Source organism: Apium graveolens, chromosome 8 (assembly GCF_009905375.1).
Source record: "Apium graveolens cultivar Ventura chromosome 8, ASM990537v1, whole genome shotgun sequence".
Taxonomy (NCBI): Eukaryota; Viridiplantae; Streptophyta; class Magnoliopsida; order Apiales; family Apiaceae; genus Apium; species Apium graveolens.
The window spans coordinates 32399104-32471192 of record NC_133654.1 but is presented as its reverse complement, the minus strand read 5'-3'; the positions used below and the strand labels follow the sequence as shown (position 1 = coordinate 32471192).

At 34.1% G+C, this 72089-nt stretch overlaps 3 protein-coding genes across 4 annotated transcripts; 1 reads left to right on the top strand and 2 right to left on the bottom strand.

Annotated features, from left to right (window-relative positions):
- The first annotated feature begins 14600 nt into the window (after positions 1-14600).
- Positions 14601-17500, top strand: LOC141679463 (uncharacterized). Its single transcript, XM_074485960.1, has 4 exons — positions 14601-14962; positions 15475-16342; positions 16454-16810; positions 16913-17500. Exons 1-4 carry the CDS (start codon positions 14601-14603, stop codon positions 17498-17500), a joined length of 2175 nt encoding a protein of 724 aa, XP_074342061.1.
- A 22808-nt stretch (positions 17501-40308) lies between these two features.
- On the bottom strand, positions 40309-40875 carry LOC141679462 (VQ motif-containing protein 11-like). Its single transcript, XM_074485959.1, has one exon. The coding sequence runs from the start codon at positions 40873-40875 to the stop codon at positions 40309-40311; it is 567 nt and encodes a 188-aa protein (XP_074342060.1).
- Positions 40876-42675: 1800 nt separating this feature from the next.
- Positions 42676-50479, bottom strand: LOC141677062 (E3 ubiquitin ligase PARAQUAT TOLERANCE 3-like). Of its 2 annotated transcripts, none has more exons than XM_074482794.1 (15): positions 49793-50479; positions 48945-49059; positions 48632-48713; positions 48365-48531; positions 48176-48252; positions 47807-47875; positions 47523-47679; positions 47257-47405; positions 46772-46951; positions 46395-46694; positions 46077-46115; positions 45729-45975; positions 45382-45501; positions 44568-44643; positions 42676-43729 (listed from the first exon to the last, which is right to left on the bottom strand). In XM_074482794.1, the coding sequence occupies exons 1-15, from the start codon at positions 49956-49958 to the stop codon at positions 42899-42901; spliced, it is 2775 nt and encodes a 924-aa protein (XP_074338895.1). In that variant the 5' UTR covers positions 49959-50479; the 3' UTR covers positions 42676-42898. The 2 variants fall into 2 exon arrangements, with proteins under 2 accessions (XP_074338895.1, XP_074338896.1); XM_074482795.1 differs by having other exon boundaries at positions 46772-46936; positions 49793-50478.
- Positions 50480-72089: the final 21610 nt, after the last annotated feature.

Below are 72089 nucleotides of genomic sequence, written 5' to 3'. Positions count from 1 at the left end.
ACCTGGAATTGGACTCTGGTAAATGTGAACAAGTGTATTCCTGGTTGGTTAGTCAAAAGAATTAGTCAATGCATAAAAAGTTCATGGACTTTACAGTTGAAGATCTATTGGACAATGTATATCTCTTCTTCACAAGCTCACTTCAGGTTGGTATGAACTAGTATATGACTCAAGAAATCATCAAGGACATGGTATGTCACTCTAACTGAAGTTATAGTTAAATATGAACTAGTAGAGTCGTTATATTAATAACTTTCTTATCACTAAGCACAAATATAGTGTTATATATGTGTAGTGATATAATATTCTCAAGATGCCAAAGTGCAAGGTTCCAAGTGGATCCTGGAGAATCCAATCTTATAGCTATTAACAAGATTATTAGATATCTTAAGGGCCTATCAACTCTTGGAGTAAAGTACCCTAAAGATATTGTGCTTAACATGTTTGGCTATATAGATATAGATTACACAGGTTGTAAGAAAGACATGAGAAGTATCTCTGAAACTGTCAACTTAAGTGACAGGAGAAATATCTCGAGAAGCTGTTAACTTCAAGGGAGAAGATTGATTTCTTGTTACGATAAGAAACAAGCTCAAATCCAACAACTCTTTGGAACACTCTATGACAAGGCATCTTGACACCAGGTATCATTATTTCACAGAGTCACTTGCAGAAACACTTACTAAATCACTTGTTAAAGTTAATCTTTCAAGACTGGTTTGTAAGTGTGGGATATCATTCATTGCATATTAGTTGGAAATCCCATCTATAAAGAATTCTTAATATAAGTTCACAAGTATGAAATCTTCAATATTTAAAGGACTTATGAATTTATCAGTAATTCAGTACCTCGTACTTAGTGCTGCTATCTTGATTATCATGATTACAATGTCATATATATTTATAGTAATACTTTAATTAAGTATTATAGCATTAAGTTTGAATTTTATTTTAATTGATTTAAATTATGACTGTAGAAAATTTCATTCCATATCAGTCTTATAATTTAAATTATATTAAAATAATATGCAACATACTTATTTGTATCATGTACGAATAATTGTGATACTTTTAGTATTAGTGATATTATTTAGAAATTTTGTTCTAAGTAATCAATGCTTATTTCTAAAATCACTAATATTAGAAGTTGAAGTATTTTCTAAGTTATGTGTATAAAACTCTCAATATTTTATATGCTTAGAAATTATTTCTAAAATTACTAATTATCCAAAGAGTGATTGCCATGTGTATAACTCATATGTTCTATTGGTGATTATTCAATGATAATTATAAATATTTAAGTGCTAGTATCTAACTCATAGATATTTAGTATTTATTTATTTAACATCTATTTTGGGTAGTTTGGATTATGGAAATTGAAGCAATTCAATGATTATATTTGCTCCATAATTCAAACTAACTTAAAATAGATAAGCAGCATGATTGATTATAACTAAATCTGTCAATAATTGATATCTAGTATATTGATTGTAACTTTTGTGTTATAAGTTAATTATGAGATTTTGGTTATTAGTGAATTTAGCAATGTTTACATCTCAAGAATTCACTGAAATCAGAATCATGATTGTAGCATGATTAGTTGTATGCTAATTTTTGACTTATATCAGTTAATGATATTAGTTAAGAGCTCAACTATGAACTAATTGTGAAGTATTAGTATTTGTGACATTACTTAGAACTCCTCTAAGTAATCAATGCTTATCCTCGATCACTTATACTAATATAAAAAGTGTAAAAATCTTTCTTAAGTACAACTATGGTTATTGTGTTTGATACTTTATTAGAAGTAACTATATGTTGTCCACTTAGAATAATTTTTATACTTATTTGCAAATTCCTAAACATTTTGATAATAGATGCAATACCCAATGGATTAAAGTATATGGAACCTAGAATATTTTTTCTAAGATTGCAAACAAGACAATGTTGGTTAATATTGCTTTATTTATCGAACCAATATTATTTGAGATATTACAGTTGTTAGGAGTTAACAATTGTATAAAATATGAAATTGAATGTTGATGTCTATTTGATAGATAACTGGTATTTAATTCATTGATATCTTATTTTAATATTTAAAATAAGGTGCAACATATTTATTGGTATCTAAAATACTGTAATAGCTTGCTTCTCGGGCGGCTCGCACCCTGGGTGGTGCGGCTGAGCCAGAGTGGGCTCAGCAGTTGAAAAATATTAGTCAATGATATATTGTTAATATTTTGTTGCAGATAATTGTGAGATTTTAAGTTCTAGTGAATTTATATGAGTTGCTATATCTGAAAGATTCACTATAACTTGAAATCAGCAGCATAGGCAGTCTTATTAAGGTTATTTATCAATAAACAGTTTTGTTGATTATAATCTTACAAAGATAGATTATGGAGCTTTTGATGTGAAGGAGAATTGCTTAGACTTTACCCTAAGTGATCAATGCTTTTATAAAAACTCATTCATATTAAAAGACAAGATCTTTCTTTCTCTTCTTAATCCTAGTAGGTCATCAGTCTGTATCTTATCAAATCATTTATTTCTTTATGCATAAAAACAGACTCGTGCACTCAAACAGTTTTAAGAGAAAAATCAAATTTCTTTCTACAGTGGTGATTGCTTGTTTCATTAAAATCTTTGTGAAATCACTATTGTACATCATTTCTCTCAAAAGATTAAATGTATAATTTTCATTCATTATAGATCTTAAGTGCATTTTATCTCTATATTTCCATATATTTTGTGATACAGGTTTAGCCTCCAATGGCCTTCTTTCATTTTATAGTCATGAGGTTGAAAACCCACAACTTCTATCCCAGACTGTAAAGACAAACACAGAAATAGAAAACATAACCAACCAACACTCTCTTACCACTAAAATGAAGTATGAATAAGCGTGAGGGAGAAAGTGCCTTAGTGCACCATATAAGGAAGGTTCTGAAGTCAACCCAGCAGCTCTGTCTCCTACAAAGATGAGTAGTATTTAAATCGAGACAACTGCTAGCCCCCATACATCTTCTCAAAAAGATGTACTGGCTGAAAAGGCACAAAAATAGTTACTAGATTCATCCTCTCAACAGGGTGCATCTATTGAAATTCACCTGTCGGCCAGGGTATTCGATGTAGTGTCAACACCTCACACATAAACAATTCTTGATGCACAAGGATAGGTTACACACACAGAGGATGAGTTGAAAGAAATAAGAGTTTCGACCATTTTAAGGTCAGATTCGAGTTTTCAAGGTTCTTTAATGGACCAATTGCCTTTACAGGTATTAGGAGAGGATACTGATCCAATAGCCATATGTCAATGGTCCGTGTCTACCTCCCCGGGCTTAAATCCCCTGGATGCATCTACGGATAGTGGATCTGACATAGGCGTAGATCGGCAACTTGTTGACAATGATTTAGATTTACCTAATAAGTCACAAGGAAATGTCTTCACAAACATTAGAAGGAAAATTTGATCTTTATGCTGAATTCCTTGGATCATTGTTTACCTTCCCAAAGTTCAAATTTGGAACCCTAAAAGGGAAACTAGCAAATTATAGATTATGACTCAGATTCATCTAACGAGTCTAACAAGGATGGGGATTTGCGAACTCCCATTGCACCACCTATAACCTCCTTAAGGATGGCTAAGGTGATTTTCCTTGTAGGTACAACTGGATTTTGGAGCTATGAGATGAGTGATACGCTTGTGAGAATGAGTGTAAACATGAGTGAAGAGAAGAGTGAAACACTTGTGAGGTACACGAAACAGAATCACACACTCACAGTGAAGAAGAAAGAGAAACACCATATCCCATTCATTATCCCTAAACATGGTTCTTGATACTTCGGGTCTCGAATCTGTTTATGATTGGAACCTAACTCTTAGGGACCTAACATTTACATATTGGATTAGAATACTTTGAGACCTAACAAGTTGAGAGCTAACAATTGGTGATCTCACAGTTGGGAGGTATAAGGAGTTGGGAATATTGGTTAACAGGGTGATCAATGCTGAAGCCATTTCTGTAGCATTTAAAGGGACACGGTTGATCAAACTATGACTTGTTATTTCTTTTCCAACCAAGTAAAATATGAGACCTCCTTCAGATAACAGCATACATTCCTTCTCTAAGGGGGAGAGAAAAACTTAGGTAATAGTTTGGAGGATTCCTCAACTAAAGGGGAGAAATAGCAAGCAGGAGGGAAAAGGTAAAGCATATAACCACAACACCATTATTGTTTGTAACTACGGATCCTATTGTACGGGAGAGGTGGTAAACGAAGGTGATCTCCTTTAAGCAGATGATTCTCATTGGGGGAGAAGTAAGAGAGATATATGCTTATCAACAGGAAATGTGGTTGTACAAAGGAAGCTGATGATGATTACTTCAAGACTGAGAAGTGTTATTTGGCAGAGATTTGAATAACCATAGAAATGAAGATGAAACTACTTGAAGATCAGTTCAGTGCTAGAGAAACAAGCATCTTTCATTTCAGTTACTCAAGAAATCTGGAAATGCAGAATTTGATCCAGAAAACCAGTAGCATTATTTACAAGTCCTGGTACTTTACTTTTTCAAGTTGTTAGCCGATTTATCCTCTCCATTTAATTTGTTTGTTAGGTTTAACAAACAAATAGGGGGAGATTGTTGGTGAGACTGCGTAGCTGTATTAACAATTACGTGATAACTCAACACAAGAACAACACTAGAACAGGACAGGTTAATAATACTACGTCTATACAAGAAATCAGGAAGAAATGAAGACAAGGCAAATACAAAGAATCAAAGGATTAGAAGAAAGCTTGAAGTCTGTTTACAGATCACTGAAAGAAGTCCATTAATCAGTGAAGAATAAAGGTTAAAGACTTTCAGGGTTTCAGAAATGATGAAGATTCAGTGTATAATTGCTGCCAGAAGATTTCAGTGTTTTGACATTAATTGAAGATAGACAGTGTTCGAAGCATAGGAATCTGAAAAATTGAAGACATGGTATAGAAACAGGTTAAAGAAGACAGCTGTAGTCTTGAAGTTATACTCACTGACAGAAGTTCATTTATATGTTCAAGCGTCGGTGAAGATCAATGAATGAAGTATTCAAGATTGTAGTAGCAATGAAGACGTTGTCTAAAGTACCAGAAAGGATTCCAGTGAAAGTACATTAATTTATTGAAATTCAGTGTTTGAGCGGTAAAGTTGTTACAGGATTAACAATGTAATCAAGGCTATAATACGAAGACCTGAATCGGGGTTAGTCATCTGTGAACCAGACCAGTTGCATTAGGCGTCAATAGCTCGTGAAAGGAATCTGGGTATTATTTTTAGGAAAATTGTTAAGTTGAGGAACGTACTTGAATTGAACATTTATCTGTTAAAGTACAAGAAGAGGTGAGCGAGGTATGCAGCTAAGCGGCTCGAGTGATTGGCGAAGCTCAAAATTTAATTGTTAAATTAAATAAATTTTTTTAATAGACTTTAATATAATTTATTTAATAAACTAAAAATGATTTATTTTATAACTTTAAGTAAGTTTATTTTATAAATCTAAATTAGTTTATTTATATAAGTTATATTTAAAGTTTATTTAATAAATTAATTTAGTTACAATTTAAACTTAAACAAAAAGAAAAAGAAAAGAAAACCAAAATATAGGGAAGAGAAAAAGAAAATAGAAAAAGAAAACAAAAAAGTAGAAAAGAAAAACAAAAAAAGAGAAAAAGGAAAAAAAAAAAGAAATCAATAAAAAGAACCTGGCAACCAAATGGTCACAGGTTGGTAAAAGAGGTGGTTTTTGTTACTAGTCGCAGGTTGTGGAATAAGATAAAGAAATCAAGTGCTAGTCGCCAGTTGTATTTATTAGTCGCATGTTACCTGTAATTTTTGTTAGTCACAGGTTACAAAAAGAATATTCATGATCTCAACTCTCTCCTCAGCCACACATTATTGATAAAAAGTCTACACAAGCAGCAGATCAGATTCAAGAATTGTATTGTTCTGTTCATCTTCTTCTCTCCCAAAAGAGCTGAAGATTTCAGCAAAGAATTTACAGAGAAGCTCAAGCTTTTTGTTTATCCGTTTAACTTCTCACCGGAGTAATGTTATAATTCCCAGTTTAACTCTTGTATATTCTTAGAGGAATTGTAAACGTTACCCGGTAATTAAATCCTAGTACAAACAAAAGCTAGATCATTGTATATGATTTGATTTGTAAATCTTTGTAGAAGCTAGGAACCTTGTTGTTCTTAGATTATAGCCGGTTAATTTATTTACCTGAGTGTAGCAACACCCCTCGAGGATTTATATACAAATATATATTTCCCCGAATATCTTGTGTTCCTCGCTTTATTGTTCCAAACACTATTCCTCTGAAGAACACGAAACCACTAACCGAGTACTAAATTTTATATCCGCAAAAGATTTGAAAGAATTTTTTAATTTAGTGATTATCGTATTCAATCCCCCTTCTACGATAATTCGGGACCTAACAGTACATTCCACCACGAAGTCAGCCAACGCCTGGGCTTTTATTGTCGTTCGCGGCTTGTATTTAATGTCGAATTCTCCCAATTCTATTGCCCATTTAATCAGTCTCCCACTAGCTTTGAGACTGTGAATGATGTTTCTCAAGGGCTGATTTGTTAGCATTTCGATTTTATGAGCTTGGAAGTAAGGACACAATTTCCTTGAAGCCATCACCAGGGTTAAAGCAAACTTTTCAATAGTCGAATAATTCAACTCAGCTCCGTGCAGAATCTTACTAACAAATAGATAGGTTTATGGACTTTAAGTTCCTCTTTAATCAATATAACGCTCAAGGCGTTTTCTGAAACAGCCAAATATAAGTATAAAACTTCATTCAGAGCTGGTTTAACCAACAACGGGGCTTGAACCATATACTTTTTCAATCCTTCAAATGCCTCCTGACTTTCCTCAGTCCATATGAAATCTTTTACTTTCTTCAAGGATTTGAAGAATGGCAAGTATTTGTCTCCAGACTTGGAGATGAATCGTCCCAGAGCCGCAACTCTTCCTATGAGTTTCTGAACGTCCTTTATGGAACGTGGTGGTTCCATATCCAGGAGAGATTTTATTTTATCCGGATTGGCCTCGATTCCTCTTTTGGAGACCATAAATCCCAAAAACTTTCCAGATCCTACTCCGAAAGCGCACTTTACAGGATTTAGCATCATCTTATGATATCTCAGCACCTCAAAAGCTTCCCTCAAATGGGTTATGTGATCAGTCTTTACCAGACTTTTGACTAACATGTCATCGACATATAATTCCATAGTTTTTCCAATAAGATCCTTGAAAATATTATTTACCAACCTTTGATAGGTAGCTCTTGCATTCTTAAGGCCAAATGTCATAACAAGATAACAGAAAACACCAAAGTCAGTGATGAACGATACCTTTGGGATGTCATCCTTATGCATCTTAATCAGATTATATCCACTGAATCAATCCATAAAACTCAGCATCTCTTGGTGGCTTCTATCAATGTATCGATTCTTGGCAGCGGTAAATAATCCTTCGGACATGCAACATTCAGATCAGTGAAATCCACGCACATTTTCCTTTTTCCATTAGCCTTATTTACCATTACAGGGTTTGTCAACCATTCCGGAAATTGTATCTCTTCAATAAAACCAGTCTCCAAGAGCTTTTCTACTTCTTGCTTGATTGCTTCCTGCCTTTCAGGGGCAAAGCTTCTTTTCTTTTGCTTCACCGTCTTTCGATTAAGATCTACGTTCAACTTGTGAGTAATCAGTTCTGGGTCTATGCCAGGCATATCAGCTGCTGATCATGCAAATACATCATTATTCTCTTGTAAAAATCTCACCAAATTCCCTTTAAGGGGCTCCTCTAGTGACGCTCTAATGAAAGTTACTTTCTCAGGATCCTCGGGAGCTAAAGGGATCGGGACCAAGTCTTCTGCTGGCTTCCTTTTTTTCTCGTTCTCGCGAACATCCAGTTCTTTAATAGGCAAAACCTTCCCCCAAATCCATCAGCCCTAGAAGAGGCTACATAACAACTCCTTGCTATCTTTTGATCTCCTCTCTCTTCTTCAATCCCGTTTCGGGTGGGAAACTTCATCATTGAATGGTAAGAAGAGGGAACTTCCTTGAAAGCATGTATTCCCGTTCTTTCCATGATTGCATTGTAAGTTGATCCAACTTTTACCACTACAAAGTCCAACATCTGTGTTGCTTGTCTTGGCCCATGCCCTATAGTTAGGGGCAACTTGATTATTCCTTGCACGGGGTACTCGACTCCAGCAAAATCATATATTGGCATATCAGTTGAGGTTAATTGAGAATCATTGTAACACATCCTTATAAAGGTATCATGGAGTAAGATGTCCACAAAAGCTTCATTCTCTACGAGGACCCTCTTCACCGGGTTGTTGCCTATTATTGGTGTTATGACCAGGGGATCGTCATGAGGAAATTTGATACCTTCTAAATCAGAATCATCAAACATCATTGTTACTCCTGTTTAAGCCCTCTTCGGGGCTTCTCCAACAATATGCATAACTTTCCTAGTATATGCTTTCCTTGAATTTTTAGATGAACCAATAATAATTGGTCCTTCGAAGATTGTATTTATCACTGACCCTCGGGGTCGTGGTCCTCCAAAGATTGCGTTTATCACCGGTCCCCTGGGTTGGGGATTTCGCCCCTGATCATCCTGATCCCTTTTGCGATCATTAAAGTTCCTTCTTCCATTATTACTTCTCTCTCCTCCATCTTCAGTATACTTGCTCAGCCTTTCTTTTCGAATGAGGAACTCTATTTCATCTTTCAATTATCTACACTCATCGGTGTCATGACCAGCATCCTTGTGGAACCTGCAATATTTGCTCTTATCCAACTTGGTAGGATCAGCCTTCAGGGGCTTAGGCCAACGAATATCTCTATCTTTCTCGATTTCCATCAAGATCTGACTTCTAAGAGCATTCAACTTAGAATATTCGGTGAACTTTTGTCCAAGTCCTCCCTTCTTCGGGGTTGAAACAGTGCTTTGCTCAGTTCTAGGATACTTGTCCTTAGCAATATATTCCAGATTAGTCTTCCGCTTCTTGCCACCGGCAGGCTCGTTATTTACCACCGTCTTCCTCATGCTTTCTTCCACTTTAATGTACTTCTCAGCCCTATCTTGGAGCTGTAACATGCTTTCAGGGGGCATTTGGCTAACGACATCTTGAAGAACTCGTCCCTAGCTCCCTGCTGTAGTGCTATCATAGCTACCTTGTCATCAAGGTCTGGGACCTTCAAAGCTTCCTTGGTGAAACGGTTCAGATAGTCTCTCAAGGACTCTTTTGCTCCCTGCACAATGCTCATGAGGGATGCTGAACTTTTCTCATGCACTCTCCCACTAATGAATTGCTTAATAAAAGCTTGACTTAGATCACTGAAGGACCCAATAGAATTTGGAGGCAAACGGCTATACCTTTTTTGAGCCATTCTCGACAGGATTTGAGGAAAGGTCCGACACTTAATATCGTCGTTCACGGGCTGCAACAACAGTGCATTAGAGAATGTCATGACATGATTAGCGGGATCTCCAGTGCCATCATAAGCTTTGATGGTGGGCATCTTAAATTTTCTTGAGATGTGGGCATTCATTATCTCTTCAATGAATGGTAGAGTTGGATCATCAAGATCTCCTAGGGGTAGAAGATCACTTGGATCAGCCCTTGGGACAACATTCCTTCTTTGTAGCGGACCATCCAGGTCTATGATTGGAGGAGGATTTCTCCTCCTTGGAGGTAATGGGGGTTTCGGGGTCAGGTGCGCCTCCAGGTCGTGTTTCAGTCTTTGGATCTCAACTTCATGAGCCCTGATCCTCTCTTGCACTTCTTGGGGATTCATCCCTCGAGTGCTTTTGGGGCGTTGGTTAGCATCAGGCATTGGTTCTTTACCAGAACGCCTCCTCCTCGGAGCCACATCATCATCCGAAAATTCGGAGTCTCTCTCAGTGTAAGGCCCAGAGAATTCTTGATCCTCCGGAATAGGAGCCAAACCCCGTATGTAGGGGTGTATGCCCTTGTGCTTCACTCCGATTAGCATGTCCACTTCCTTCAATCTCAGGGTATAAGGGCATCCCACAAGGGGGGTTAGTGGTCACAATAATGGAATACTCATACCCAACGGGTCGAGAATTCACAGGTATATGTAGTTACTGAAGTTGGGAATTCGTCCCTTAAGGAGCCGGGGGATTCTTCCCTTGTGGCTGAGGCTCAGTTGCCCCTTTGGTGGTGGCATAAGTCGAATGCGGGGGTATTTCCACCGTTGACAAAATCGTTTGGGTCGTCTCAGCTGGTGTTACTTCGGGGGCGTTGCTACCGCTCCGTGTTCTCACCATGGTTATTGTTATGCTTTCCCATAGACGGCGCCAAATGTTACGGAAAAAACTTAGGGTATATTTAATACCAGGGTTCGTGAGCTTCGAGGCTCGATGTGACTGCTCTTGTGTTTCGTGACTCGATCTGCCTTAACAAGATGCCTACGTACCTTGCTGATTGCCAAGGATCAAGTCAAAAACGTAGTTCTGATTGGTGGGGGTGAAACCCTTTATATAGGTGTGGAATACCTTGAATTAGATTAGATTTAGGATACTTGGTGGGCAAGTCTCAGAATTAGAATGGATTTTGAAGTCCTCGAAAGTAGTAATCTGATTACTTATCCTTCGAGACCTATTGGAGGCTAATCCACAAGGTTTCATACCTTTATTAGGACTTTTCTCAATAGCTGATTTTTCCATTATTTAGCAATTACAAAAATAATAAATATTTAGAGTTACTGGGTCTTCTTTGTTCCATCGGGTCTGATCAATGTGTTAGCCTTCTTGGGCCTGATCAATGTGGTAACCTTCTTGATTTGAATATCATACACATGGGCTTCTTTAATGGGCCTTACAGCCCTAGATGTAATTAATGTAACATTAATAATGTAATTAAGATTTATTCAACAATAATTTTTTGTTTTTGACGTGAACACGCTATTATGAAATAAATATACATCCATGATATTTATAGATTCTTGAACCATGTAATGCATTCAACCACCTGTGTGTACATGCTTACATGATAAGCATGTTTGAGAGTTACTTAAAAAATAACTTATTTATTTATAAGACCGTAATTATTTATCGACGAGCGTTTGTTGATCCAACTTAGAAGCTGAATTTACAATTTATAAGCTCATAATTTGAATGTTAGTAACGATGTAATTTTTCTTAATTTATTTTAATTTTTTTACTTTTTTATTAATTTTAATTTTAAAATATATGTTTTAAAATGTTTTTCTAATTTTAAATCCACGAACTAAGTTAATTGTATTTAAACATTATTTATTGTAAATTATCTAAATAAAAAATTTTATCTTTTAAGTAAAATTATCCAAATACTTATATAACTTATAAATATTTATCTACTTAATACTTATAAGTCACTTATTTATTTTAAATCGTAAATTATTTATTTTAATATTTACCAAACGGACACGATATCTGAATTAAAAGAAATTTATCATGGAACTGCTGCATGATCAGATACTCCCCCGATAGATGATCACAATTCACAGGATAGTTTCTTATTTTGGTGGACTGTCCATCCAAAACAATATAAACATTAGATAATTGAAGTGATAAATACTGATTATCAAATAACATTATTAAGAATATCTCTAAGGAAGAGCACATGTTAGCAATAATATCTACGTGACAATCCTAATTTTAAAAATATAGATAATATGTAAAAAAAACAGTACTCTTGTTAGGTAAAATTTTAGATGCCGAGAAAAAGGCGGCCTACATTTGTTGAATGAATGACTGTCATCTATATTCGGGCCACGTCATTTTTCCGTCTATAATATTTCTCCAGCGGCTTATTTTCCGTGCAGGTACACCTTCCCGCTAGAATATCTGGGTCAAATATATATAATTAAGGTTTGGAATTTTAGAATTGAGTGGAGTTTTACAAAAAATTACATTTATATATATAATAATTACATTTAATATATATATAATTACTAATTTAATTTTATATTTTAACTTTATGTAATATAATTGTAAAAATTTAATATCAAAAAGCTGTAAAAAAATCATGTTAACCAATTTTATTAATTACTTATATTATTTTTTATTGTACATTTTTATATAAAAAACTATTAAAAATTACTTGGATAAAAAATTAGTTAAATATTTTATAATATATAAAAGTAATGTTTGTTAACTAATTTTTTTCATGATTTAAATATTATAATAACATCAGTTAATATTTTTATTTTATACATATATATATATATATTATTTCCACTTATATTTAAGTTAAAAAAATATTTTTTTATTAATAATTTCTTACCAACCTTTTTTGATAAAATATAACTATTAAAGTTTGAAAATAACAATAAAAACTGTTTTTTGAATATAGCTAATCATTATAGCTAATACGCACAATTTCTTACATGTTCATCAATTTTTACATAATATCTATTTTCTACTAATATAGCTTATATTCAATGAATATAGTTACTGAGATGTTCTAACATTAATAGCATGACAATTTAATCCTGAATTCAAAGTAAATAGAAAATTGGGATCGGGAACAATCATTACCACTGCACACCTGTAATTAATACCAGCCACCACAACTTCCAGCAACAAAACACCAGCAAACCAGATTATAGTCTCTAATAATTTGAAATGATCCGCATCATGCTTTTGAAACCAATACCCAGATATTGAACCTCCAACCCTTTCACCAAGATATTTGTCCAAATAAAACTCGAAGAAATTAGAAAATAAGCAAATATAACTCTGAAAATATATAACACACCACAATTCCAAGCAAAATATCACTCCATATATAGCACGTAATATTAATCTTTAAATTACAAACATACATGAATATATGCACCAGGTTTCTGATGTAATAAACTGCCAGCATTAATCTCACCGCAACACGTGAATTACATCTGACATTATTAGACCCAGACCAGCTGCCCATTAAAAGTTTTCTGGAGTTATATACAAACCAAAGCTCCACAAAAATATTACTCCCACAAAAATAACATTCCACTAGTAATTAATTAGACCTCTCCAGATTTGCCCAAAAATTCTGAAATAAACTTGATCCACCAGATTTACACATAAAAAAATTCGAATTCAACGACACATCTGACATCCCACTTCATTTGTGCGTAGTTGCAAGAAGAAGGATGGAGAAAGAGAGTAAAGAAAAAACTAGCATGAAACATAGCCTCGAATTTTGGCGGTTTTAAGTGGCAGAGACAAGCTATTAGCCTCAACTTTGACATTGCTGGGAACTTGTGCTTCACTTTTGCTGAATCCATTTGAATCTCTTGACACTCTATTTTACTTATTTACTTAATTTAGTACTCAACTCAAGTAAACATGAATAATTGTAGAGGCCTAGGTCATAGAAGGTAGAAAAGCTTAGATATCATTTTTCCAATAGATTTGTGACAATATATTAATTTACCTAAGAAGTAACCAAGTACTACAAACAGTCAAACACATGTTGCCCCATCAGCACTGAGTTCATGCATTTTCTGATTCAGACCGCTGAGTGTTGTTAGACTTCCCGAGCAACCGGTAGACAATCCTGCGGCTAATTGATCTGCCATGCGGGGCATGTAAGCTTTAAAAATAAGGCCAAACCAATCCATCAATAAGGAACCAACCTTTACAAATATGCACCAATACATATCAGACAAAAAACATACAATGAATACCAAATTTTGACGAATACTTCGTATTTCAAACATCAACTCTTGTTAGTTACACAAGTACCTAAAATTCCCAGACTCAAATATTTGTTACAGTTTCTATGCTAAAGTGATAATCTCTCTTTAATCTTCCCAGTTCTAAGATCACATATGAACTTCACAGTTTCGTAAACAGGCATCTCCATGTTGGAATATACTCTGAGATACAGTACACACAAACAAGTAGCAAAGGGAATGCCACATCAGCGTTAGTTAGTTAGGAGTTTGTTATAAGAACAAGTTGTAGTATTCATTTCTCTCTCTAACAGATTATAATATTTTTCACAATGTTCTCTCTACCTTCAATATCAATGAATGTTCTATCTTTCATCTTGTCCTTCATTTCTGCAACTTAATGTTTAGTAATGAAGATCACAAGGTTTAACATGGTATCAGAGCGATAATTACTACGTGATCTTTCATTATTATCTTCTTATCAGGTGTTTTCTATCTTTTCTTGTGCTTTTCGATCTGTTTTCTTGAATTTTGATGCTTTTGTGAATCATTCATGATGAAGTATACAAATTCTTGTGGAAATTACTGTGTTTTTGTGATGATTTGAGCTTCCGTACTGATTTCTGCGTGTTGTTTTGATCTCTTTCGCGAAAATTGATTTTTCTGCGATCTCTTTCTCGATCTCATTTCAATCTTCTTTGATCTCTTCTCGAACTTTCTTGAATTGTTATTACTAGATTCTATATCGTTTTGTTGTTACAGTACTTAATTTCTGTTAACCTAGCAGTGATTGTTAGTTGTTGGGAGTTTTGTGTTCTTGAATCACGATCAAATTACCTAAACAGTCACAATGTCTGCTTCATCAAATCCTTGGACTAGACCTTTAGTTCAACCAAATCATGATGTTTCCAGTGTGTTTTACATACATCCATCTGATGCCAATACGACTCAACTAGTTTCAGTCAAGTTTAATGGATCTGGATACAGTAATTGGAAAAGATCTATGATGCTTAGTTTGTCAGCTAAGAATAAACTAGGTTTTGTAGATGGATCAGTTGCTAAACCTGAAATTACTTCTATGGATTATAAAGCTTGGGAAAGGTGTAATGACCTGGTATTTTCATGGTTACTTTGCAACATAGATGATTCAATTTCTCGTAGTGTTCTGTTCTTTAAAACTGCAAGAGAGATTTGGCTTGACCTTGAGGACAGGTTTGGTTATGCTTCAATGACACAAATATTCACATTAGAGCAACAATTGTCTGAGTTGTCTTAAGGATCTAAGAATGTGTCAGATTTTTTCACTGAGATTAAAGCTCTCTGGGATGCTATGAGTGATATTAGCCCATTGCCATGTTGTACATGTCACAAGTGCACATGTAATGTCACTCAAAAGGTATTGCAGATGTAGCATGATCATAGACTATTGCAGTTTATGATGAAGTTGAATGATAGATTTGCCACTGTGAGAGGCAATATTTTAATGCAGCAGCCACTACCAACTCTATCAAATGCTTTTAGAGTTTTCTCTCAGGAAGAGAGGCACCAGGAATTTTCACAGAGTACTTCTCAAAATGAGACACTGGCTTTCATGGTGGATGGTAGGAAAGGTTTTCAGAAACAAGGAAATTTTCAGAAACAACCTGGATTTAAAGGGAATTCTAATTCCAAAGGGGGATCATATTTTGTACTAATTATAAAATGTCTGGTCATACTGTTGACAGGTGCTTCAAGCTCCATGGATATCCTCCAAACTTTAAGAATTCTAAAGATAAAAGGCTAGCTGCAGCAGCTGCCATTGGCACTTCACAGACTGAGCCTCAAGAGATTAAAACCGATTCTCCTACCATATCTGTAGCTCAATATCAACAGCTGATGGAGTTACTTTCTAAACAATCTGTTTCTGACTCACAGAATCAAAATGATCATGCATTGTTTGCTGATAAGCTTTGTTTGACAGCTGAAAAATCTGACAAAGGTGGTTGGTTGATAGATAGTGGTGCTACTAACCATATCCGTTCTGATTTGAGTCTTTTTCACAATTATAAATCTGTTGAAGGAACTAAAGAGTATATCACCATTCCTGATGAAAGGAAAATACCTATTGTTCATACAGGATCTGTCACAGTCCATCCTGGTTTTGTTCTTCATATTGTGTTACACATACCTCAGTTTCAATTTAATTTGCTCTCTGTACAAAAGATTTGTAAAGATTTGAATAGTACAGTGGTTTTTAATGGTAATACCTGTTTCTTACAGGACCATTTGCTGAAAGAGAGTCCAATTCTTCTTGGTAAGTTTCAAGGAGGTCTGTACAGCACTTCAGGAGTTCATGATGCAGAAGTGCTTTCTAAATCAAGTTTTCTCAGCTTCAAGGATGATATTAGTCTTTGGCATTTAAGATTAGGTCATCTGCCCTTTACAAGAATGAAACATATTTCTGGTTTATCAAATGTGAAAGATTCTACTTCCAACTTTATCTGTCAGATTTGTCCTTTAGCAAGACAGGCTAGGAATTCTTTTTCTCACAGTGAAATCAAGTCCACTGTTCCTTTTGAACGTGTTCACATTGATGTATGGGGGCCTTATAAGGTCAAGTCATATTCTGGTTGTAATTAATTTCTTACTATAGTTGATGACTATAGTAGGTTTACTTGGGTGCATATGCTGAAAAATAGAACAGATTGTGTTAAATTTTTTAAGGATTTCATTGCTCATGTAGCAACTCAATATAGTGCTAAAATTGTTAAGGTCAGATCTGACAATGCTCCTAAACTATGTCAGGGTTTAATGAAAGAGTTATTTCTGCAACAAGGTATATTTCATCAAACCACCTGTCGTTACACTCCACAACAAAATGGTGCGGTGGAGCGTAAACACAGGCATCTACTTGAAATAGGCAGGGCTTTGTTCTTTCAGTCAAAGATTCCTAAAAAATATTGGAGTGAAAGCATACTTTGTGCAGCATACATTCTCAATCGAATTCCTTTGCAAAGCATTCATAATGATACACCTTACTACAGATTGACTGGTAATGTTCCAGACTTATCTCATTTTAGAGTGTTTGGTAGTTTGTGTTTTGCCTCTACCATTTCTGAACATAGAACTAAATTTGAGCCTAGAGCTATAGCTTGTGTCTTCTTGGGATATGCTGTTTCATAGCAAGGGTATAAAGTGTTGGATTTTTCCAGAGACACTGTGTTTGTTTTAAGGGATTTAGTTTTTCATGAGACTCATTTCCCTTTCCATTCACAATCTCTACCTATTGATTATCCTGCTACTATTTACTTGCCTTCTGTTACTTCATTCTATGACTCAGATGATACTATAAATTTTCCTTCTACTCCTAGCTCAGATCCTCAATCTGTAGGGAGTGGTGTTCCTGATAGTGTTTCTACTACTACTCCAACTAGTGTCACAACTTCCAATAGTTTTTCAGTACTTCAAGATTTGAGCACTGATGAGTCTTTGAATGTAACTACTGAATTACCTGTTATCAGAAAGTCCACTAGAATTCACAAAACTCCTTCATATCTCTCATCTTATAAATGCAATACTGTTGTATGTTCTACACATTGGTGTAATCTTGTCAAAACTCCATCTATTCAACCAGCTTGTACTATCAAGGAACTTTTGAGTTATAAAGAAGCTGCTAATAATCCAGTTTGGATTGCAGCAATGCAAAAAGAATTGGAAGCCTTGCATACCAACAACACATGGGATCTTGTTCCCTTACCTGCTAACAAGTAACCAATTGGCTCCAAATGGGTTTTTAAGGTCAAGTTGAAGTCAGATGGCTCTTTAGAACGTTGTAAAGCACGTTTAGTAGCCAAACGCTATAATCAGAAGCATGGCATTGACTACCAGGAGACTTTTTCTCCAGTAGTCAAAATGAGTACTGTTAGAATTCTGTTGGCTTTGGCTGCTAGTAGAAACTGGGAATTACATCAACTTGATGTAAATAATGTGTTTTTGCATGGAACTCTCAAAGAAGTGGTTTATATGCAGGTTCCTGATGGGGTACCTAACCCTCATAATCTGGTTTGTTTACTTAGAAAGTCCATTTATGGTCTTAAGCAGACCTCCAGGGAGTGGCATGCCAAATTGGTTGAAGAGCTCATTTGTCAAGGTTTTATGCAATCGAAAAACGATTATAGTTTATTCATTAAGAGACAAGGATCTGTTATGTGTATAGCAGCTGTTTATGTTGATGATGTGATCCTTACTGGTGATGATTTACAGGCTATTCACTCTCTCAAGCAGCATTTAGACAGTAAGTTTGGTATTAAATGTAATATCCGGGATATATCGTGTAATTATTTTGCTATTAAATAATTATTATGTGAGTTCAGTATATATTCTGTGAGTTAATTGTTAAATGTTATCTGTACTTGGATATTCAAAAATAATATTAATTGAGTATTTTAATTTTTATATGTCCAAAATAAAACATTGATAACTGTCATATCTTCCAAATTATTTTTATGTTGATTTATGGATTTGTAAGGATCATATGAAATTTATAAAATCTTTTTCCGAGTATTTAAAATCTATTTTATAAAAACGGGAACCAACCGACGTCAACCGTTGTTACATTTTTGGAACCCGAAACTCTTCCGAGAACTCTTTCCTAACCTTATTGTAATATTCCGAGCATATTCCATGTTTCGACTTTTTCGATCCGGCGTACGGTTTGTCCTGCGCGGGTCCCGACGCAACATTTTCGATACAATATTCATTTCGGTAAATCAATAAAACCCGTATTTTCGATAAATGGGAGCTTTTTATTAAACTATCACAATTATCACTTCGTAATACGTGTAACCAGGCGCTGAGACCAAGACCGCAGTACAAATTGTACTGATATTGGATAATTATCCTGAAACCCGATACCGTTTGGATCAGTTTTTACAAATAAACGTACTGTTTTATATCCGGAATGATCCAACGGGATACTAATATTCCGTAAATATAAATAGCCTTTTTCCGTATTTTATTTCGTATCAAAATCATTTGCAGATAGTTAATTCTATAATTTTCAGAGAAAAACCCTAATTACATAAACTGTTCTAAGAATCAAACAGCAAAACGAAGGCGTTACCGATCTCTGTTTTCAAAGCTTGAGTAACCAAAACGAAGGATTTGAAGTGTTCTATCAAATTCTGAGCTTTGTTTCACTGCAGAATCAAAGGTTTATTTTCTGAAAATTTATTTATTTTTGAATTAAATTTATTAAAAATATGAATTTTTGTTCGAATGATTGTTTGTATGATTTGATGATTGCATGTTGTAGAGCTTGTTTTCCTGATGATTTTGATATATTATACGTCTGATTTGGAGTTCAATAACATGTTCAAATTTGAGTTTGATTTTCGAATTTTAAAATTAGGGTTTATAACCCGTATGAATGTTCTTAATTGAAATTTGGGGGTTTCTTATTATAAAATAGATTGATGTTGTGGTATAGTGTATTGTATTCTCTGTGAAATTTGCAATCTAGTCGTACAAGTTTCATGAATCAACGAGGTCTGTAGAGAAGGGAGTTGTGTTTTGAAGTTTACGTCGAACCCGCCGGAAACCGGCGAGTTTCTTGATCAAATTCCGGTCAAGTCTGGGGTTATTGATGAATTTTGATTGCAGATATAGGTTCCTGGTGTTGTGTAGTTTAATTCTGGAGGTGATGGTGGTGGGAGGATGCCGGAGGTGAGTTCTCCGGCCACCCCCGATTTTCCGGCGACTGAAACTGCAAAATTGCAGTTTAGTCCCTGTATTTTTGAAGGTGGTGAAGTTTAGTCCCTGTAGTTTGCAAAGTTTTCAAAAATAGGATTCCTGTTTATAAAATGTTTAAAAATCATATTTCCTATTTATTTTTATTATAAAAATTCATTTTTAATTTCTGAAAATTATTATTTTAATTCTGAAAATTATTTTTAATTCAAAAATAAATCTAAATTAATTAGTTAATTAATTTCAGTCAATTTTTAATTAATTAATTGGTCAATTAATTCGAAAATTAATTGATTAATTGATTTAATTAATTATTAATTGATTTTAATCAATTATTTAATTTGATTTAATTATTTAAAAATGATTTAAAAATTCCAAAAAATATTTTCGAGCTTTAAAATATTATTTTAAATTATTTCCAAAGCTCGATAATTAGTATAAAATTGTTTCGGAGCCAGAATTGGCCTACCGAACCCTGTTTATTAACCGGAAATTTGATCCAACGACCCGTTTTAATTACGAAAAATGTTTTAAAAATCATTTTAAATATCAGAAAGCCTATTTATGACCCGAGACTTCTTTATAAATAATATATCATTGATTAAGTGATGTATTATGTGCTATATGTGACTTGTTGATTGACTATCAGTCTATATATTCGGTGTTTACTTGATTATTGCATAACTTTCAATCCGTTAATCGGATTTGGGTAAAACGAAGGGTAGATAGAAGTATGTGTTGAATAGAACTCTATGAGTCGATTATTGATAGATGTTTATGATATGTGAGCAGAAGAGGCAAGGCGTAGGAAAGGGAAACAGGTAGTTGAGGAGTAAGACGATTGTGATTGGAAGCGAGTGCAGTGTAGTAAGCTAATACCAGGCAAGTGTTCTGAACTTTCTCGAGATATTGTAGTACTTGATAGTCTTGTTGATATTGCAAGTGCTTTGAAGCACTGTACCCTAAACCTTGATTCCAGTTATTGATCTTGAGCTGTAACCTGATTCTTTCTAGACCATTGATTGTTGTATACCCAAATACGAACCTCAAGTATACGATCCTACTCCACAAATACATACAAACTAAATATTAAACACTGAACCAGATTTCTTACACAATCAAATCTTTGTATTTTATGCTTTGAAAGACCAAATCCTTGAAACCCTGAAACATTGATTCCTTTGTTATCCAATTCTTTCATTACCCAGCATCCAAGCTTTGAAATTACCTTATTGATCCTTACAAGGATTGAAACCCTTTCATTGTTAAACACTCATTGTTGTTAATGATTCTGGTTATTAATTATTATTGCTTATTCTGTTATTATGTTAGAATTGGATTGTTTTTATAAAATTATGGACCAGATTCGTGGTCAGACCATATAATGGTCAAGTTAGGCTAATGTGTGCCTTGGATCCAGTAGTTAGAGCAGTGTTGTGTGCTTTACTCGGGGTTAGTGCATGAGTGATCAGCAGCCTAACCTTGGTTTTTAACCTGAAAATATAATATCCAATTCTAAATCATAATCCATTGTTCACTTGATATCATAAACATGTTCACTTGATGATCATTATTCTCAGTTTTGTCATTGTGACTTGCTGAGCTAGTTAGCTCATTTGTGCGATATTGTTTCTGTTCTTTTCCAGTTAAGAAGGAATCAGTTGGTACCGCGGATCCCCAGTCCAGCGCGAGAGCTAGGGGTTCAGGTTGATCGAGCTAAGCTAGTAGGTTTTTTTGGGATAATTTAAGTCTGTAAAAGTTTGTAATAATGTATAATACTCAGTTTTGAGTTTGGAATAGTTGGGATTTGAACAGTATGTAATATAAGTAGATGTGTGGCTTGTGTGCATACTTTAACCTGTTGCGATCCGTGGTAGTTGGTAAATAGGGTCACTGCATATTATTGTTCTCTTTATTATTGCTATAAGCAGGTTATAAATAAGGCGTGTATGTGTGTGGACCCCAAACTTTTGACCCGGGTTTGGAGGGCGCCACAGGTTTGGTATCAGAGCTACAGGTTATAAGTCACTGACACAAGCCTAGGTTGACGGGAATGGGTAGAGGGTTAGGATTAGAAGTAAGGACTAGAAAGATAGAACATCGAAAGGTTGAGTGTTTCGGTATATCAGGTATTAGTGTAATTCAAATTATGGTTCGAGATTCTGATATTGTGATATGATTTCAAATAGCAGCGATGACCGACTTTTTTATTCCCGTATCAGCTGATCACTCAGAGCCTTCAGTTGGAGTGCCGTCTTCGGATCCACGTCCTGTTGTTTCACTAGTGTTGGCTATACTACCTCCACCTGTGTTGCAGCCCGTACCACTGCAGGCTATTTCACCTCCAGGCATGAGGCCACCTATCAGAGGACCCCCACCAGCTGATTCAGATTCCACTGGGCATTCAGTTGTGAGTGCCCCATTCCAGTCTACATTGCCCCCAGTTCCTTACTACCGGTATGAGGCTCTTCTATTGGAGCGTGATTCCTTGTTGGCCCAGATTAGAGAGCTACAGCATATCATTAGGACTACTGATGTTGATCGTGGTGTGAGGGAACTTCGAGAGGAGATTCATGTGACACGGAGGGTTCTTGAGGCTAGGCTACATGGAGCTACATTACCTGGCAGAGGCCCTGATGCACTGATGGGCTGGGCTACTGAGGTAATGGAGGACTTTGAGAGGCTGGCAGGACCAGAGTTTCCCTGGAGCTGAGTCAGAGATTCAGAGATGGAGATTCTGAGCAGTGTTGTTATGGTTATGTAGTATGTACAGTAGTGTGTAGTGTGTATCAGTAGACTTTTGAGTTGTCTTTATAGACTAGCTATGATGACTAGTGAGTAGGTTGTTGTACCCTTTTGCTTTTACTTCCGAAGCGTCTTTACGCTTGTACTACCTAAAACTTTTGATCTATATATATCAGTACCTTTTTCCTTTCCAACACTGTCATTTATTTTATTGCACCTGTTTTACCTTACCTTATCTATTGCACCAGTTATACCCCTGTGATACCATGTACCCTATTTTCCATAATTGTTTATATATTCTGTAAAGAATCATGCAATTTACTTAGTTACAACTATTTTCAAAAAAGAGATATTTTTGTTTTGCAAAACTGTTCTTTTATGCAAAAGATGGATTCAAAAGCTAAATAAGTTGATTGATTCTTTACAAAAAATGCCTCCCAGAAGAAATACCCGCACCAACACCCAGAATGAAGAAACCAACAACAACAACAACCAATATGAAACAAACCCAAATGTGAACCCAGGACCCATAGACCCAGCAATAGCCCAGATTCTTCAAATCTTGGCCCAGCAAATAGTTCACCTGGCACAACAACAACAAAGACAGACCAACCCCCAGGTAACTTTTAAAACTTTTTAAGCAGTAAACCCACCAGAATTCAAGGGTTCCTTAGAGCTAATTGAAGCAAATGTTTGGTTAAAGGAAATAGAGAAGGCATTTGCCTTAGTGAAAGTAAAGGAGGAACAGAAGGTTGAGTTTGCAAGTTACTATCTGAAGAATGAAGCCACCTATTGGTGGGAGATGGTGAAGACATGGGAAGGTACAAATGTTATTACTTGGGAAAGGTTTAAGGAATTGTTTTTAGAAAAGTATTTTCCTCAGTTTGTTCAGGATCAAATGGAGCTGAAGTTTTTAGAATTAAAGCAAGGGAACATGTCGGTAACAGATTATGAGGGTAAGTTTGAGGAATTGTCAAGGTATGTACCGTCGTATATGGATACTGACAGGAAGAAGGCTAAAAGATTCCAGCAAGGTTTGAAACCCTGGATCAGAGGGAAGGTAGCCATTTTTGAATTGGATACCTATGCAGGAGTAGTACAAAAGGCTATGATCGTAGAGACAGAGAGTGAGATGTTCCAGAAGGAGAAAGAAAGCAAGAAAAGGAAAGTTGAGGGAAGTGAGGGTCAGTCACAACCAGGGAAGTTTCCAAATTTTAAGAAGGGCAAGTTTCAGCCAGGGAGAAATTTTAATTTCTGGAAACAGAATGCAGGAGACGGAGGCCAGAGCAATCGTCCAGTTAATACAAATCAGCCAAATCAGTCGAGACTAACTTTTCCAGATTGTCAAGTATGTGGAAAGAAGCATGGAGGAGTTTGTAATAAGTTGAATGTGGTATGTTTCAAATGCAACCAGAAAGGGCACTATTCGAGGGAGTGCCGAAATTAGCCAGTAAGAGAACCAGCAAGTAAGGATCAGCCTATCCGGAATCCAGCAGTAAAGGTTCCAGCCATTGGATTTACGTGCTTTAAATGTGGAAAGTCAGGACATATGGCCAGGGATTGCAAGGCATCAGCCCCAGTCAGTAATGCATTAAGGATTATGGGATCTACCCCAGCAGTGAATGAGACTCCAAGGGCTAGAGTTTTTGACATGTTGGTGAAGGATGCGATCCAAGATACGGAAGTCGTGGCAGGTACGCTTAATGTGAATTCTTTATATGCCAAAGTGTTAATAGATTCGGGAGCAACTCGATCGTTTGTTTCACAAGATTTTGTTATTAAGTTAAATTGTCCAGTTGAGTGTTTAAATGAAATAATGACTGTGGAATTAGCAAATCAAGAATGTGTATCTGTTAATCAAGTTTGTGGGAATTGTGAGATTGAGATTTCTGGTAGTAAGTTTTGTGTAGATTTGATACCATTTAAGTTAGGAGAATTTGACGTTATATTAGGGATGGATTGGTTATCTAGGCACGATGCCCAGATAGATTGTCGAAATAAGAAGGTAATGATGAAAACGCCAGACGAAAGGATAGTAACGTTCAAGGGCCAAAAACAAATAAAGAAGTTCTTAACGATGATTCAAGCCAAGAAGTTACTACGACAAGGATGTGAGCATTTCATGGCATATGTGATTGACAGAAGTCAAGAACCAACAAAACTTGAAGATATTCCAGTTGTGAATAAATTTCCAGACGTATTTCCCGACGAGTTACCAGGACTTCCTCCAGATAGAGAAATTGAATTTGCGATCGACTTAGCACCTGGAACAGAACCAGTATCCAAGGCCCCGTATAGAATGGCGCCCGTCGAGATGAAAGAGCTAGCGAAGCAATTGCAGGAGTTGTTAGAGAAAGGAGTAATTAGACCCAGCGTATCCCCGTGGGGAGCCCCGGTATTATTTGTCAAGAAGAAAGATGGAAGCATGAGACTGTGTATTGACTATAGGGAGCTCAACAAGCTGACAATCAAGAACAAGTATCCGTTACCCAGAATTGACGATCTGTTCGACCAGTTGAAGGGAGCCAAGTATTTCTCCAAAATTGATTTAAGATCAGGATATCATCAACTAAAGATCAAGCCAGAAGATATACCAAAGACAGCTTTCAAAACAAGGTATGGACATTACGAGTTTTTAGTGATGTCTTTTGGGTTGACCAATGCCCCGACAACGTTTATGGACCTGATGAACAGAATTTTCAAGGAGTATTTGGATAAGTTTATTATTGTGTTTATACACGATATTTTAATCTATTCAAAGAAGGAAGAGGATAATGCGGAACATGTGAGAACGGATTTGGAGATTTTAAGGAAAAAGAAGTTATATGCTAAATTCTCGAAGTGTGAGTTTTGGCTACAGGAAGTTCAGTTCTTAGGGCATATTGTTAGTAATGAAGGGATCAAAGTGGACCCGGCAAAGATCGAGGCAATTACGAATTGGGAGAGACCGAAAACACCCACCGAGGTAAGAAGTTTCTTAGGATTGGCGGGATATTATCGTCGATTTGTTCAAAATTTCTCGAGGATTGCCACACCATTAACAAAGCTTACACGAAAGAATGAGAAATTTATATGGAACGACAAATGCGAGGAAAGTTTTCAGGAGTTGAAGCGACGATTAATCACGGCACCTGTTTTGTCACTTCCAGATGATCAAGGGAATTTCGTAATTTCTAGTGATGCTTCTCACAAAGGATTAGGATGTGTTCTAATGCAGCACGAAAAGGTGATTGCGTATGCGTCAAGGCAATTGAAACCACACGAACAGAAGTATCATACTCATGATTTGGAGCTAGCAGCCATAGTTTTCGCTTTGAAGATTTGGAGACATTATTTGTATGGAGAAAAGTGCGAGATTTTCACAGATCACAAAAGCTTAAAGTACATATTCACACAGAAGGAACTTAATATGAGACAAAGGAGATGGTTAGAGTTGATCAAAGACTATGATTGCTCGATTAATTATCATCCCGGTAAAGCGAACGTGGTAGCAGACGCATTGAGTCGGAAGGAAAGGTTGAATGTGTTATCAGTACCTGAAGATATATATAGGGAATTTCAGAAATTGGAATTGGAGATTAAAGTTTGCAAGCCTAAGGAAGCGAAAGTATACAGTATGACTTTCCAACCAGAATTATTTGAGAAAATAAAGAAATGTCAGGAAGATGTAATGGATCAAGATATAAATCGCTTGGTAGGGGAAGAGTTATGCACGCAGAAAGATGACCAAGGTATTCTGAGGTTTTCATCTAGAATTTGGATTCCACCAGTGACGGAGCTGAAAAATGAAATTTTACAGGAGGCACATAATTCAAGGTATTCCATCCATCCAGGGAGTACCAAAATGTACAGAGATTTAAAGAAGAATTATTGGTGGCCAGACATGAAGAGGGAAATTACGGAATGGATTAGCAAATGTTATACCTGTCAGAGAGTTAAAGCAGAGCATCAGAGACCAAGTGGATTGTTACAGCCATTGGAGATTCCAGAGTGGAAATGGGAACATATTGCCATGGATTTCATAGTTGGATTACCAAGGACAAGGGCTAATCATGATGCCATTTGGGTTATAGTGGATAGACTTACCAAGTCAACTCATTTTCTGCCTATAAATGAAAGATTTTCGCTCGACAAGTTGGTCCATATGTACCTGAAGGAAATTGTAGTTCGTCATGGAGTTCCTGTGTCTATTGTATCTGATCGAGATCCAAGGTTTAATTCAAGATTTTGGAAGAGTTTTCAAGAATGTTTGGGCACAAGACTGAATATGAGTACGGCCTATCACCCCCAGACGGATGGCCAAAGTGAAAGAATGATGCATACAATCGAGGACATGTTACGTGTTTGTGCTATTGATTTCAAAGGAAGTTGAGACGAACATTTACCTCTGGTAGAGTTTGCTTACAACAACAGTTAGCATGCCAGCATTGGGATGCCACCCTATGAAGCCCTTTATGGACGCAAATGTAGATTTCCAATATATAGGGACGAAGTAGGAGAACGCAAGATACTTGGACCTGAACTGGTACAGAAGACAAAGGAAATTGTTGAAATTATCCAGAAGAGATTGATAGCCGCACAAGATCGTCAGAGAAAATATGCAGATCAGTCAAGGAAAGATATGGAATTTGAAGAAGGAAGCTTGGTATTACTGAAAGTATCACCGTGGAAAGGACTAACGAGGTTTGGAAAGAAAGGAAAGCTGAGTCCAAGATATGTCAGACCTTTTGAGATCCTAAAGCGCGTTGGCAAAGTAGTTTACGAGTTGGCGTTACCACCGCACATGGAGCACATTCACAATGTTTTTCACGCATCGATACTCAAGAAATATAATCCAGACTCCAGGCATGTAATAGAATATGAGCCAATAGAGCTTCAGGCAGATTTGTCATATATAGAGAGTCCGATAGAGATTTTAGAGGAGAGGGAGAAAGTATTGAGAAACAAAGTGGTAAAGTTAGTAAGAGTATTGTGGAGAAACCCAAAGGTTGAAGAGTCAACCTGGGAGTTAAAAAGTGATATGAGAGAAAAGTACCCTCATTTGTTTTTTTAGGAAATTCTGAGGACAGAATCCTTTTAAGGGGAGAAGGATGTAATATCCGGGATATATCGTGTAATTATTTTTCTATTAAATAATTATTATGTGAGTTCAGTATCTATTCTGTGAGTTAATTGTTAAATGTTATCTGTACTTGAATATTCAAAAATAATATTAATTGAGTATTTTAATTTTTATATGTCCAAAATAAAACATAGATAATTGTCATATCTTCCTAATTATTTTTATGTTGATTTATGGATTTATAAGGATCATATGAAATTTATAAAATCTTTTTCCGAGTATTTAAAATCTATTTTATAAAACGGGAACCAACCGACGTCAACCGTTGTTACGTTTTTGGAATCCGAAACTCTTCCGAGAACTCCTTCCTAACCTAATTGTAATATTCCGAGCATATTCCATGTTTCGACTTTTTCGATTCGGCGTACGGTTTGTCCTGCGCGGGTCCCGGCGTAACATTCTCGATACAATATTCGTTTCAGTAAATCAATAAAACCCGTATTTTCGATAAACGGGAGCTTTTTATTAAACTATCACAATTATCACTTCGTAATACGTGTAACCAGACGCTGAGACCAAGACCGCAGTACAAATTATACTGATATTGGATAATTATCCCGAAACCCGATACCGTTTGGATCAGTTTTTACAAATAAACGTACCGTTTTATATCCGGAATGATCCAACGGGATACTAATATTCCGTAAATATAAATAGCCTTTTTCCGTATTTTATTTCGTATCAAAATCATTTGCAGATAGTTAATTCTATAATTTTCAGAGAAAAATCCTAATTACATAAACTGTTCTAAGAATCAAACAGCAAAACGAAGGCGTTACCGATCTCTGTTTTCAAAGCTTGAGTAACCAAAACGAAGGATTTGAAGTGTTCTATCAAATTTTGAGCTTTGTTTCACTGCAGAATCAAAGGTTTATTTTCTGGAAATTTATTTATTTTCGAATTAAATTTATTAAAAATATGAATTTTTGTTCGAATGATTGTTTGTATGATTTGATGATTGCATATTGTAGAGCTTGTTTTCCTGATGATTTTGATATATTATACGTCTGATTTGGAGTTCAATAACATGTTCAAATTTGAGTTTGATTTTCGAATTTTAAAATTAGGGTTTATAACCCGTATGAATGTTCTTAATTGAAATTTGAGGGTTTCTTATTCAGGAAATAGATTGATGTTGTGGTATAGTGTATTGTATTCTCTGTGAAATTTGCAATCTAGTCGTACAAGTTTCATGAATCAACGAGGTCTGTAGAGAAGGGAGTTGTGTTTTGAAGTTTACGTCGAACCCGCCAGAAACCGGCGAGTTTCGTGATCAAATTCCAGTCAAGTCTGGGGTTATTGATGAATTTTGATTGCAGATATAGGTTCCTGGTGTTGTGTAGTTTAATTCTGGAGGTGATGGTGGTGGGAGGATGCCGGAGGTGAGTTCTCCGGCCACCCCCGATTTTCCGGCGACTGATACTACAAAATTACAGTTTAGTCCCTGTATTTTTTAAGATGGTGAAGTTTAGTCCCTGTAGTTTGCAAAGTTTTCAAAAATAGGATTCCTGTTTATAAAATATTTAAAAATCATATTTCCTATTTATTTTTATTATAAAAATTCATTTTTAATTTCTGAAAATTCTGAAAATTATTATTTTAATTCTGAAAATTATTTTTAATTCAAAAATAAATCTAAATTAATTAGTTAATTAATTAGTTAATTAATTTCAGTTAATTTTTAATTAATTAATTGGTCAATTCATTCAAAAATTAATTGATTAATTGATTTAATTAATTATTAATTAATTTTAATCAATTATTTAATTAGATTTAATTATTTAAAAATAATTTAAAAATTCCGAAAAATAGTTTCAAGTTTTAAAATATTATTCTAAATTATTTCCAAAGCTCGATAATTAGTATAAAATTGTTTTGGAGCTAGAATTGGCCTACCGAACCCTGTTTATTAACCCGAAATTTGATCCAACGACCCGTTTTAATTCCGAAAAATATTTTAAAAATAAATATCAGAAAGCCTATTTATGACCCGAGACTTCTTTATAAATAATATATCATTGATTACGTGATGTATTATGTGCTATATGTGACTTGTTGATTGACTATGAGTCTATATATTCGGTGTTTACTTGATTATTGCATAACTTTCAATCCGTTAATCGGATTTGGGTAAAACGAAGGGTAGATAGAAGTATGTGTTGAATAGAACTCTATGAGTCGATTATTGATAGATGTTTATGATATGTGAGCAGAAGAGGCAAGGCGTAGGAAAGGGAAACATGTAGTTGAGGAGTAAGACGATTGTGATTGGAAGCGAGTGCAGTGTAGTAAGCTAATACCAGGCAAGTGTTCTGAACTTTCTCGAGATATTGTAGTACTTGATAGTCGTGTTGATATTGCAAGTGCTTTGAAGCACTGTACCCTAAACCTTGATTCCAGTTATTGATCTTGAGCCGTAACCTGATTCTTTCTAGACCATTGATTGTTGTATACCCAAACACGAACCTCAAGTATACGATCCTACTCCACAAATACATACAAACTAAATATTAAACACTGAACCAGATTGCTTACACAATCAAATCTTTGTATTTTATGCTTTGAAAGACCAAATCCTTCAAACCCTGAAATATTGATTCCTTTGTTATCCAATTCTTTCATTACCCAACATCCAAGCTTTGAAATTACCTTATTGATCCTTACAAGGATTGAAACCCTTTCATTGTTAAACACTCATTATTGTTAATGATTCTGGTTATTAATTATTATTGCTTATTCTGTTATTATGTTAAAATTGGATTGTTTTTATAAAATTGTGGACCAGATTCGTGGTCAGACCATATAATGGTCAAGTTAGGCCAATGTGTGCCTTGGATCCAGTAGTTAGAGCAATGTTGTGTACTTTGATCGGGGTTAGTGCGTGACTGATCAGCAGCCTAACCTTGGTTTTTAACCTGAAAATATAATATCCAATTCTAAATCATAATCCATTGTTCACTTGATATCATAAACATGTTCACTTGATGATCATTATTCTCAGTTTTGTCCTTGTGACTTGCTGAGCTAGTTAGCTCATTTGTGCGATATTGTTTCTGTTCTTTTCCAGTTAAGAAGGAATCAGTTGGTACCGCGGATCCCCAGTCCAGCGCGAAAACTAGGGGTTCAGGTTGATCGAGCTAAGCTAGTAGGTTTTTTTGAGATAATTTAAGTCTGTAAAAGTTTGTAATAATGTTTAATACTCAGTTTTGAGTTTGGAATAGTTGGGATTTGAACAGTATGTAATATAAATAGATGTGTGGCTTGTGCGCATACTTTAACCTGTTGCGATCCGTGGTAGTTGGTAAATAGGGTCACTGCATATTATTGTTATCTTTATTATTGCTATAAGCAGGTTATAAATAAGGCGTGTGTGTGTGTGGACCCCAAACATCTGACCCGGGTTTGGAGGGCGCCACATTAAAGACCTTGGTGATTTACATTTTTTCTTGAGAATTGAGGTTACTAGAACTGCTTCAGGTATTGTCTTATCTCAACAGAAGTTTGCCAATGAGTTGTTACTTGAGTCTGGTTTTGACAATTCTTCTCATACTGTTACTCCCCTACATGTTCATCTTAAACTCTCCCTTACTAATGGAGATTTGATTGATCAGCCTGATTTGTATCGATCTTTGGTTGGTAAACTTAATTACCTTACCAATACTCGTCCTGATTTGTCTTACACTGTGCAAGTTCTTAGTCAGTTTATGCATTCTCCACGTTTTCCTCATTTGGTTGCATTGAAATACACTCTTCGTTATTTGGCTGGTATAGTGACTCAAGGTATTTTGTTACAAGCTTCTGATCGACTCACTCTCCAGGCATTTTCAGATGCTGATTGGGCGTCATGTATTGATACTAGGCGGTCTGTCACAGGGTACATCCTTTTATTTGGTAATTCTCCTGTCACTTGGAAGTCTAAGAAGCAGAATACGGTGTCTCGATCCTCTACAGAAGCTGAGTATCGTGCTATGGCCTCAGCTGCTGCAGAGGTGACTTGGGTCGTTCGTCTCTTGTCTGAACTAGGTGTCAATGCTCTTAAACCTGTGGTCTTGCACTGTGACAATCAGTCAGCTTTACACATTGCTCAGAATCCGGTGTTCCATGAGAGAACCAAGCATATAGAGCTTGATTGTCACTTCACTCGTGACAAGGTTTTGGAAGGTCTTTTACAACTCACTTATTTACCTACAAGATCTCAAATAGCTGATGTGTTTACAAAGGTTTCTCCTTCTGTTTTGTTCAATTCTTTGTTATCCAAGTTGGGAGTGTCTCCTTCTCCCACCTTGAGGGGGGATGTTGGAATATACTCTGATTCTCAGCCTAGCTCAGGAATGAGCTCAGCAGTGGATACAGTACACACAAACAAGCAGCAAAGGGAATGCCACATCAGCGTTAGTTACTTAGGAGTTTGTTATAAGAATAAGTTGTAGTATTCATTTCTCTCTCTAACAGATTGTAATATTTTTCACAATGTTCTCTCTACCTTCAATATCAATGAATGTTCTATCTTTCATCTTGTCCTTCATTTCTGCAACTTAATGTTTAGTAACGAAGATCACAAGGTTTAACACTCCACTTTACCATTGGCTTTAAAGCATCAGTGAATACACTGATATCATCAACAATCCCCTCCTGATAGCAACACCAATGTCACACACCATTAAAGATTAACGCCAACATAACTCAGAAGAACCTAGTTAAAAACTTCTTTATAATTAATAAAAATCATAAATTGTGAGTTCCTCAGGAAGCACGGATACGGCAGTTTAGTGCTGCACTGCGCACCCGGGGGTGCGGCTGGGTGCGCACCGGGTGCGCCACATGGCGTGTCCCTGAATTTCTGAACATGAGTGCGGCGGGGGTGCGGGAATGGGGTGCGGGAGGGGCAGTTTTCGTAATTTTTTAAACTTTTTGTTTTTAACTTTAAAACTCAGATTTCTTATTATTATTATAACTTATAACCTTAAAAACTCAAGCCGCCAAGACACATCTCAACGGGTCACTCATCTCAACGGGTCACTTATAACTTATAACTTGAGATTACTTCTTTTTCACTTGATGAGCCAGCGTTGGAAGCTATGTTTAATGATGATTGATATTTGACTCTATTATTTAATATGTTAATTTAATTATTAAGCATGTTGAACTTATATATTTCTCTATTTAGTTTAAGTTAAATGCACTCTTACTATTATATATTAATATATATATATTATAATTTTTTAATAACTGCCGAATCTCCCCGCACCTGTATCCTCATATTTTTAAATTTGGTGAATACTCGTATCCCCACACTGCGCACCCACACTCGCCGCACCCGCACCCGTGTTTGTTTGTTATCCCCACATATGCCTTTCAATCTCCCCCTATTTGTTTGTTAGACAATAACAACAAATACCTAGAGGATAACTCAACTAACAAATAAGAAAAAGATGTAAACAGAAATGCAAAGTAAATAGCAGAAAAGTTCTGGATAATATTTAACATTTTCCAGATTCCAAATAGATGTTCCTCTAGACTAAACATATCTTCAAGTAGTTTCATCTTCTTTTGTACAACCACATTTCCTGTTGAGAAGTGCATATCTCTCTTGCTTCTCCCCCTATGAGAATCAATTGCTTAAAGAAGATCACCTTAGTTTACCAATCTCCCATACAATAGGATCCGCAGATAAAAAACCAATGGTACTCCCCTTTTGGAAAACAGCTTCTTCCATTACTAGAAAATCACCTTGTGTTTACCACCTCTCATGTACAATAGGATCCGTAGTTACAAACAACAATGGTGTGGTGTAGTGTACATGTGCTTTACCTTTTTCTTCCTCCCTACTATTTCTCCCCCTTAGTTGAGGAATCCTCCAAACTATTACTTAAGCTTTTATCTCCCCCTTAGAGAAGGAATGTATGTCGTTGTCTGAAGGAGTTCTCATATTTCACTTAGTTGAAAAAGAAATAACAAGTAGTTTCTCTTTCTTCCTCACTGTGAGTGTGTGATTCTGTTTAGTGTACCTCACATGTGTTTCACTCTTCTCTCCACTCGTATTTACACTCATTCTCACAAGTGTATCACTCCTCTCATAGCTCCAAAATTCAGCTGTACCTGCAAGGAAAATCACCTTAGCCATCCTTAAGGAGGTCACAGGTGGTGCAATGGGAGTTCGCAAATCCCCATCCTTGTTAAACTCGTCAGATGAATCTGAGTCATAATCTACAAGTTGCTAGTTTCCCTTTTAGGGTTCCAGATTTGAACTCTGGGAAGGTAAACAATGATCCAAAGATTTTAGCATAAAGATCAAGGTTCCCTTCTAATGTCTGTGAAGACATTTCCTTGTGACTCATCAGGTAATATCTGAATCATTGTCAACAAGTTGCCGATCTGCGCCTACGTCAGATCCACTATCCGCAGATGCATCCAGGGGATTTAAGCCTGGGGAGGTAAACACTGACCACTGACATATGGCTATTGGATCGGTATCCTCTCCTAACACCTATAAAGGCAATTGGTCCAGTAAAGAACCTTGAACAATCGAATCTGACCTTAAAATGGTCGAAACTCTTGTTTTCGTCAACTCATCTTTTGTGTGTGTGACCTTTCCTTGTGCATCAAGAATTGTTTATGTTTGAGGTGGTGACACTACATCAGATGCCTTGGCCGACATGCAAATTTCAATAGGCACCCTGTTGAGAGAATGAATCTAGTAACTATTTTTATGCCTTTTCAGCCATTACATCTTTTTGAGAAGATGTATGGGGGTTAGCAGTTGTCTCGGTTTAAATACTACTCATCTTTGTAGGAGACAGAGCTGTTGGGTTGACTTCAGAACCTTCCTTATGTGGTGCACTAAGGCAATATCTCCCTCACGCTCATTCATACTATATTTTAGTGGTAAGAGAGTGTTGGTTGGTTCTGTTTCTATGTTTGTCTTTACAGTCTGGGATAGATGTTGTGGGTTTTCAACCTCATGACTGTCAATGAAAGAAGGCCATTAGAGGCTGAACCTGTATCACGGAACATATGGCAATATAGAGATAAAATGTACTTAAGATCTATAATGAATGAAAATTATACATTTAATCTTTTGAGAGAGATGATGTGCAATAGTGACTTCAAAAGATTTTAAATGAAATAAGAAATCACTAATGTAGAAAGAAGTTTGATTTTAATGATAAGATTACCAGCTTGCAAACAGCCATATCCCTCAGTTAAACCTTTGTTGTTATCTCCAAAGGTAACCACTGGGCCAGCTTTCTCAACCATATTTGATAGCAGGGCTCTATCTCCAGTCATATGTCTTGACGATCCGCTGTCAAGAATCCACACTGCCGGTTCCACCTATTTAATGCCCTGTAATATAAATGGATTAAACCTTCTTCGGAGCCCAAACTTGGTTGGTCCTGGCATACTTGTAGAATTGACCTTTGTCAGGCAAAACAACATTCTTAACTTTAATGTTCTCAACTTTCTCAATGACTGGACATTTAACCTTGTAAACAGCCTTAACAAATTTTTGTTTAGGCTTAGGCATAAATGTCTCCTTTCTAGCCTTAGGAGGACTAGCAGTCTTAGACCTATCATGCTTCCTATTATTCACATGCCAACGAGGAGTAGTCTTATCACTAGAAACATGCTTACCATTAAAATAAGCATACATCAAATTAAAAGCACAAGACATATAATTAGGAACACCACATGCTTTATGAGAGAGATTAATAATAGGCAAATTATGTATGGTAGGCATGGCATTTTTTTTATCCAACTCATGTGTATCTGAGTTGGTCTTAGTTGCTTTCACAACTTTGACTGGAGCTTTCGACACACTTGGCTTGGAAACAACCTTCTCATTAGCACGATCTTCAGCACGTATTTCTTCTTGAATAATAAAGGAGGTCTCGTCAAATGGTTCAGCAATTGATCCTTTATAGAGGGGTTTATCAACACCCTTAAGCACATGTGGTACTTCCCTACCTTTAGCACAGACATGAGGAGGGGAGTTTATGCCTAATTCTACAATAGCAGCATTGTAATCAAAACCTAATCCAGATGTTTGATTAACAGTTTGCTTACTGTAGAACTCTTTAGCCTTCGAACAAGAATTAAAGTAAGCTTTAACCTTAGTCTCAAGATCGGTGATCTTGTCTTTGAGAATAATTTCGAGTTGTCTATAACAGTTAACTCTATTCTCTAGAAAAGATACTTGTTCTTTTAATCTATCTTGATTAATGTGCACAAGTCTTAATTCATTGACCTCTTTCTCAAGGTCTTTGATCTGCTGACTTAACAGTTCATTATCACGACGAGCACAATCTAAGGAACCTCCTAGATGATAAACTAATTTAGCATCAGTAAATTTTACCTCTTTTCTTGACGATGAAGTATTTCCATCAATAGCCATAAGAGCAAGATTCCCAACTTCTTCATCTTCACTATCAGTATCATCCCAGCTTCTTCCCTTTGCCAGATAAGCCCTTTTAGAGTTACTCTTCTGATTTGAATCATAAGAGTTCTTCCTTACTTGCTTTGACTTCCTGCATTCTATGGAAAAGTGTCCCAACTCATTGCAGTTAAAGCATCGAATGGTGCTCCGATCAACCATCCCTGTTTTGTATCCACCACTGCTGGTGTTATAGGATGAAGATCCACCTTTCTGGAATATGTTGTAGTTGGACTTGTACTTGAACTTGGGATTTCTCTTGAATCTGACATTTGAGAATCTTTTGACAATCTGGGCCATTGACTCATCTTCCAATTGCTCCAGCTCTTCCAAGGAGTAAAAATCATCACCAGATTGATTTGTAGTAGGAGGATCATATTCTGCTACTAACACATTTTCCTCATCCTTGGAATACTGCATCATTATCTCTGACTGTTGAGATTATTGTTGTTGTTGTTGACCTTCAGCTACTAGAGCAGTAGACGTGTTGACCACTGTACCTTTCCCGTAGACTTCCTTCTGCTGAATCTGCTCCAACTCATAGGTTTTTAACACACCATAGAGTCTATCCAAAGAAATCTCACTCAGATCGCTAGCTTCTCTTATGGCAGTGATTTTATGTTCAAGATGAGTTGGCAGTGTTAAAAGGAACTTTTTGTTGATCTCCCTGATTGAATAATATTTTCCATTTATGTTCAGGTTGTTGATCAATGTATTGTACCTCTCGAACACTTCAGTAATTCCTTCTCCTGGATTGGATTTAAAATGTTCATATTCATAGGTTAGGATCTCTAACTTGTTCTCTCTAACTTCCTCTGTGCCTTCATTAATCACCTCAATAGTTTCCCATATGTGTTTCGAATTTTTACAGTTCATCACATGTCTGTTCATCAAGGAATCAAGGGAATCAACTAAAATTAATTGAAGGCTGGCATCCAAGGAGGCTTCTTCCTTTTCAGCAGGAGTAAAATCCTAAGGATCTTTTGCATGGGTTCTAGTTTTGGTAATTACAACATTATCTACTATAACCTCTGGTTCAATAACCATCGGAATTTTTGGACCCTTCTTTAATAAGTTCAGATATTTGGGATTTGCCACTTGTAAAAACAAGAGCATCTTCTTCTTCCACATAATATAATTTTCTTTATCAAATAGTGGAATTTTAACGGTTCCAACTTTTTGTGAAGTTATTATGAATTTTTGAATAAATAAAAATTCAAGGAGTTGAAAAATCACAAAAGTCTAGGATCTTGATTTGTTCGTTAATCAGAAGGCTCTGATACCAATTGTTAGGTCCCAATGTGTTTGTAAAAGGGGGGTTGAATACAAACTATACCGTTTAATCGAATTTAATGCGGAATAAAAAAGTGAAATAAAATTCAAGTTAAATAAAACTATTATTAAACTTGAAAGGTGTTACAACAACGGTATCGTTTACAAGGGATTAATCTCAAATTAATTATCACAAATCTAGAATAAATTCGATATGAACTTTTTCTATTTTTGCAATAAAAAGATCAAATGCTAAAAGCAATTTGAGATTAAGTTCTAGGGATTTTGATCCGCTAAATAGTTACACAAGAACAAGAGAATGATTTCTAGTGGTTTGGATTTAACTTGAATAACTAGAAATTAATGGTCTTGAAATTTGCAGTTGCAGATGAAATATTTTTGGGCGGCTGCTTCTGTGTTCTTAGTTGGTTGAAGATCATTGAATGAATCTGCTGCTTCTGTCTTTTATAATTCAATCAACAGAATCCACTTGAACTGGCATGACAATCCCATAGCTGGTAGAACTTTCGGTGAGACAATCTGTTGTACTACCATGATAATTGGTATGACTATCACCTGAACTAGCAAGATAATCGGCATGGCAATCAATTGAACTAGCAAGATAATCTCATAGCTGGTAGAACTTTCGGTATGACAATCAATTTGAATTAGTATGACTTTCGGTATGACAATCTGATTGTCATACCAGTTCAATCGATTGCCATGCTGAATTAATATTGAATATAAATTCAAAATCAATTCTGAAAATTCATATTATTAATTCAGAATTAATTAATCAATTAATTCAATTAATCAATAAATTAATCTTTGCAGATATAATTTATTTTCTTAATTAAATTATATGACTTAATTAATTAATAGAGAATTAATACTACTCTTGAACAACAACCATTCTTCTGAAAATCTTCTGAAAATCACTGTCAGTTATGAATCAATTCCACCACTTCAATGTTGACACTCGATGTACTATCTGGTTCATGAGTGACTAACTTTCGTGACGTTTCTTCATGTCTTGACTTTGATAACTTGATTTTCTTCAGATTAAATCCCTGTAATTATCTGATACCCTGACAAGATCTCTGTCACTTGATTAAATCCACAATCTTAATTTATATCACTGAGGCTCGATCAATTTCTTGAACTTCTTCCAGTGAAGTAATTCTTCAAGTCTGTAGATGAAAATTGTTTCTGAATCCTTTGACAGATGTTACTTTGTGAGATCTCTTTAATGGTAGATCCACTATTTACTTGTTACATTCTTATTTGAGTTGAGTTAAATCCTCGAATAAACAAATAGGCTATGACATATGCCTTTCATTAACATTAGAATAATTAAATAAGAGTAATTAAGTAATTTTAGCAAGTATTGATCAACTACAAAACTTTTAAATGTTTTGTTTATAGCCTAAGGCTCATTATTCCGACTTTTTAAGTCCGGATCAATAAGATAATTTTATTTTAGCCCGAAATATCAATTAAAATAATATATAACTTAATATTAATTAGAAGTTAAATTGGTAGAAAAAAGAAGTTAACTTTAATATCAATTATAATGATATAGAGTTGTATATGAAATAGAATTTAAATTGTTAGAGTAATTTGACTTCATATCAATTAAAATTAGAATTAATTGACCTACCAACCGACCAATTAAATTGAGAATAATTAAATAAGGGTAACTTAATAATTTCAGCATGTATCGACCGACTACCAAACTTTTAATGTTTCGTCTATTATAATATAGTATAGATTAGTTAGTTTAAAATGTCTTAAATTTTTGTTTGTAAATTTCAATTGTAAATATTTTGTTTTGATTACTACGGTTATTTAAAAGTTCAATCATTAATTTAATATCATTTTGAACTTTTTAATTTTGCAATTCAAATTTATCAAAATAATGTTATAAAACATAATATTATATAATTTTTTTAAAAATTATATTTATTAAAAGTAGATAATTGATTAAAAAGTGGAAGTTTTAGGTGTATAAAAAAATTAATAATTTTATCTTGGTTTAAGATCAATTGAAAAACAATTGTTCTTAAAAATATAATAGTTTTAATTTTTAGAAAGTTCAAAAAAGTTTTTTTTTTGTTCACTCAATTAAACAATTAAATACTGTGTTAATTTTTTTAAAAGAACACAATTGTTAACTATAAAAAATATTGTGTTCTTTTTTCTCTTTAATAGTCCACAAGATATAAATTTGTGGCTTAGAGTGGTTATTTAACTGATAAATATTTTGTAGTCTTTTATGTATGGTAGGTTTTAAATTTTGAATGTTCATAAATTATAAAAATTATATAAAAATTGACATTTTCATTTAAAATATTAATAATTTATTCTATTTTGCAATTCAAATCGACCAAGCTACAAGAAATATGGTTTTATCATGTTGGTAGGGAGGAGTTAACCCGAGGGGAGGAGGTTGATCAATTGACGGTCAACAAGTAACTTTTAATAAATCTTGATATCAAGTCAACAAACAGTCAACTAATATTGCGTAATGAGTTGGATTGGGAAAATATTAATGGAGATTGGTCATAGATTGTTGATTTCTAATAAGGAGGTTATTTTTAGTGCTATTTTTTTGTCCAATTTTGATAGATAGGAATAGGAAGATAAAGAATATGGTTTTTTTACATATAATATTATTGAATATAGTTTTACATATTATATTTAAAAAAAATGAAGAAAGCATAAAAGACTTATACAAGAAACTAAATGAATAATTTTATCTTGATTTAAGATCTTAGGAGCAGGGAGGAGAAATAATTTTTTATATTTTAATGAAAGTTCCTAATTCCTACATTAAAGTTCACTCGGACCAAAAATCAATAAGATTTGAGTTTCATATGCCAACTGTGTTGAATTTAATTTTTAAACATTTTTTATTAATTCAACTTAGTGCATACTTATGATTATATAAAATTTGTCTGTGTTTACCAACTTGCAGTCACCTGGTTGTTTATCAGACTCTAGTCATCTGCATAAGACCACATCTAAAAAATTAAAAAAAAAAATGTGCACGACTACTTGAATATTTATAAAGCTATCACTTCTGAAAACAAAAATTACATCTCCAACAAATTTAACAATAAAATGATATTGAAGTGATGATAGCACATATTACATCTCCCACAATTTTAATAACAAGATAGTTGTTTTAAAAAAAACACATGACGGTTGATAAAATTGATTAAACATGACAAAAGCAGCCTTAAGGTGTCCAAACTAAATTTAGGAATTTGGAGATGTTGGGAAAAGAGGGAGTAACTTCGGCTCAGGCATCCTAGAAGTAGCAAATGGACGGGGATGCAAATAAAATTCTTTATTAGCAATAGCTATTTCCTCTTGAACAGAAGGTGACAAAGGTGTTCTTGGAGTACTCCCACCACTACCACCTGTAAATGTGTCTAATATTGACAGAGGCGAGGCATCCATCATTCTTTTTCTAGGTGCAGAAAAAGACTCAGCAAGCACTAGCCCATTTTGGTTGAGTTGTAAATGGAGGTTTCTTGTGTTTTGTATTGGATCTTGCAGGTTAAAAGATGGTCTTATACGACGGACATCAACATAGCCATGGTTTTTATTGAGTGGATGGGGAGAAATGGTGATGGGGAAGTTTTGGATGGTGGGATCAGTGTTGCACCCGGTTAGTTTCTGAACTACTGCCTTAAAGTTTGAGGGGTCGGCATTAACATAGATGGTGGTTTTTTCTCCCGCATCGAGTTGGACACTACTTGCATTCATTGGTGATTTGTTCTTGTTATTTGGTTTGTTGGGGTAAGATGAACCAGAAGCCATGATAGAGTTTAGAGATTAAATAACTATGCAGAAAAAGATACTTATGTATAGCCTTTGTTCACTGTAACACTTGCTCCTTTGGTTCTACGGTCTTGATTATATACAAAATAGACAGGGAAGAACGTACATAATTACAAATAATTAATTTAATGATAGAGATGGGAAGTTGGTTAGCCTAATCGATAGGAAGTCGCTAAAGTCAGAAACGAGACTTTTTATTTTTCAAATATCTTTAATTTTATTCTTTTTTTCAATATCTTTAATTTTCAAAATAAATGTTTACCAGTAATTTATGATCTTTTTATTAGGATAGGATTTAAGTTTAATCAAGATAACTATAATCAAACCATGGATTTTTAGGAACAATACTCATGTTTTGCTTTGAAATTACTTAACATCTTAAAATTAATATTCTAACAAAATCCCAAGTTTTTAGAAAAGTAATTTTTGTTTTAATATATTTAAAATCTAGTTTTTTTCATCTAAATTTAAATTAGTACATTGGAAATTTTGTTTTGATTATATTTTATGTCTATACAAAGGAATTTAGCATGGAGAGATATGCAGAACCATTAAGTATAACATGTACACCATTTAATTATAATTAGTTGTCATAATAAATTGGTTTATATTTTGAAAGAATATAGACTACTTTCGAAACAATATATACAAACAAATCACCTCCGGCCAACTTACAATAGTAGACTGTAAGTAGAGTGAAGTAATTAGATAGGAATTTGTTGTGACAAAAACGGTTAGTACGTTAGTAAGTTAGTAACTAAACGACAAAATATATGTATAGAAGAAGAGCTGGTGCAGTATTAAAGCGCTCAAACATAAGAATTATGTATGCATCTCCCACCTATAATTTTAATTTGGTAAGACGTAAGAATTATATCTGTATTTACCTGTATTTTTATCTTTCTTTACACATTTTTCTCTTCTTTCTTGGAGCACCATATTTTATACATACATTTTTCTTTTCTTTTCTTTTTAGAGAACTATGCCATATATATTTAATGTATATATATTTATTTTAAAGATAATTTTTTAAAAAAAAATAAGAATCTAGTTATCTTTTTTTGAACTTAATTGATTTTATTAGTAACATGTGGAATAGTAAGATACTTATAACATAACATAAAATTTTATAAAAAAGTTACAAAAATAAGAACACTATGGTTTTGTTTTCATAAAAATTAAAATTTTATCCTGTCAAAAAAAAAAATTAATTTAGTTGTGAGTCATAAACTTAATGGGGCACTAATGTCCTTAAATTCTTTTTCCTTTTTACTTTAATGGTTGAAAAGAGATTAATATGCATTTGCAAATTTTGCATGACTTTCTAACTGTTCATCATATACGTTTGGGACTATTTATTCATATGATATATATTAAATCTACTACATATTTATTTATGACTTTATTTCAAATTTCTATGTTTGTGAGAAGTCTTTTATGTAGTAAATTCTTTTTAAATCTAAAATAAACAAATACTATAGTAAATAAAAATACATAATACAATTATTTGCAAAATTTATAATTTACTTTTTTTCAAAATAATTGAAAACTCAAATATGACATTGTGTACTCAAAAAATTTATGTAAACCAGTTTTACTTCAATCAATATAACTTGGTTCAGATTATACATCATAAACGAGAATTCATGTAAATGAGTAACTTGAAATTGCCAAAAATAAATTACTAGGATGAATGATCCAACATCTAAACATTTTAAAAAAAAATTCTTAATATGAACCAACTTTCTCATATAACCATTCTAATATTAAAGTCTAACATTAATAATTAATTATGAAATTAAAGACTGGAAAGAAAATCTGATTCCACCATTAAAATGGATAATGAAAATACTCTCAAAGAGAACTACAATTTCTTTTTGATATTGCTACTTTGCACCCTAAAAATGTAACAACCATCATCTCTAGATTCCTTCCCTTAAAGTACATCATTGTCCACTCCACTCAAACCTTGTGCTAGGCACACGCCTGAGTAATGTAGTATCTACCTGTGACTGTGGCTGTGCTTGTGCTTGGTGCCATGACAGCTCTTTTCTCTTTCTTTTGATCCTCTGCTAGAATGCCTTTCCTCCTCAAGCGCCACATATCTTGATGGCCGCCTCTTGAAGTGACGATCATCGTCTTCACTTGATTCGTTGTACTCGTCATTGTACTGGTAGCGTTCTTCAACATTTCCACCACTAGTGCTGCTACTGGTTTTCTTTGGCAAGGTCTTTGCTGCCTTGCTCTTATGATGATCTTCTTGGTAATCTTTTGACACGGCCGCAGAAGAAGATGCGGACACGGTTTTTAGCTTCTTGGCTTCTGCTTCTGCAGCTGCAGCTGCTTCACGCTCAGGAAAACTGATCCGGGAGAACACACTCTGCTTATCTTTTTCGCTAATGCTGCTGGATTTGGGTGGTGGGTCTATGCTAGCTGGACGCACAGGTGGTTTGGAGGACAACTCTGATCTGTGGTGGTGATGGTCTTCTTCACGGTGCTGCCGATGGCGGCTGTGTTCTTTTTCATGGTGATGATGATAATAATGCTCATCTTCGCTGTAATGATCATATTCTGCCTTTCTTTTGGAAGATGCACGTGGTGGCTCCCGGTCTCGAGAACGTCTCCTTTGCGGCTCTGGGTCTCGAGAGCGTCTCCTTGGAATTTTTGGATCTCGAGAAAGCCTTCTTGGAAGCTCTGGGTCTTGAGAGCGTCTCTTTGGCAGCTCTGGGTCTCGAGAGCGTCTCCTTGGCGATCTTGATCTTGATCTTTCAAGTCTGCCACGGTGATAGTCTGATAGCTGGTCATCATGACACGGGGGTGGCAGGTTGGCCTTCTGTAAAAAAAATTATACCAATAATCACTTATCAAAGTTAAAATTAAAACTATGTCAATTTTTAAAATTTTAAAATCACAATACAGGGATTTGTATAAAGTCAAACTTTCTTTCTTTATTGAAAATTCCGTGTTCCTTTGTGGCATTAGGTTTGCTGTTTCGGTCATTCAGATACGTTTGAACACAAGGTTTTGCACACTTCAAACTCATATTCTTCTGTTTTAATGATTTTTTTTCAATCTATTTTTAAAGATGATTTCTCAGTTAACAGTACAGTATCAAACTCAAATCAATAAAGAAAAAAATGACTGCCCATCGATCTGTTTCAGTTCGGACAGCAAAATAGCAACTTTAAAATAGGACATACTTCTCCAAAAATTGGAGATTGGCAACAGCCACTACACCAGAGTTTAATTTGAACATGAAATAACAGTATGTACAACCCCAATAATATAAAGAATCAAGGAAAAAGCTTTGACAACTAAATACATTCAAAGTTAACCAATCTAGTAGATAACCAGCAATTTTTAGTTGGGTTCTCATAGATTTCTGTAACCAATTTGAGCATCAATCATAGAAGAAAAGACTTCATCACATTTGTGACTCGTATTTTAAGAAATAATAGTTTTGCTCGAGGAAAAAAGAGCAACAAAAATGCTGAAATTGGTGACGAAATGCAATTCATTATTATGTCACCGAAAGAAAGAACATAAATCAATTCCTTCCCCAACTTCCCTTCCTTTCCCCCTATAAACGATAGGCCTTCATTCACAAGTGCCCCTGCCAAATGATACATAAAACAAAGAAAGAAACAATCTTGGATAACAGAAGCACATACGGATTGTAATTTAATTGAAGGAACGCCACTACTGCTGGTGACTTCTCTGGAATCTCGTTCTTTGGGCAAATCTCGGCTGTAGAAGGGCCACATGTGGTCAGCTCAGGAAATAAATAATACCCTCACATCAGTAAAAATCAACACCAACACACAGACACACACACACTGGCGTTTTGTACAGACATACCGGGACCTGTTCCTTGTCAATACACATCTAACTATCATTTCCACAAAATGGTTAGCATATTCGGACCAGTAAACACACAGACACACTCGGTCAATGCACAGCTAACCATCCACATGCAAGATACGGTCTTTACTTGAATGAGCATGAGTACATTATTTAGCGGTATCAAGTATCCAATCTATATACATTACTACTTGAAACGCAACCCAAGTTCAGTTACAATTTACAAACTTAATCTCCTCCAGGCACCACAACACCCATTATGTAAACAAAAAGATAGAAACCCTACTTTTGTCATTATTAATACAACTTCTTTCTCCATTCAAAGGATTATGCAGGAGAACAGGAAATCAAGATGCAACTTGCATGCCAAATGTCATTTCCACACAGATTCCTCTAGGACTACAATGATGCAGAAATCTCCACAAAAAGATTAGTTGAACTGATGATATATATTTAGAAAGATGCTAATATATGGCAAGGTTTGAAGCGTTAAATCAATTGCTACTAATAATACCCGGTGGGACTTCAAAATATCTCTTAGTCATCTGCTGATTAAGACCCTATATTTATAAATATTACAATAAAATTACTAGCCACAACAAATAAAGATTAGTCGAGCTTTACCTATCCATGCGTCGCTCAAGTTCTCTCTTATGCATTAAATCAGCTTTTCGAGCTTCAAACTCCTTTTTGCTCATGACAGGAGGCCTACCATTGAAGCCCATCCCATATCCACCAAAGTTCCTGTTTGTTTGTGAAAAGAGACGAGGGTGTGAGGAACAAAAATCATAATATACAAGCCGGCAGAGTATGCCAACACCACAAGGATTTGAGATAGCAGTCCAGTAAGAGACAAACATTTCCACGAAAAAACCTAATCCTGGAGCCAGTATAAAAAAGGTAGAGAAGGTAAAAACAGTTGAGCAATGTTTCTACCGAAACAAATCAACTATAGTAGATATTAACTATACCTCTGAGGTGGGAATGGTATCATGTTTACTGGAGGCCCATATGGATCTTGGGGAAAATGTCCCCCATATGGGAATTCCATGGGCATCGGCCCAAGACCATAACCCATGCAAGGCATCGGACCAGCAAAGGGTCCACCAAATCCTTCGATACCAGGTTGTATGTTGCTCCAATAAGGATTAAAAGCAGGTCCTATAGGCATCATGTAATTTTCAGCTGCAAACTCCTGAGAGGCAGTCCATTGCATCTCTTTGGTTACAAGAGAACATGGACGAGAAGGCATCGTATTAATTTTTCAACTCGAAACACATTACACTGGAAAATATAAGACAGAAGGAAATACATACTACCTGAAGGCATACGAGGTTTCTTCTTTTTCTTTTTCTTCCCTGAAAAAGAATTCAAAAAAAATCATTTTTGTTTTTCTAATTAGTATAAGGTAATAATTTGGTTTCATGAATTTGTAACCCTCATCCAACTAAAGTTGCATACATATATGAATAGCAATATGGGCTGATGAAAAGATTAAAAAAAACAACCTATGTTGTTCAACTCCACTGCCTCGTATGTATAACTGAGTAGCTAGTGGACATGCAAAAATATGGAATAAAATGTATGAAATATTGAAATCGGATATTTGGTGCATGATTATGTGTTACGCAATCTACCTGGTTCAGAAACCAGCTTCTGCGGTTGATCTTCAGCTGCTAATGGACCACTTGCCTGTAGTGCAGCTTCCTTAACACTCCTTGACTCATTTGTAGCTCCAGAAACATCTGGAACTCTGGCAGTCCCTGCTATTTCCAAGTTCTGGATTGGTGGTTGTGGAACATCCACAATTTTCACCGGTTCTGTTGTATCCTGTAACCCATTAGTGTCTTTATTTTGTGACAGAACTTGCTCCCCCTTTGAGGCTGCAGATAGTGCAGGAGATGGTATCTTTGGCTTTGGACGAGCAGATTCCATATCTGCAAGGAAAGCTCAGCTCTTAGGCCCTAATATGGAGGATAGTAAATACATTGCAAGCTCAATGAACCATGAAGACCTTGTATTTGGAAAGCACTGCCTTTATTGTCTCCGCTGCTGTTGTTGGCCTCCAGAATTCTATTTATTGTATCCCTTACAGTATTGTTCGGCAACAGATCATCAGCAAGAACATTTTGGGCTCCACAAACACACATCGACTTAGATATGATGTTATCTCTAATACCTGAGAGTTTAATATCTGGAAAATCAGATATCAATTCAATAATAAGTACCTACTTGATCACTACTAAATGAGGGGCAAACAGTCTAGAAATCTGTTCAGACACTTGTACCACAAACACTGGATTAATAGTACGAACATGACCGATTACATAACAATATGCAGAGTAACCAAAACCAGCATAATGCATAAACAAAATGTCCAATGTGCTAAAATTATATAAGCAACTATGTAAAAGAAGCAGGTGAGTACTAAGCAATGATCCCAATTCATTATTATACTAAATAACTCATATGATAAAATGTTGCAGCTAAGACTCTTACATTTGTCACAGAAACTCCTGAAACAGCACTTGCTTGTTAAAACTGCATCTTTCATGACTTCTTTACATAAAGGGCAGTAAAGTTCTGGAGGAAGATCACCAACCGAACGAGTAGACGGCATTCCTTCAATCTCCTTCTCAAAAGCAGCCCTGTCCAAAACCCGAACCAAAATAATAATTTGCACAAAAATCTTCAAGTTAGAGGACTAATTACACAAGAGACAGGACTACTGAAATACGCCTGATCAAAGAAGAGAGGAGGCTTACTCATTTGGTTTAAGAACAGCTACAGCACCGCTTGGTAATGCATATGAGCCATCTGGAGTAGCCATTAACATAGATTTAGGGATACCGGTTGGAGGTTTCACTTTTCTGATGTCAAAAGTTGGGTCTCCATTTGTAGGACAGTGCTGAATAAAATGTCCTAACCATGATAATATCTATCATTAGCGAGTATACAAGCATACTGCAGAGCAAAATTAAAAAATACTAAATATGAAAATTTGTTTGTTTCTCTTCAATTCAGCAATCGTCAAGAAACTTAAACCTACCAGGGACCTTGCATCGGTGGCATACATAGCCCGGTGGTGGTGTTTTTCGATCTAATCCAACTCCGCGACCTAAAGCAGTAAAACATATATTTTAGTCATCAATATAGCATTTACAAAATCAGTGACCTAAAAAATGAGAGCAGCAGTGGCCACGTAAGCTAGCATATCCAGGTAAAAAGTGACATTTAGAATATAATCAGAAAAAAAATCAGCCTAATAGTAGTCGTTAATGAAGGTCATGTTTACAGGCTTCACCCATGATATTACTACATAAAAGGGCACTCATGAAGTAGCTACCAGCAACTCCTTTGAGTACTGTATATAATAACTAATAAGTTTATTTAATATTCAGAGGAATGAAAAATTTACCAAAACCACGTCCACCCATTCTACCTCCTATGCCCCGTCCATACCCTCTACCATATCCAGAGCCATCAGCAGTTTGTCTACATATCCATACAGAGTTTATTTAGATACGGTTCAATTCTCTTTATTGGCATCAGTCACAAACACAACCGTCACAAGACTGAACTGTCTAAAACAATAATAACAACTTACTGTTGCCAGTCCAAGGCCGGAGTGTCTATTAAAGCTTGAATCTTACTGTCCTCATCAGCTTTGCTAGGAGGGGGAGCATCCTGAACTTGATTGCTTGCTTGGGCAGGTATTACTTCGGGAATGGCATACAAATCATTCCCAAATTCATCCCATTCTGAATCGTCAAGCTGCAATGCCACCAGTTAATGTTGCCGGCCAAAGGTACTGGAGTTAAAATAAGAGCCAAACAACAAATAGAGACTACAAGCAAAACCATGCAACACTTACATAATTTGTAACAGATAAATTGGCTCCATGGAAGGTACTTTTTGATCCTTGAAGATCCTCAGCCTTACACTCAACCTCCGGACTGCAGTTGAAACAAAAGTCAAAGTTTAACCAACCTTAATTATCGTCATGGTTTAGACCCATATACCCAAGTACTACTTTCCACAGCACCTAATAGTTTTAAGAGGCAACCCAAGAGATAAGTTCTCCGTAAATCAATCACAAATAAGCCACCAAACTTTCTTGAAAATAGATGATATAACAAAACAGAAACTAATGAGTGGTTTAAGATTGTAAAGGTTCAAGATAGTACTCTTTTTGGTCAGTAATTGGGGATGCTGCAACTATAGGCATGCGAGGCCGTCCAGGGACCCGACGAATTAAAACAGATGTATTTTTTGGAACCAACATTCCTTCGTCAACATACTCTGAAATGCAAAACAGGTAACAATTTATAAAAAGAGAATAGTGCCGAGATCATTTCATTGAACTAAAAGAGTACATTCAATAAATCCACATCATTTCATTGAACTAAAAGAGTACATTCAATAAATCAACAAAAGTCTTATCCCATCGACAATCACAGATGACAAGAAACTTCACATGGACTAGCTTTAATTCAATAAGGCACTAACTGAAGACAAACATTCGACTCCAAATTACTCACATAAACTAAAACGTACTCAACATAAGAGATATTGCAACTTTTCAAACTCACTTCTTCTACTTCCATTGTTTAACCTTATCATGCCTGTCTATAAAATATCTAAACCACCCTACAAACAATCTTTTTTAAAAAAATGTGTAACATGAATTCCCTACTTGCAGTGAATAACTAACTTCAAATTTAACTAGCAAACAAATCTGACTGCTTATAGGATCAAATTCCAATAGAACCGTGAGATCTAAAGCTCTGCACTCTTTCAAGTTGTGCTCTGCACAATATTTGGTTCTCACTAGACCTATGTATGTATTTGTGTATTTATCAAATGTATACATCTAACATAACACATAAACCAAATTCTGCCCTTTGCATCTTTATTTAAAAGCCAACGTCTATCTGATCAATATTACACCCAGAAACAAATACTCATGCAACGTCCTATTGCATCAATACTCAACAAATTCGTAAAATCAGAAAACCGAAACCAATGAACCAACCTTCATTAGTTTGTGCATTGCTGACAACAAGGTCAAAATCAGTCCCAGAGGCCAAATGCTTGTTTTGAAAAATTTTATCTTTCAAACTAGCAACCGTAATGAAATGACCATCCAACGAAACAGAATCGAAATCTTTAGCACTCTTAAACTTATAATAAACTGCCATAATTTCTCTTCAAATAAAATCAATTAATAACAACCACAAGTCATCCAATAGTCCAAACAAAAGGCCTTCAAATCAAAAGCCCTAAAATTGAACCAAAAACAACAAAAATTCAAACTTATACGTATAAAACAATCTAATTATACAAAAGATTGAAACTTTATCACAATCAGTCAGCTTTTTCTTCAGTTGCCTTCACTTTCTCGCTAATTTGTTCATGAAATCGCCTCCAGTCCGATCAGAATTGTATATCTATGATATAAAACCGCCGAAACGATGAATCGGAGATCAAACGCGCCGATCTTCGATACAGGTACACCGTCTTGATGTAATCACGAGAACATGTGTGTATGTATGTATGTATGTATAGGTTGAAAAAATAGAGAAGATAGAGAAGCTAGGGTTTTGATGATAGAGGTGGAGCTCCGATCAGGTATAATTTGGAGATATTACAATTGGGGGTTACGTTTTGTGGATTTTATATATGGGTCAGGGGTTTTGTGGATTTATTTCAGGGGTATTTTCTTTTATAGAAATTATAGTTACATAGATTAATCGATTTAACCCGGATTGTTGGAATCATGAGAAAATATGTCAGTGATTTTACGGAAAATATTTGATAGATAACCATTTCCTCGTGATTCAAAAAATTTTGATTTTTTTTATTATAGAGAATTCGCGGCCGCTATCTTTCGGGTGTGTACCGGATAAATCTCACGGGCTCACATAATAGCGTGTAAAACACGTGAACCAAGATAAACCACACTTAAGGGATATATTCTGATTCAGAAGACATAATCATAAATTTTTCTCACGTGAGATTCGAAACTGTGACCAAGAGGATAATTATCCACTCTTTAACCAAATGAGCTTAATCTCTAATTAATCCTTTACGTGATACGTCATCGATTTAATTTCTGAAATTCAATTAATTCTTATGTATTATTCTTGATCGATATATTAAAAATAAATCATTCGATATAAAATATCATTTTAATCAAATTTAAATAACTATCAATGTTGTACTAGGACAAACATATATTAATTAATAAATTACTAATAATATAAGAATTTTGAATTAAATATAGTTAAAATATTGAAATACATCCAATTTTTCCTCTGATTAATACCAGATTCTCATATTAATCATAAATCAGACATTGACCAATCTCTTTCGATTACCGAATTTTATAATATTGATTTTTTTTATCGTAAGGAACCCACAACCGCTACCCTTCGTGTACGCACGGGGTAAAACTCACGGACTCACGCAATAGCCTACAAGTCACGTGAACCAAGGTAAACCGCACTTAGGCGACAGGCTCCGGTTCATGAGGTATAATCATAAATTCTCCTCCCGTGGGATTCAAACTTGTGACCAACTTGATTTTTCTTTATATTTATATAACCATAAAATTTTGGGATGAGTTGTACTTGGATTAATAGGCTAAAACATCATTGAATTCATTATCAACTTGCAAGTAGGTCACTGAACTCAAAAAAGCTTGTTAACGGATCACCGAACTACCTTTAACTTGCAATTTAATCATTAAATATTAAAAAAATTGCACAGACATTAAATCATCTTTGACTTTAACAAAATCAGTTAGTTTTTCATTTTTTCTTTTTTTTTTTAAATAAATCAGTTAGTTATTTTCGTTTCATTATCTAAATAAATCAGTTATTTTCTTAACTTTTTCCCTAATGTTAGTTTTTTTCTAAATATATCCATTATTGTGTTTCTGCTAAACAAATATGTTGAACTTTTGCTTAAATTAGTTTATTTTTTTACGGACTTATTTTAAGAAAAAATACTTTTAAATTTATAAAGTTTTCGAAATTATCATTTTTATGAAATTTATAAAATTTAATAAATTATAGAATTTAAGAAATTTGAATAAAAATCCATTCATTCCGTTAGTGTATGTTAATGGCAATCGCCTAAATGTAAGTTTTTATCAGTTTAATGAGTTGATTGCAAGTTTTTTGAGTTCAATTTTACCTAAAGTTAGTTTTTCTTCTAAATATATCCATTAGTGTGTTTTTGCTAAACAAATATGTTGGACTTTTGCTTAATTAAATTAGTTTTTTTTGTTAAATAAATTAGTTTATTTTATTTACATACTTATTTTAAGAAAAATTACTTTTAAATTTATAAAGTTTTCGAAATTATCGTTTTTATGAAATTTATAAAATTCGTAAATTATAGAATTTAAGAAATTTGATTAAAAATTCGTTCATTCTGTTAGTGTATGTTAACGGCAATCACCTAAATGTAAGTTTTTATCAGTTTAATGAGTTGATTGCAAGTTTTTTGAGTTCAGTTACCTAACTGTAAGTTTTTATTAGTTTAATGAGTTGACGACAAGTTTTTTGAGTTCAGTTACCCGACTGCAAGTTAGGTAGTAGTTCAATTATGTTTTAACATATTAACCCGTTGTACTTGTGAAATTCTTTGTATTTTTTTATGGTGTTTGAAAAAATTATAACAAATTTATACTTGCACCATATAAAGCGGGCAAAAAGTTCTAGTTACCATATTCTTATAATCCTAAAATTTCTCTACCATTTTAAACTCATACAACTATTTTAAAATTATTCTTTACAAGAATTATATTTTATAATAAAATAGGTTATTGATTAATAAATTATATTTATTTACTCAAAATTTTAGAATAATCAAGAAAAAATAAGGGGGATTAGAATTTAATTTTAGAATGCGAAGCGCTTTACATATAACTATTATAAAAAGATTCATTGGAAAAATAGACCGCCAATTTAGTGAGAAATGGGTTCAATCAAATCTTCATAAATGGATTGGGAAGTAATTGAAGGGGAAAAAAGTAGTCCATAGTCTATGGAGTAAGGGCTAACCCTAATCCTGTTATTTGAATATGGCGACCAATCTTGTTACTTCAAAAAATAAACATTCCGACAGTGACAAATCCATCCTATAAAAATTTCGAAAAAATCATTTTCATGTTATTTCCAAAGCACGTGTGAAAAGTTTAAATGAGATTGGGGACTCTAGCAGCATCAAGGACGGGGTTGTTTTAAATAATAATAAGAGAAAGTTTGTGGATACGGGTTCAAAGGGGAGTGAAATAAGCAATGTGGTCGAAAAGGTATCTTTATTTACTAGGGTGTTCTCGAAGAATGATGAAATTATCTTACTAAAAGGTATTATTAATTCTAAATTATCAAAAGTTACCCCTCACAGTTTAGATCATGTTGCATTTAACGAGTATCTTGAAAATTACTTGGAGAGATTACAATTGGGGGGTTACGTTATGTGGATTTTATATATGGGTCAGGGGTTTTGTGGATTTATTTTAGGGGTATTTTCTTTTATAGAAAATAGTTGATATATTAATCGATATTAAATCCGGATTGTTGGAATCATGAGAAAATATGTCACTGATTTTATAGAAAATATTAGATGGATAACAATTTCCTCGTGATGTAAAAAATCTCAATTTTTTTATCATATGGAATCCGCAGCCGCTACCTTTCAGTTGCGTACTGGGTAAACCCCACGGGCTCACGCAATAGCCTCTAAACCACGTGAACCATGATAAACCACACTTAAGCGACAAACACTGGTTCAAGAGGCATAATCATAAATTCTCCTTCCGTGGGATTCAAACCTGTGACCAAGAAGATAATTATCCCCTTTTTAACCAATTGAGTTGAATCTCCGATTATCCTTTACGTGATATGTCATCGATTTAATTTCTGAAATATTATGAATTTTTATGTATTATCCTTGATCGATATATTTAAAATAAATTATTTGATATAAAATATCATTTTAATTAAATTTAAATAACTATCAATTTTGTACTATGACAAACATATATTAATTTATAAATTACTAACAATGTAAGGATTTTGAATTAAATGTAATTTAAATATTAAAATACATCCATTTATTCCCCCTATTAATACCCGATTCTCCTATTAATCATAAATCAGACATTGACCGATCTCTTTCGATTACCGATTTTTATAATATTGATTTTTCTTTCTTTTTTTATCGTAGGGAACCCGCAACCGCTACCCTTCGGGTGCGCACTGAGTAAAAACTCTCGGCCTCACGCAATAGCCCGCAAACCACGTGAACCAAGGTAAACCGCACTTAAGCGACTGACTCCGGTTCCGAAGACAAAATCATAAATTCTCCTCCCTTGGAATTCAAACTTGTGACCAACTTGATCTTTATTTATATTTATATAATCATAAAATTTTGGAATGAGTTGTACTTGGATTAATAGGATAAAACATCATTGAACTCATTATCAACTTGCAAGTAGGTCATTGAACCCGAAAATCTTGATAACGGATCACCGAACTACCTTTAACTTGCAATTTAGTCACTAAATATTAAAAAAATTGCACATACATTAAATCATCTTTGGCTTTAACATAATCCGTTAGTTTTTTGTTTTTTCTTATTTTTCTAAATAAATCAGTTAGTTATTTTCGTTTCGTTTTCTAAATAAACCAGTGATTTTCTTAACTTTTTCCTAATGTTAGTTTTTCTTCTAAATATATCCATTAGTGTGTTTTTTCTAAACAAATACGATGGACTTTTGATTAATTCAGTTAGTTTTTTTATTAAATAAATAAATTAGTTTATTTTTTTACGTACTTATTTTAAGAAAACTTTCTTTTAGATTTATAAATTTTTTGAAATTATCATTTTTATGAAATTTATAAAATTCAAAAATTACAAAATCTAAGAAATTTGAATAATAATCCGTTCATTCTGTTAGTGTATGTTAATGACAGTCACGTAAATGTAAGTTTTTATCGGTTTAATGAGTTGATTGCAAATTTTTCGAGTTTGGTTACCTAAATGCAAGTTTTTATTAGTTTATTGAGTCGATTACAAGTTTTTTGAGTTCAGTTACCCAACTGCAAGTTAGGTAGTAGTTCAATTATGTTTTAGCCTATTAACCCGTTGTATTTGTGAAATTCTTTGTAATTTTTTTATGGTGTTTGAAAAAATTATAACAAATTTATACTTGCACCATACGAAGCGGTCAAAAAATTCTAGTTAACATATTCTTATAATCCTAAAATTTCTCCACCATTTTAAATGCATACAAATATTTTAATATTATTTTTTACAAGAATTATATTTTATAATATAATAAAATAGAATATTGATTAATAAATAATATTATTTGCTCAGAATTTTAGAATAATCAAGAAAAAATAGGGGGGTTAGAATTTAATTTTAGAATGCGAAGCGCTTTATAAAAAACTATTCTAGAAAGATTCGAGAGAAAAATAGACCGCCAATTTCTTGAGAAATGGGTTCACTCAAATCTTTATAAATGGATTGGAAAGAAATTGAAGGGTAAAGAAGTAGTCCATAGTCTATGAAGTAAGGGTTAACCCTAATCCTTTTATTTGAATATGACGACCAACCTTGTTACTTCCAAAAATAAAAACTCCGGCAGTGACAAATCCATCCACTCAAAATTTCAAAAAAATCCTCCTCATGTTGTTTCCAAAGCACGTGTGAAAATCTTAAGTGAGACCGGGGACTCTAGCAGCATCAAAGACGGTGTTGTTTTAAATAATAATAAGAGAAAGTTTGTGGATACGGGTTCAAAGGGGAGTGAAATAAGCAATTTGGTCGAAAAGGTACCTTTATTTACTAGGGGGTTCTCGAAGAAGGATGAAATTGTCTTACTAGAAGGTACGATTAATTTTAAATTATCAAAAGTTACCGCTCACAGTTTGGATCATGTTGCATTTAACGAGTATCTTGAAAATTATTCGGAGAGATTACAATTAAGGGGTTGTGTCTTGTGAATTTTATATATGGGTCAGTGGTTTTGTGGATTTATTTTAGGGGTATTTTCTGTTCTAGAAAATAGTTGATAGATTAATCGATTTTAAATTCTGATTGTTGGAATCATGAGAAAATATGTCACTGATTTTATAGAAAATATTATATAGATAACAATTTCCTCATGTTTAAAAAATCTCGATTTTTTTATCGTAGGGAACCCGCAACCGCTACCCTTTGAGTGCGTACTGGGTAAACCCCACGGGCTCACGCAATATCCTCTAAACCATGTGAACCAAGATAAACCATACTTAAACGACACACTCTGGTTCATGAGGCATAATCATAAATTCTCCTCCCGTGAGATTCAAACCTGTGACCAAGAGGATAATTATCCCCTCTTTAACCAACTGAGTTTAATCTCCGATTAATCCTTTATGATATGTCATCGATTTAATTTCTGAAATCTGATATATTTTAATGTATTATCCTTGATCGATATATTAAAAATAAATTATTTGATATAAAATATCATTTTAATTAAATATAAATAACTATCAATTTTGTACTAGGACAAACATATATTAATTTATAAATTACTAATAATATAAGGATTTTCAATTAAATATAATTAAAATATTAAAATACATCCAATTTTTCCTCCGATTAATACCCGATTCTCCTATTAATCATAAATCGAACATTACCCAATCTCTTTCGATTATCGATTTTCATAATATTGATTTTTCTTTCTTTCTTTATCATAGGGAAGCCGCAACCGCTACCATTCGGGTTCGCACTGGGTAAAAACCCACGGGCTCACGCAATAGCCTGTAAACCAGTTAAACCAAGTTAAACCATACTTAAGCGACATGCTTCGGTTCAGAAGGCATAATTATAAATTCTCCTCCTGTAGGATCAAACTTGTGACCAACTTGATTTTTCTTTTTATTTATATAATCATAAAATTTTGGAATGAGTTGTACTTGGATTAATAGGCTAAAACATCATTGAACTCATTATCAACTTTTAAGTAGGTCATTGAACTCAAAAAGCTTGCTAACAGATCATTAAACTACCTTTAACTTGCAATTTAGTCAGTAAATATTAAAAAAAATTGCACATACAGTAAGTTATCTTTGACTTTAACATAATCCATTAGTTTTTTTTCTTGTTTTTTTCTAAATAAATCAGTTAGTTATTTTCGTTTCGTTTTCTAAATAAATCAGTTATTTTCTTAACTATTTTCCTAATGTTAGTTTTTCTTCTAAATATATCCATTAGTGTGTTATTGCTAAACAGATACTTTGGTCTTTTGCTTAATTCAATTAGTTTTTTTTTGTTAAATAAATAAATTAGTTTACTTTTTTACATACTTATTTTAAGAAAAATTACTTTTAAGTTTATAAAGTTTTCGAAATTATCATTTTCATGACATTTATAAAATTCATAAATTATAGAATTTAAGAAATTTGAATAAAAATCCGTTCATTCTGTTAGTGTATGTTAACGGAAGTCACCTAAATGTAAGTTTTATCAGTTTAATGAGTTGATTGCAAGTTTTTCGAGTTCAGTTACCTAAATGCAAGTTTTCATTAGTTTAATGAGTTGACTACAAGTTTTTTGAGTTCAGTTACCCAACTGCAAGTTGGGTAGTAGTTCAATTATGTTTTAGCCTATTAACCAGTTGTACTTGTGAAGTTCTTTGTGTTTTTTATGGTGTTTGAAAAAATTATAACAAATTTAAACTTGCACCATACAAAGCGGGCAAAAATTTCTAGTTGCCAAATTCTTATAATCCTAAAATTTCTCTACCATTTTAAACGCATACAATTATTTTAATATTATTCTTTACAAGAATTATATTTTATAATATAATAAAATAGATTATTGATTAATAAATAATATTATTTGCTCAGAATTTTAGAATAATCAAGAAAAAATAGGGGGGGTTAGAATTTAATTTTAGAATGCGAAGCGCTTTATAAAAAAACTATTCTAGAAAGATTCGAGAGAAAAATAGACCGCCAATTTATTGAGAAATGTGTTCGGTCAAATCTTTATAAATGGATTGGAAAGAAATTGAAGGGGAAAGAAGTAGTCCATAGTCTATGGAGTAAGGGCTAACCCTAATCCTGTTATTTGAATATGACGACCAACCTTGTTACTTCCAAAAATAAAAACTCCGGCAGTGACAAATCCATCCACTCAAAATTTTGAAAAAATCCTTCTCATGTTATTTCCAAAGCACGTGTGAAAATCTTAAGCGAGACCGGGGACTCTAGCAGCATCAAAGACGGGGTTGTTTTACATAATAATAAGAGAAAGTTTGTGGATACGGGTTCAAAGGGGAGTGAAATAAGAAATGTGGTCGAAAAGATACCTTTGTTTACTAGGGTGTTCTGGAGGAAGGATGAAATTGTCTTACTATAAGGTATGATTAATTTTAAATTTTCAAAAGTTACCCCTCACAGTTTGGATCATGTTGCATTTAACGAGTATCTTGAAAATTATTCGTAGAGATTACAATTGGGGGGTTACGTTTTGAGGATTATGTATATGGATTAAGGGTTTTGTGGATTTATTTTAGGGGTAATTTCTTTTCTAGAAAATAGTTGATAGATTAATCGATTTTAAATCGGGATTGTTGGAATCATGAGAAAATATGTCACTGATTTTAAAGAAAATATTAGATAGATAACAATTTCCTCGTGATTTAAAAAATCTCAATTTTTTATCATAAGGAACCCACAACCGCTACCCTTCGGGTGCGTACTGGGTAAACCTCACGGGCTCACACAATAGCATGCAAACCACGTAAACCAAGATAAACCACATTTAAGAGATAGACTCCGGTTCAGGAGGCATAATCATAAATTCTCCTTCCGTGGGATTCGAACATGTGACCAAGAGGATAATTATCCCCTCTTTAACCAACTGAGCTTAATCTCCAATTAATCCTTTACGTGATATGTCATCGATTTAATTTCTGAAATCCGATTAATTCTTATGTATTATTCTTGATCAATATATTGAAAATAAATTATTTGATATAAAATATCATTTTTATTAAATTTAAATAACCATCAATTTTGTACTAGGACAAACATATATTAATTTATAAACTACTAATAATATAAGGATTTTGAATTAAATATAATTAAAATATTAAAATACAACCAATTTTATCTCTAATTAATACTCGATTATCTAATTAATCACAAATCATACATTGGCCAATCTCTTTCGATTACCGATTTTTATAATATTGATTTTTCGTTTTCTTTTTTATTGTAGGGAACCCGCTGCCGCTACCTTTCGGGTCCGCACTGGGTAAAACCCACAGACTCACGCAATAGCCTGCAAACCACGTGAACCAAGGTTAACCGCACTTAAGCGATAAGCTCTGATTTAGGAGACATAATTATAAATTCTCCTCTCATAGGATTCAAACTTGTGACCGACTTGATTTTTCTTTTTATTTATATAATCATAAAATTTTGGAATGAATTGTACTTGGATTAATAGGCTAAAACATCATTGAACTTATTAACAACTTGTAAGTAGGTCATTGAACTCGAAAATCTTGCTAACAGTTCCCTTTAACTTGCAATTAGTCACTAAATATTAAAACATTGCACATACATTAAATCATCTTTGACTTTAATGGAATCCGTTAGTTTTTTATTTTTTTCTTATTTTTTTCTAAATCAACCAGTTAGTTATTTTCGTTCCATTTTCTAAATAAATCAATTATTTTCTTTACTTTTTTCCTAATGTTAGTTTTTCTTCTAAATATATCCATTAGTGTATTTTTGCTAAACAAATAAATTGGTCTTTTGCTTGATTCAGTTTGTTTTTTTTTAAAATAAATAAATTAGTTTATTTTTTATGTACTTATTTTAAGAAAAATTACTTTTAAGTTTATAAAATTTTTGAAATTATCATTTTTATGTAATATATAAAATTCATAAATTATAGAATTTAAGAAATTTGAATACAAATTTGTTCATTTTGTTAGTGTATGTTAACGACAGTCACCTAAATGTAAGTTTTTATCAGTTTATTGAGTTGATTCCAAGTTTTTTCGAGTTCAGTTACCTAAATACAAGTTTTTATTAGTTTGGTAAGTTGACTAAAAGTTTTTTGAATTCAGTTACCCAACTGCAAGTTGGGTAGTAGTTCAATTTTAGCCTATTAACCCGTTGTACTTGTGAAATTTTTTGTATTTTTTTATGGTGTTGGAAAAATTATAACAAATTTATACTTGCACCATATGAAGCAGGCAAAAATTTCTAGTTATCATATTCTTATAATTCTAAAATTTCTCTACCATTTTAAACTCATACAACTATTTTAATATTATTCTTTACAAGAATTATATTTTATAATATAATAAAATAGATTATTGCTTAATAAATAATATTTATTTGCTCAGAATTTTAGAATAATCAAGAAAAAATAGGGGGAATTAGAATTTAATTTTAGAATGCGAAGCGTTTGATAAATAAACTATTCCAGAAAGATTCAAGAGAAAAGTATACCGCCAATTTAGTGAGAAATGGGTTCAATCAAATCTTTATAAATTGATTGGAAAGAAATTGAAGGGGAAAGAAGTAGTCCATAGTCTATGGAGTAAGGGCTAACCCTAATCCTGTTATTTGAATTTGGCGACCAACCTTGTTACTTCAAAAATAAACACTCTAGCAGTGACAAATCCATCCCCTCAAAATTTTGAAAAAATCTTTCTCATGTTGTTTCCAAAGCACGTGTGAAAATCTGAAGTGAGACCGGGACTCTAGCAGCATCAAAGACGGGGTTGATTTAAATAATAATAAGGGAAAGTTTGTGGATACGGGTTCAATGGGGAGTGAATAAGAAATGTGGTCGAAAAGGTCCCTTTACTTACTAGGGTGTTCTCGAAGAAGGATGAAATTGTCCTACTAGAAGGTGTGATTAATTTTAAATTTTCAAAAATTACCCCTCACAGTTTGGATCATGTTGCATTTAACGAGTATCTTGAAAATTATTTGGAGAGATTGCAATTGGGGGGTTACGTTTTGTGGATTTTATATATGGGCCAGGGGTTTTATGGATTTATTTTAGAGGTATTTTCTTTTTTAGAAAATAGTTGATTGATGAATCGATTTCAAATCGCGATTGTTGGAATCATGAGAAAATATTTCACTGATTTTATAGAAAATATTGGATAGATAACAATTTCCTCATGATTTAAAAAATCTCGATTTTTTTTATCGTAGGGAACCCGCAGCCGCTACCCTTCGGGTGCGTACTGGGTAAACCCCACGGGCTCACGAAATAACTTGCAAATCATGTGAAACAAGATAAACCACACTTAAGCGACCGACTCTGATTCGGGAGGCATAATCATAAATTCTTCTTCCGCGGGATTCGAACTTTTGACCAAGAGGATAATTTTCTCCTCTTTAACAAACCGAGCTTAATCTCCGATTAATCCTTTACGTGATATGTCATCGATTTAATTTTTGAAATTCGATTAATTCTTATGCTTTATTTTTTATCGATATATTAAAAATAAATTATTTGATATAAAATATAATTTTAATTAAATTTAAATAACTATCAATTTTGTACTAGGACAAACATATATTAATTAATAAATTACTAATAATATAAGGATTTTGAATTAAATATAATTAAAATATTAAAATATATCCAATTTTTTCTCCGATTAATACGCGATTCTCCTATTAATCATAAATCAGACATTGACCAATTTCTTTCGATTACCGTTTTTTATAATATTGATTTTTTTATCGTAGGGAACCCGCAACCACTACTCTTCGGGTGCGTACTGGGTACAAACCTAGGAACTCACGCAATAGCCTGCAAACCACGTGAACCAAGGTAAACCACACTTAAGTGACACACTCCGGTTTAGGAGGCATAATCATAAATTCTCCTCCCGTGAGATTCAAACTTGTGACGGACCTGATTTTTCTTTTTATTTATATAATCATAAAATTTTGGAATGACTTGTACTTGGATTAATAGGCTAAAACATCATTAAACTCATCATCAACTTGCAAGTAGGTCACTGAACTCAAAAAGCTTGCTAACGGATCACCGAACTACCTTTAACTTGCAATTTAGTCAGTAAATATTAACAAAATTGCACAGACATTAAATCATCTTTGACTTTAACGGAATCCGTTAGTTTTTTATTTTTTCTTATTTTTTTCTAAATTAATCAGTTAGTAATTTTCGTTTCATTTTCTAAATAAATCAGTTATTTTCTTAACTTTTTTCCTAATGTTAATTTTTCTTTTAAATATATCCATTAATATGTTTTTGCTAAACATATACGTTGGTCTTTTGCTTAATTCAATTATTTTTTTTTGTTAAATAAATTAATTAGTTCATTTTTTACGTACTTATTTTAAGAAAAATTACTTTTAAATTTATAAAGTTTTCAAAATTATCATTTTTATCAAATTTATAAAATTCATAAAATGTTAACAGCAGTCACCTAAATATAAGTTTTTATTAGTTTAATGTGTTGATTGCAAGTTTTTCGAGTTCAGTTACCTAAATGCAAGTTTTTATTAGTTTAATGAGTTGACTACAAGCCTTTTGAGTGCAGTTACCCTACTACAAGTTAGGTAGTAGTTCAATTATGTTTTAGCCTATTAACCCATTGTAGTTGTGAAATTCTTTGTAATTTTTTTATGGTGTTTGAAAAAATTATATTGACATACATCCATAAATACATAAATGCTGATAGTGGAAAAGTCTATTAGCGATCGAAAAAGTAAGGGATGCTCGAAATTTAGGAGTTACGGAGAAGGAAATCCTCCATACTTTAACCATGTTGACAAAAAAACTTCTACGCTTAGTCAGGTAAAATGCTTAAAAGACCCGCGATAGAAAAATCGATTCCTTTAGAAATTCCAAAATTTGCCGGTCCTTACCTTCATGAATATATAAATATTTTTGCTAACTGAAAACTGTAGGTATAGATCAGTAGCCCATCAGATTTATGAGTCACATAATTGTGATTATTTATAAGTGATTTTGATTATTTTGGACTCAATACAAGTGGTTACTTTAACATATTTGCAAATATATGTTCCAGAAGGCATTAATAGTTCAGAGTAATTCATTTAAATAACATTTCTGAAAAGCTATATGCACTTTGTTTCGGTATGTAGATATACATGTGCGCATTTATAAGGGTTTCAAGCATTTATTAGACAAAAGGGATTCAAGGTAGTATGAACAAACTGCATTTAATAAAAATGAGCTGAATTTAGACCAACTACAATGTAATCCCATTTACCTCCTATAAACATGCAAAGTGGAACTTAGTCAGTTAATTTGAGGGTCTCTACATTGCATGTTCTCTATTAAAATGGGCCAGTCTCACCCTTTTGGCGACTTCTCTCCCTTTACACTTTTATTATTTTAGTTGCTCCTTACCTACATCTTTTTATCCCCTGCAAAACTAATAAGAACGTCATTAGAAATTGTAATATTACCATACAACGTATATATTAATGATAATACTTTTACTCCCACAAATACCAAACTACCATACCTTATTCATTTACACTTTTTTACTCCTTAAAAAATTTATTTTAGGACCATCATCTGATCCACGCCCTGCTCTTCCACCGGTGTTAGCTATACTACCTCCTGTTGTGACGGCTGCACCATTGCGAGCTATTCCACCCCCTATGAGGCCATCTATCAGAGGACCCCCACCTGCTAATTCTGATTCTACTAGGCATTCAGTTGCGGGTTTATCTTTCCAGTTTACTCAATGCCCTGTTTCATATTATCGGTATGAGGCTCTTCTTTTGGAGCGAGAGGTCCCGTTGGCACAGATTCAGGAGCTACAACATATTGTGAGGACCATAGATGTTGACAGGAGTGCGAGGGAGCTTCGGGAGGAGATTCATGTGACATGGAGGATATTTGAGGCTAGACTGCATGGAGCTACTTGTGAGTATGCAGGCCTAGGTGCTCTTATGGGTTGGACCAGAGAGGTGTTAGGGGATCTTGCGAGGCTTGGTGAACCAGAGTTTCCCTGGAGCTAGACGACAGAGATACTGTGACAACTGTTATATGTACATTAGTGTGTAGCGTGTATCATCAAACTTTTGGTTTGTATTTATGGACTAGACTTGCTGACTGTTGTGTAGGCCTGTTGTATCCTTTACTTTTGTGGAAGCATTTTCACGCTTGTACTACCAAATTTTGATATATATATATATATCAGTACCATTTTCTTTTCCAACATTGTCATTTACATTACCGCACCTGTTTTATTTTACTTTATTTACTGCACCAGTTATAAACTCTTGTGATAACATGTACCCTATCCCCTTTAACTGTTTAAATTCTGTAAAGAAGCATGAAATTTAATTAGTTCAACTATTACAAATGTTTTCAAAAAGAGATATTTCTATCTTACAAAAACTTTTCATAAAAAGGATTTGATTAGGCTGAATAAGTTGTTTGATTCTTTTCAGAAAATGCCTCCCAGAAGAAGTACCCGTTCTACCAACTAGAATGAAGAAACCAACAATAACAACCAATACAACAATAACCAGAATGCGAATCCAGGTCCCATAGACCCAACAGTAGCCCAGATTTTTCATATCTTGGCTCAATAAACAGTCAACCTAACTCAACAGCAGTATAGGCAGACTAATCCTCAGGTAACTTTTAAGACTTTTCAGGCGGTGAATCCACCGGAATTCAAAGGTTCTTTAGATCCAATTGAAGCGAGAGTTTGCTTTAAAGAGATAGAAAAGTCATTTGCTTTAGTCAAGATGAGAGAGGAACATAAAGTTGAGTTTGCAAGTTACTATTTAAAAAATGAAGCCACCTACTGGTGGGAAACTGTTAAGACATTAGAAGGTACGGATGTTATTACTTGGGAAAGATTTAAGGAGTTATTTCTAGAGAAGTATTTTCCTCAGTTTGTTCATAATCAAATGAAATTGAAGTTTCTAGAGTTAAAACAGGGAAATATGTCAGTAGCGGACTATGAAAGTAAGTTTGAGGAATTGTCAAGGTTTGTACCATCATATGTGGATACTGATAGAAAGAAAGCTAAGAGATTCCAGTAAGGTCTTAAATCATGGATCAGAGCGAAGGTAGCCATATTTGAGTTAGACACGTATGCAGGAGTTGTACAGAAGGCTATGATTATGGAGACGGAAAGTGAAATATCACAGAAAGAGAAGGAGAGTAAGAAGAGAAAGTTTGAAGGAAATTAATGTAATATCCCGTAATTTTTAGAATTCGATTAATAATAGAATAATAGAAAAAAGTATTAAAATTTGATTAAGATTATGATTTAAAATTAAATTAGAATATTGGGCCTAAAATTTGGATCAGATTATAATATGGATAACTTGTAGGTTAAGAAATAGGGTTTTGTATCGTTATAAATACATCATATTCGTCTTCCTCATTTGTAATATAAAAATTCGTAGGGCTCTTCTCAGCAAAAATCAGCAGTCTTGTAAAATTCGTAGAAGATTCATCGTAAGACAGAATTAAGTGATTCTGGACTTTTCGGAGAGTTCTTTTCGTTATCTTCAACTTTCGTGTTTCGTGTTTTCTAATATAACGTCGTCAAAAAGTCTATATTCAGATCTGGTCAGTTTTAGAGGTAAGTTTTCGATCAATTTTGCTAGTGTTTTCAAAATTGTGTGTTGTGCGTTTATATTTGATTATCAAAACTTGGGCTAAGTGATCATATATTTGATATTATTATGTGATATAGAATATGTATCGATGTGTATATGTGATGTCTAGACGATAATTTGAGATCTTTGATTTTTGCCATGGTTTGTGAAAATATCGAATAAGAACTTAGGACCGCAGTCACCGGATTGTAGTGACAGTTTTATGAAAATTTAGGACCGTTATCACCGGGTTGTAGTGGTCGTGGCAAGAGTTATTGATTTTGAATTATTGTTGTTTATGTGGTATGTGTATTGTGTGTATCGAATAAGAATAGGAATATGTATCGAAAGTGTTTGTTTCGTATGTCGTATATCGTATCGTATATATTATCGTATTTTGTTATATGTGTTCATGTTACTTGGTCAACTAGTTGGATCGATTGTTTTCTTGCTGGGCTGTATAGCTCATTACTTACAATTTCAGGTTTCGTATAAGATTCGAGTTGGAAATCATTGGAGTTCGAGGACTTAGGATTGGAGTATATTAAATTTTGGGTTTCTGTTAGCTGCGCTTTTGTAATAGACACCTTTGTAATAGATTTTCGTATTAGTAAATTGTATTTTATTTTAGTTTTGATTTAGAATTAATAGTCCGGAAGTGCGGGTCGTTACAGTTGGTATCAGAGCAGGCTGTCTTTCGGAGTGTATTAGGTATGAGACTAGTACATTCCCTAGGATTCGATCTTGTGGACCATAGTTTGACCTTTGGTAGATCAGGGGGTAGATGTGTCTCGAACTTTAGGATTGTTGTGAATTTGGGGACCAAATTCTTTTTAAGGAGGGTAGTATGTAATATCCCGTAATTTTTAGAATTCGATTAATAATAGAATAATAGAAAAAAGTATTAAAATTTGATTAAGATTAGGATTTAAAATTGAATTAGAATATTGGGCCTAAAATTTGGATCAGATTATAATATGGATAACTTGTAGGTTAAGAAATAGGGTTTTGTATCGTTATAAATACATCATATTCGTCTTCCTCATTTGTAATATAAAAATTCGTAGGGCTCTTCTCAGCAAAAATCAGCAGTCTTGTAAAATTCGTAGAAGATTCATCGTAAGACAGAATTCAGTGATTCTAGACTTTTCGGAGAGTTCTTTTCGTTATCTTCAACTTTCGTGTTTCGTGTTTTCTAATATAACGTCGTTTAGTGGGTCAAAAAGTCTATATTCAGATCTGGTCAGTTTTAGAGGTAAGTTTTCGATCAATTTTGCTAGTGTTTTCAAAATTGTGTGTTGTGCGTTTATATTTGATTATCAAAACTTGGGCTAAGTGATCATATATTTGATATTATTATGTGATATAGAATATGTATCAATGTGTATATGTGATGTCTAGACGATAATTTGAGATCTTTGATTTTTGCCATGGTTTGTGAAAATATCGAATAAGAACTTAGGACCGCAGTCACCGGATTGTAGTGACAGTTTTATGAAAATTTAGGACCGTTATCACCGGGTTGTAGTGGTCGTGGCATGAGTTATTGATTTTGAATTATTGTTGTTTATGTGGTATGTGTATTGTGTGTATCGAATAAGAATAGGAATATGTATCGAAAGTGTTAGTTTCGTATGTCATATATCGTATCGTATATATTATCGTATTTTGTTATATGTGTTCATGTTACTTGGTCAACTAGTTGGATCGATTGTTTTCTTGCTGGGCTGTATAGCTCATTACTTACAATTTCAGGTTTCGTATAAGATTCGAGTTGGAAATCATTGGAGTTCGAGGACTTAGGATTGGAGTATATTAAATTTTGGGTTTCTGTTAGCTGCGCTTTTGTAATAGACACCTTTGTAATAGATTTTCGTATTAGTAAATTGTATTTTATTTTAGTTTTGATTTAGAATTAATAGTCCGGAAGTGCGGGTCGTTACAATTAAGGACAGTCACAAGCAGGGAAGTTTCCAAATTTTAACCAGAAGAAAGGCAAGTTTCAGTTAGGGAGAAATTTCAATTTTAAGAAGCAAAATGCAGGTGACGGAGGACAAGGCAACCGTCCAATCATTGGGAACCAACCAAATAAACAGAGGCTAGCTTTACCAGATTGCTAATTATGTGGAAAGAAACATGGAGGAGTTTGTAATAAGTTGGATGTGGTTTGTTATCGATGTAACCAGAAATGGAACTATTCAAGGGAGTGCCATAATCAGCCAGCCAGAGAGCTAGTAAATAAGGACCAGCCTACCAAGAATCCAGCATGCAAAGTTTCAGCAATTGGATTTACATATTTCAAGTGCAGAAAGCCAGGACACATAGCGAGAGATTTCAAGACACCGGTTCCAGTTAGTAATGCATTGAGAATCATGGGATCTACTCCAGTAGTGAATGAGCCTCCAAGAGCTAGAGTTTTTGACATGTTTGTAAAGGATACTATTCATGACAATGATGTTGTGTCAGGTACGCTTACTATAAATTCTTTATGTGCCAAAGTGTTAGTAGATTCGGGAGCAACTCAATCGTTTATTTCTCAAGATTTTGTTGATAAGTTGAACTGTCTAGTTAAATTGTTTAATGAAATAATGACTGTGGAATTAGCAAATCAAGAGCGTATATCTATTAATCAAGTGTGTGTGAATAGTTAGATTGAGATTTTTGGCAATAAGTTTTGTGTGGATTTGACACCATTTAAGTTAGGAGAATTTGACGTCATACTAGGAATGGACTGGCTATCTAAGCACGATGCTCCGTCGTAACAAGAAGGTAATTTTGAAGATTCCAAACGAGACAATGGTGACGTTTAAAGGTCAGATACAAGCAAAGAAGTTCTTAACGATAATTCAAGCTAAAAAGTTACTATGACAAGGATACGAGCATTTTATTTCTTATGTGATAGATAGAAATCAGGAGCCAGCAAAACTTGAAGATATTCCGGTAGTCAATGAGTTTACGGACGTGTTCCCAACGAGTTTCCAGGACTTCCTCCAGATAGAGAAATTGAGTTTGCAATCGACTTAGCACCCGGAACATAACCAGTATCTAAGGCCCCGTACAGGATGACGCCCGTTGAAATGAAGGAACTAGCAAAGAAATTGCAAGAACTGTTAGAAAAAAGAGTGATTAGACCCAGTATATCCCTGTAGGGTGCACTAGTGTTATTTGTTAAGAAAAAAGATGAAAGCATGAGATTATGCATCAACTATCGGGAGCACAATAAGCTTACAATCAAGAATAAGTATCCATTACCTCGAATCAACGATTTATTTGACCAGCTGAAGGGAGCCAAGTATTTCTCTAAGATTGATTTGAGATCCGGATACCACCAATTGAAGATTAAACCTGAAGATATACCGAAGATAGCTTTTAGAACAAGGTACGGTCATTATAAATTCTTAGTGATGTCCTTTGGATTTACCAATGCCTCAACAACATTTATGGACTTAATGAACATAATTTTTAAGGATTATTTAGATAAGTTTGTTATTATGTTTATAGATGATATTTTAATTTACCCGAAGTCAACATAGGACCATGCGGAGCATCTAAGCATATCATTGGAAATTTTGAGAAAGGAAAAGTTGTATGCTAAAATTTTAAAGTGTGAGTTTTGGTTACAGGAAGTTCATTTCTTAGGGCACATAGTCAGTAATGAAGGAATCAAAGTGGACCCAACGAAGATTGAAGCCGTTACAAATTGGGAAAGGCCAAAAACACCAACAGAAGTGAGAAGTTTCTTGGGATTAGCAGGATATTATCAATGACTTGTTCAAGATTTCTCAAAGATTGTGACGCCTTTGATAAAACTTACCAGGAAAAGTGAGAAGTTCATATGGAATGAGAAGTGTGAAGAAAGTTTTCAAGAATTGAAGAAGACATTGATCACGGCACCTATTTTGTCACTTCCAGATGATCTAGGAAATTTTGTAATCTATAGTGATGCTTCTCATAAGGGATTAGGTTGTGTTTTGATCCAACACGATAAAGTTGTTGCATATGCGTCTAGACAACTGAAATCTCATGAGCAGATGTATCCTACTCATGACTTGGAACTAGCAGCAATAGTATTCGCTTTGAAGATTTGGAGACATTGTTAGTCGCTAAGCACGCACTAATAATTCACGCAAGTATACGCGATCACAAGTAATATAGAATTATTTCTAGTTCGTTCCCACAGAGACTGGTTTAGGTTAACTTTGTAATTTATGAACTTATGCAACAATGATATGGCTATTATTCAATGCTAAGACGAATAACAAACTGGGTTGATTATACTACGATTAACTATTGAGAATTATACCAGAGAACATTAAATAAGAGATTAAAGAGAATAAAATAATATTTGACATAAATATGGGATTCTAACTTCATTAAGTACCTCATTCAATAGTCTTTTCATTCTTAACCTTAGCATGTAATGGTGATGAAACTAATTAGACAACACAAAACTGTTAAACGCCAACTTTCATTGCACGAATAACATACTGGAAGACATCCACAAAAGAGATAGAAGCATAACAGACACCAATTATATTGAGACCCTATATGTCTATAGAATTTGACAACATAATGGATTAATGTACAAGTTATTTATCGTGATTACATAGGGCAAGTAAGATGGTTAAAATTACCTACGAATCATGCATAACAATAACACATGAACCTATGCTAGCATGGCAAGTTCTAAATCCTTAAATTCACTTTCGCTTCATTAAAGATTAACACGCTATCTTATAAGTTCGCGACGCTCATAAGACGAATAAGCACAACCAATACTAGGTTATCATACAATCACCACACACTACGGTATCGAGAAAAATTAACTAAGGAAATCCATAAATAAATCCGCTAAAACCCCACGATAACGATTAGCCCATAATCGGACTCATCATCAATGTGGGTTTCGATAAAAGCATGGTATAATAAACGTAATCTTTATACTGAATAAATAATAAACCAAGTCCGAAACAAGAGTATAGGTTCACGAATAAGAAAACTAGCATCCAAAGTTACAACTTAGAACAAAGAATCACAAGTATAAACTAGGTCTTCTTCGCCTTTGTTGAATTATGCTAAAACGGTCTTCTTACGCTTTCTCCTTGTGCTCTGGTACATCCCTCTCTGAAAAATGACCTTTATTTAAGTATATATAGCAGCCCATACGTAGTAGAAGTCCTTCAATTAGTAGCCCAATAGAATCAGGATTTGAATTTCCCGACAAGGCGCGACCACGTGCTTGCTCAGCGCGGGCGCGCTGTGTCTCTATACTTTGGGCGCGGGCGCGCGCTATGATAGCGCGGACGCGTCGACCTTTTGGAGAAAATTCCATTTTCTTCTTTTCTTGCTGCAATGAGTTGGTCTTCACGAGTTTTATTCCTTGGACACCATCCTAACACCATATTAGCATCAAATCAATGCTAATTCACCTGAATTCCAGATTAATGCCTGAAATGCAAAAACACTAGAAAATACATTAAAACACCAACAACTTGAGTACAATAACACCAATTCAAAGCTTAATGGAGCGTTATAAAGTGTCATAAATGCCACTCAACATACCTCAAACTTGAATCGATGCTTGTCCCCAAGCATAAATAGACTCAAAGAACAAGAAATAAAAATGCATGAATACAACTAAATGAATGCAACGATCTCAATAGAATAACTAAACCAATCAACCAGCAACATCTCAACAAATGCAGTTATTCGCATAAAGTTCAATCAAACCTTACAAATCAACTTACAAACCAGAGACGTGCGTGTATGCAAATGCTTACAAATATACTATCGCAACTAGATCAATAATCATGACTCACTACTCATTAAAACAATCGCAAGGTTATAAATAAAATAAAAGATAGACTCAAAACAACTTATAACACTTCAATTCTTATATTGGAGTTTTATATGTATTCATGCTTTTATTCACAACAAAACAACACAAGTATGCTTATTTGACCGTGCAATGAGTGAGGTCCACAAAAGACTTATACAATAGTACCCACGTAGTGAGCGTTAGATTAGTGGATCCCAGACTATAAAAGCCTTAGGTCACTAGGCACAAAGTCCCCTAAGAACTTAATAACTCGAGTACTAAAGAGCCCACTCGTGATCAATTATATATAACACACATATATATATATATATATATATATATTTTCTTTTTCTTTTTTTTCTTTCCTTTTTTTCTTTTTTTCTTTTCTTTTTTCTTTTCACAAATTTCTAAACGAGTGTGTTTCGCTCCATCTCGTTCAACCCTAGACTACTCATATAAATATGAGCCGGCTACTAGCCATTTGACACCAAGCCACAACAACTAGCAATGAAATCCAATTTTCTCCAATTTTTAAAATTCCATGATATTTTATTATTAAGAGAATATCCTAAATTTTAAATATAAACAAGCGATTAAACCTCGATAAATAAATAAACCATGACCATGATCTAGCCCTCAAGCAACCTATAAGACTTAGTGAAATACAATTGTCTCTAGCATGCAAATCAATTCGATACAATTTAACATCACTAAACACGACATCACTACACTAGCATCGATATCACAAGTCAATCGGAAAAATCATCTAAGGGGTCATGAACTATATGAACAAACTATAATAAAAAAACTACTACATGGAAAAATATGCA

What these genes read in the sequence shown, in the direction of transcription:
- LOC141679463 (XM_074485960.1), top strand. Translation starts at nt 14,601, where the DNA reads ATGTCTGCTTCATCAAATCCTTGGACTAGACCTTTAGTTCAACCAAAT. An exon ending in TGGCTTGACCTTGAGGACAG is followed by an intron (nt 14,963 to 15,474) that starts GTTTGGTTATGC and finishes TACTGTTGACAG; the next exon opens with GTGCTTCAAGCTCCATGGAT. An exon ending in ATGTATGGGGGCCTTATAAG is followed by an intron (nt 16,343 to 16,453) that starts GTCAAGTCATAT and finishes AAATTTTTTAAG; the next exon opens with GATTTCATTGCTCATGTAGC.
- LOC141679462 (XM_074485959.1), bottom strand. Translation starts at nt 40,875, where the DNA reads ATGGCTTCTGGTTCATCTTACCCCAACAAACCAAATAACAAGAACAAA.
- LOC141677062 (XM_074482794.1), bottom strand. Translation starts at nt 49,958, where the DNA reads ATGGCAGTTTATTATAAGTTTAAGAGTGCTAAAGATTTCGATTCTGTT. An exon ending in CAGGAGTTTCTGTGACAAAT is followed by an intron (nt 46,952 to 47,256) that starts GTAAGAGTCTTA and finishes CTGATTTTCCAG; the next exon opens with ATATTAAACTCTCAGGTATT. An exon ending in CTTGAGCGACGCATGGATAG is followed by an intron (nt 44,644 to 45,381) that starts GTAAAGCTCGAC and finishes GCCCTTCTACAG; the next exon opens with CCGAGATTTGCCCAAAGAAC.